Consider the following 70,620-nt stretch of genomic DNA (forward strand, 5'->3'; position numbering starts at 1 on the left):
GCCACCCGCACAGCACAGAAGTGCTGCCTGGTGCTCAGAGGGAGCTTCCCGTGCTCCAGTTTGTGCTCACTGCCTCTTGCCTTGTCCTTGCGCACCACTGGCAAGAGCCTGGCTCCGTCCTCTTTGCACCCTCCCTTCAGGTATTTATGGACGCTGATGAGATCCCCCTGAGCCTCCCCTTCTCCAGGCCGAGCAGTCCCAGCTCTCTCAGCCTTTCCTCCCATCCCTTGATCAACTTGCTGTCTGTTGGAGTCTTCCCAGTATGTTTGGGTCTGCCTTGTACTGCGCAGCCCAGAGCTGGACACGTTGCTCCAGGTGCAGCCTCACCGGTGCTGAGCGGAGGAGGAGGATCAGCTTCCTCAGCCTGCTGGAGACACTTTGCTCCTGCCAGCCCGCCTCTCCGGCCTGCTGAGCCCACCTGGATGGCAGCGCGGCCCTCTGGTGGGTCAGCCACAGCCTCAGTTCTCTGTCATCTGCAAATTTATCGAGGGTGCAATCTACCCATTGTCCAGATCGTTAAGGAAGGTGTTAAACAGGACCAGACCCAGTATCAGCTCCTGGGGTACTCCACTTGTTACTGGCCTCCCACCAGGCCTTGCACCACTGACCACAACCCTCCGTGTCCAGCCGCTCAGCCAGTTTTCGATCCATCTCAATGTCCGCTCATCCAGCCATACATCAAAAGCTACTCCATGAGGACCTTACGTGGGACAAACGCCTTACCATAGTCACAAAGACAATGCCCACTGCCCTCTCAGCCATTGGGCTGGTCACGTCATCTTGGAAGCTCATCAGGTCCGTCTGGGATGACTTCCCCGTGCTGAATCCATGCTGACTACTCCTGACGATGCCCATCTTACACCAACAACCTTGCGTTTTCTGGATTTCAATCCCCAACCTATCTATCATATTTTGAAATGATGAGCAAATTATTTTACCTAGACATGAGAGTAATTATTTTCATATATTGGTCCCCACAGGTGAGCCACACACACATATGCACACACCCACCCACACACATGTAGGTATATAAACTTCTGTTCCATGAAATACACGCTGCTCCAAATGAGGGGACAGCAGACAACAGACTCATCAAGCTGCAGGATCTAAGGCTGGCACTTAAATAAAGTACTCCTAATCTTGTCTACACCGTGTCACCTCTCAAGTGGTAACTGATCCACTGGGCTGTTAAACTAACTCGAAATGCACTTTATGATAGTGAACACACGCTTCCTTTTTTATCCTACAAAAAACCCAAGCCATTAAGCAGCGAGAGCATTCTTGCTGAGCAGCGTGACAGAGGCAGGAGGGCTGGCGGTGTGCTGCGACTCCGCTTAACCACCGCGTGCTAAAAGAGTGTGAGCAGCAAGTGCCTTCTGGCAGTGGTACTTCCTTTTAAAAAGCAGGGAGTGTTTTCTTTACACTCCACGTTAAGGATTTGTCTTTTTTTTTTTTCTTTTTTTTTTCTTAAGACACACTAAAGTGTTTGAAGCTGTTATAACTGCAGTAATCAGAATGTAATTATACCAGCAATGGGCCGGCACGTGCTGCAGCCTTCCAGAGCAGCAGCCAGGTGTAAAAAAGTCATAACATGAGTGAGCGGACTGCAAATTGGCAAAATGTTCCAGAAGTGTAGTGTAAAAAGAAAAATAATAATAATAATAATAAAAATTTGAAGTTACTTGGAACTTTGGTAGAAAATATCTTATGCAGGTTTGCATCTTGTGCAGGTTTGCAGGCACCAGACCACTGAAGGTCTTCTGGGTCGGAGGGAGAATGTTTGAATCAACCTGCTGCTTCACAGTGAAACAGTGTAATGAACAAAGTAACTCTGGCATGTTTAGAGGCTTGGGAGCAAGCAAGCAACTTGGCAGCAGGATTCTTCAAAAGCTTTGGGAAATTGCCGTAGGCCTTTCCACTCGGTGTCTGTGGTCCTCGCGCATCCAGAAATGTACTCCAAGCACCTGTAAGTGTTACTATGTGCTTTCAACTGATACTCTTTGTACAAAACAAAAAATAAAATAAAAGCCCACAACAAAAAACACCACATTTTACACTCCAATAATATTCTTAACCTTTATTTTTATGAATCAGACCAAGCAAGAATTGTTTGTAATGGTTAGGAGTTGTTTAGCAGTTACACTTGTTTTTCAAAGCCCATGATTGTGTTCCTGGCAGTGGCATGGGACAAAGGATATGTTTCCGGTCATCCCAAGGTTGCTTCTACCATTGCAAGTATGAGGCGCTTTCCTTCGTGGGTGTGAGGGACAGTGGGGGCCAGCAGGGCACGGGGACGGCACCAGGAAAAGGGAGGGAAGGCAGCAGCATGCACGGGGCTGTGGCAGCTCTGGTTTGAATCACACTAAGACATTTTCTGCGGTGTAGCCATATATTTTATTGTTCTTTGATTTAAGATCACCAGGAGCCCTGCTAGAAGCGCCGGGGGGGCGGCCTCTTGCAGGGCTGGGCAGAGTCTTGGGCACTGCCTGCCTGGGTGCGCTTCCTGGGGCGCCGGGACCCCCGAGTCGAGCGGTGAGGAGTGGAGGGTCTGCGCCTGCAGGCCCGGGCAGAGGGACCTGCTGCTGCCTCCTGCCCCAGCTCTTCACGGGGCTCTTCCTGCTCCTGGGGGTTGGCTGCAGCTGGGACTTCGCCAGGACCCCCATGCTGGAAAGCGCTGGATGTGCTGGGCAGCTCCTCCATGTCAGGGCCTGCGTTGCTGTTGGAGGGCGCGGGGCTGGTGCTGATGGTTCCCTGCATGGAGGCAGTGGGACCAGAAGCACCTGCAGGGCTGTCCTCCTGTACCCCAGCAGTGTGGCCACTCTCGAGGCCCAGTAGCCTCCGTGCCTCCTCTCCGCAGAGGCCCACGATGGTGCCCACGAGCCCGTCGATGAGCGGCACGGTGAGGGGCCCCAAGGCGGGCTGTGTGTGCTGAATGATGGCGTCCCTGTCCAGCCCCATCACACACAGGGAGTGCAGGAGGAAGCTCTCTGCAGCTCTCGCCTGCCACCAGCGTGTCCCATAGATGGCTGAGAGCTCGCGGCGCAGCCAGGGCAGCACAGGGTCGAGGATGTCCCTGCGCTCCCTGAACAGCACGGCCCAGTCCTCGGGCAGGAGGCCGCCCACAGCAGCGCGGGGATCGGGCTCCGCATCCCTCTCCTCGGCTGGCACAGAGGACGCAGCCGGCGCTGCAGGGCTGTGGGGGGCGGTGGCGCTGCCTGCCTGGAAGCCAACAGGTACGGGCACTGCGGGAGGGGAGACGATGCATTCCAAGTAGTCCTCCTCTCCCCGCACGGAAACCTTGATGGTCCTCATGCCCGTCCTGCAGAGTGGGCAGCTCGCCTTCAGCTTTGCCCAGCGCTGGATGCAGCCCAGGCAGAACCGGTGGTTACATGGTGTCGCGTAGGCCACATCCTTTCGCCCCTCCCGGCAGACGGGACACGTCCACGCCTCCTCTGTGGCCATGATCTTCACGCTAAGGTGCGCTGGGGAGAGCTGATGGTGACGAGCTGCTCCCCTGCACCGGCACTGCAGAAGCGGGTATCGCGCACGCTGCGAGGAAGAGAGAAGGTCACTGGCTGTGCCCCGGCCCCTCAGCAGGAAACCCCCCGGCCCCAGCCCCACGGCTGGGTGGTCCCACGTCCCCCGCGGGCCGCCCCGGGGCACGTGGCCCCACACAGCTCACCTGCGCTGCTGCAAGTGCTCCTCACAGGGCCCCGGCTGCCTGAGCCAGGCAGGGCCGGGGAAACACAGGCACTGCCTGCGGGGACGGGCACTGAGAACAGCTGCCGACGGCCCCACAGCACAGCTCCAACAAATCCTTGCTCGGCGCTCCAAGCCTCGCACAAACGCTCAGCAGGAATCCAGGCACGAGCCAGGCTGGGGCGGGCTCTGCCTGCGCCCCAATATGAGCAGCGAGGGCCGTGAGGTCACAGAGTCCATTGCTGGGTGACCTCAGAGCCCATCGCTCTGGGTGACCTCAGAGCCCATCGCTCTGGGTGACGCCCAAAAACTAAAGTACGTGTCTGAAAGCATTGCCCAGACGTTTTGTGAACTCCAGCAGGCTTGCTGCTCTGACCACTTCACTGGGAGGCCTGGTTCAGTGGCCAAGCCCCGTGTCAGTGAAAGATCTTGTCCTCACCTCCAGGCAGAGCCTCCCCTGTCACAGCTCCATGCCATTCCCTCCACTTTTGTCACCGTCCCCAGAGAGCAGAGCTTAACGCCGGGCCCTCCGCTCCCCTCGTGAGGAAGCTGCAGGTCGCCATCAGGCCTCTCCTCAGTCTCCTGCAGGCTGAACAAACGCAGGCACCTCAGCCGCTCCTCATCTGTCCTGCCCTCCAGACCCTTCACCACTTTGAAGCCCTCCTTTGGATGCTCTCTCTCTAAGAGGTTTATGGCCTTCTGATAGTGCCGTGCCCAAAAGTGCACACAGGACTCGAGCTGATGCTGAAAGAGCGCAGAGCAGAGCACAGCAATCCCTGCCCGCGACCGGCTAGCGATGCTGTGCTGGAGGCACCCCACGATGCCGTTGCCCCTCCTGCCTGCCAGGGCCCACGGCTGACTCATGTTCAACTTGCCGTCGACCGAAAGCCCCAGAGCCCTCTCTGCAGGGCTGCGCTCCAGCCTCTCCTCCCCCCAGACTGTCCGGACAGCCAGGGTTGCCCGTTGCCAGGTGCGCAATCCCTCACTCGCTCTCGCTAAACCTCATCTTGTTGGGGATTGCCCAGTTCTCTGATTTGTCAGGATCTCTCTGCAAGGCCTTCCTCCCCTCCATGGAGTCAGACGCTCCTCCCAATTTAGCATCGTGCCTAAATCAACACAAGACGCCCTCGAGTCCTGCGTGCAAGTCAGTTAGGACAACATTGAAGAGAACTGGCCCTAAAATGGAGGCCTGCAGAAGCCCCCTAGTGACTGGCCGCCAGCCCGATGCAACCCCATTTACGATAACCCTTGGAGCGCGACCCGTCAGCCACTTGTTCACCCATGGCATTATGCATTGCTCTAGCTGTGTGCTGCTCAATTTGTCCAGAAGGAGACAGTGAGAAACAATATTGAAGCTGTGCTGAAATCCAAACAGGTGCCATCAGCTGGCTTCCCTTGGCCAACTAGACGGTTGAGCACTTCCGAAAAGGAAATCAAGTGTGTTAAGCAGCACTTTCCCCTCATGAACCTGTGTTGGCTGTGATCAATGACTGCATTGTCCTTCAGGTGATATTAAGAACTCCCAGAATACTTTTCACCATATTTTTACCATTTTTTCCTCCCAATTGATTGGGGGGAGTTGAAAAATCATAAAATAATAATAATAATAATAATAATAAAGAGAAAATCATATTCATGTTCATAAGAAGAACAGGAATAAAAGAATAGGGAAGGTAAGCGAGGCAAAGTGCAACCGCTGACCAGCTGCTGACAGATGTCCATCCCATCCCCAAGTAGCAGCCCTCATACCAGCCTGGCCTAGCAGTTCCTAGTAATAATTCAGCACCATGCCCTGTGTTATGCAATATCCCTTTGGCCTTTTGCAACGTCCCTGTGTGAAGCATTTTGTACACAACAGATGCAAATCTGCTCCCATCCACTGCTTTCTCTGTTGAATGTAGAAGGGCAACATTGCTGACAAATGCTCTCTTGCAGCCCCTAGTCTTACATCTCGATCCTTAAGCAAGCTGCATTTAAAAAGGAAACGGGAAAGGGGAAAGTGAAAAGGCAAAAGGGAAAGGGAAAGGGAAAGGGAAAGGGAAAGGGAAAGGGAAAGGGAAAGGGAAAGGGAAAGGGAAAGGGAAAGGGAAAGGGAAAGGGAAAGGGAAAGGGAAAGGGAAAGGGAAAGGGAAAGGGAAAGGGAAAGGGAAAGGGAAAGGGAAAGGGAAAGGGAAAGGAGAAATAAAAATTTAGGAATGGCTATACGGAAGGAGAAGCGTCTTTCCTCCACATTGCATATGGGGACCAAGACTGAAGCAAAGGAACCTTTGTGGCTGAACCAGAAGAATTGGAGGTTAATTTGAAAATGTTCTTCTCTAGGCCAAAGGAAAAAATGCACTGAACACTAGGTCAAGGCAAGAAATAGAAAGCTCTTCTTGAGGACAGAAATCTCAAAACCTAAGCACAACATCGGGGGAAGATTAGGGCTGTCCAGAGGAAGAAGAAATACCCACAGAGTGAAGTGGCAAACCCATCCCTGGCTGGAGTAGGGTTGAAAGTTGTAGCCTCTGCTTACACACACGATGGCAAGTACAGCAGCAGTCTCTGCGCAAAGCAGACTTTAAAAAGAGAACCCATTCCTAAACCATGGGAGAGATCCTTGACACAATAGCTCTCAAAGTCGTGAAGAGAGCAGAAGAGCGGTTTTGCACACAGCGTTTGCTGTTTCCATTGCTTGTCAGGGTTATGCTTTCCTTGTATACAGCATCTGCATACAGATGCTGCGAAGCTTCCAGGTCGCTCCCTGTCACTGGGTGAATTTGCACGAAGGAGAGTCCGAATGGAGGGAAACTGGGCTGCATGGACTCAACTACTAAGCCTCATGCTTAAGGAAGCCAGCGTCCTCCACAATTACACTTGGCAGTCGGTGCCTGGACGCTGCCCAGTTCTGGTGGCATAGAATCACTGAATCACAGAATATCCTGAGTTGGAAGGGACCCATAAGGATCATCGAGTCCAACTCCTGGCACCACACAGGTCTACCTCCAAATTCCGACCACGTTGTTATAAATTACGTAGCCCCCCTTCCTGGTACTGCGGCTGCGTCGACTGTTGCTAGGGGGTCGTCTCCTGTCCCTCTGGTGGTCGCACGGATGAAGGCCGTAGTCTTCCTCCGCTTGGTATGTGGTGTTTTTCCCTCCTTAACCGGTCATGTTGGTTTGTCTTAAGATAGGACAGTGGGTTATCAATTTTGCAGTTATAGTATTTACACAAAGTTCTCTCAGCTTTCCGTCCGAGACAGCAACAGGCAGGGAGCCTCAAGGTCCTTACAGCCACCTGGCGACTCCCTTTGTTCCTTCTTAATATAGCCATGGGAAATAATGAACAAACATGCTTCATACACCACAATCCCTCCTTTTTCTTTTACTTACTTATTTTGTTCCTTAATTCCTGGTATGCCTGTCTGCTGAGCGTTAGAGTTTCAGCATCCTCACTCGTGGTTATGGGTTCATATTTGGCACTGATATGCATCAAATGTGCTGCCTCTAAACGGTTTTTTACAATCGCGATTACTCGATTCAGAATACATGGTCCAAAAGTTAGACTCAACATTAATAACAACAAAGGTCCCGCTATTGTCGACAGTAAAGTTGTAAGCCAGGGTGAATAATTAAACCAAGAGTCGTATCAATTCTGCTTAGCCTCATTTTCTCGCTTTCTTTTTTCTAATCCTTCTCTGAGCTTCATCATTGTATCCCTCACTACTCCAGTGTGGTTTGCATATACACAGCATTCTTCTTTCAAGGCGGCACATAATCCACCGTGTTGTAAATACACCAGATCTAATCCTCTACGATTTTGCAAAACAACTTCCGATAATGACCTTGCCGATTTGTCCAGGGCAGTAATTGACTGTTCAACTCGAGCTAAGTCTTCATCTACAGCCACACGTAGGGAGGTGAACTCCTGACTTTGTCTGACCAGAGAGGCAACTCCAGTGCCCACCCCGGTGCCTCCCAGAATTATCAACGTTGCCAATGTTATAGCCGTGATTGGTTCTCTTTTTGTTAAGTGGTTCTCTGCTACCGTGTGCCGTGTATATACGTACTCTTCAGAATGGTATAGAATTCTTGGTACAATTATCACCTGTATACAGAAATCTTGAGATACATTAAAGAGTTCAAGTGATAAACAAGGGGTAACACCTATCGATGAGCAGACCCATCTAGCGTTGTTTGCGGGAATTAACCACCTTTCTTTACTTCCTGGTGTAACCTTCTCCGTAATACTGCATAGATGGAGCTTCTCACTAGGGATTGTACCTACACACCTGCCATTCCCAGTTACTTCCGTCAATGTTATTCCTACATCCCTCCCCCAATTGCATTGTGGAGGGTTGGGGTTACGTGAACGGGTGGCCTCTCCCAGATCCCCAGTGGCGTCATCATATGGAGGCCTTATATCAAGGCATAACCAGCAAGGTTTAGGGATGTTGGGAATTGTTTGATTCAATAAATAATAACTAGCATCCACGATTTTCCACATGTTATTCTCTGTCATCCCTTCATTTTTTTCATATTTTTGGCCTACTGATTTATTAATGACCTTCAGTGGTTTTGGGCTATTTGGAGTTCGTATTTCAGAAGCTTGTGTAGGTTGAATTCTTAAAACATTTCCTGACAGTTCTTGGTTTGGTCCTACCCGTTGGGGGTTCTTAATCTCTTCTTTCCTTCTATATATTATCCCTCCCCTATCAGCTCCGGATTCATGCAACCTAATTCCCCAGCGTTGTCCTAGGGTCCACCTTTGACCTCCCGGTTGGGTTACATTGATGTATAGGAATTTGCAATCTGACCTGGAGAGGGTGGCGTAATGCTGTAGTTCGCCCTTATGGTTACATCCTGGTGGCCCGTACCCACCTTCAAATATTTGTCCACTCCAGCTCCGGGATTCCAGTCTGTGGCAATAGTCTCACAACCCCAATAGGCACAAAAGTATTCATGTGGATAGTTACAATACGGTCTTCCCGGGTTAGAACTTGGGCACATATAGAAGCTCAATTGACCAGAACATATGTTTGGTACATTTTTGCCCCATGTCACAAGGTCACACAGTAAGACCTTACAACTAGGGCCCCCAGCGGTAATTATTTGCTGCACAACATGGTAATCTTCCCATCTAATTAGGCTCCAAATAAAAGGTTGATGAGGGTGCGCAGACCCAGGAACAGTGCAAACACTTACACCTACTACTATGTATCGCAAAAAGTGGATAGGGCCCATTTTCGGAGGGTTTTTTTTCTTTTTTTTCTTTTTTTTTTTTTTACCTGGTCACGCAGTTCCCCACCGTTTCACTCTCTGCCTCGCTTGTCAGTTCGGTTGCGGCAAACTACAAGGTGCGCGTTCTTCTCAGCAGCAGTAGTGCTCTTCAGGGGTGTTTCTCGGTTAGCTGCAACCTCTTGCCTGTTACCGATCACACAGAGCCCCCCTCCTCCCCCTTTTTACGATACATAGACAGTGACAGTATATATTATACTTATCGAGGCCGTTTCAGAGTGAGCTTTAAGTCATCAGGGCCTGCGACCGCTTCCCCATTCTCTTGTCTGGATTGGTCCCTTCACACGACTGGCATGCGTCCACCCCTTCTCAGCCGTCCGGATAGCTGTCTCTGTGGTAAGTAAAACAACATAGGGGCCTTCCCACCGTAGTGTTAAAGATGTTTCTTTCCATGTCTTAATTAGAACCTTATCTCCAGGCTGTATTCTATGGATTGCTATATCTAACGGGGGACGCTATGCCACCAAGCCTTTCGCTTGTAATTCCCTCCATCTATTCATCAGCTGTATTAAATAAGGTGTTAATTGAATGTCCTGTATCTGGGGGTGATCAGATGGCATCTCTAGATCATAAGGCATACCGTATAGTATTTCAAAAGGTGAGATTCCGACATCGGCTTGAAGCTGTGTTCGAATATTCAGTAGTGCAAGTGGTAAACATTTCACCCAGGAGGATTTTTTCTCCATCATAAGCTTTGTTAGTTGCTTTTTAATTTCCCCATTCATTCGTTCTACGAATACGTTCTTCATTCGTGCCACGGAGTATGATATTCCCAACTTGTCCCCAAGGCTTTCATAGTTTCTTGGGACACTTTTGATATAAAGTGCGGGCCTCGGTCAGAATCAATTGTTTCTACAATCCCGTACCTCGGGATAATGTTTTCTAATAGTATTTTTACCACAGCTTGGGCCGTTGTTCTCGTTGTCGGGAAAGCTTCCACAAAGTGCGTGAGATGGTCTACAATCACTAATAAATATTTGTACCTTCCCACTTTCGGAAGTTCTGTGAAATCCGATTGAATTCTGGCAAAAGGTCGGTGCGCTAATTCCCGACCTCCTAACACTCTTTTCCTCATTTGCCGGGCAGTCACTCTCTTACAGACAAGACAATCATGCACAACTCCTTTTGCTACATTGTATATTCCAATACACATATATTTTGTAGCGAATTGATCCACTAGTGCTTGAGCTCCCCAGTGGGTGTTCTCATGAAACCTCCGTAGCACTCGCACAGCTGCAGACTTAGGAAGCATTTCCCGTCCATCAGGCAATACCCATTTACCCCCATCTATTTCTTTTATGCCCATTTGAGCCATTTAATCCTTTTCTGGCTGCGTAAAACGGAGTAATGTATATATGGGTCCGTGTAAATAACAACGTGACTAAATGTACAGTCCAAACGCTTCTTAAACTCCAACAGGCTTGGTGCAGTCACTACTTCCCTGTGGGCCTCTTCCAGTGTGCGACAACCCTCTCAGTGAAGAACCTCTTCCTGATGCTTATCCCATTCCCAAGGAGCAGCCCTCATTCCACCCTGGCCAAGCACTTCATAGCAATAGTTCAGCACGATGCCCTGTGTTATGGAATATCCTTCTGGCTACTTCAGCTCAGCTGTCCTGCTGCTGTCCCCTCCCAGCTCCTTGAGTTGGGATATACCTCCAGATATCCACCCCTTATTCCATACCATTTATGTCATGCTCAGGTTACACTCTTTCCAATACGTTCTAATTAATCACCATTTTCATCTATGATATATAGCAATCATGGTAGTGATGACATACACTATTATATAATAATTAACATACTACAATTCAACTCATGGGCTATTCTCACCCAGTATCAAATCCCCTTGAGGTACACACCGGACCTCCCCATTCTTTTGCATTACCCACCAAGTGCATCCAGGTCCCTGAGCAAAAGCAATTCCACGAATGGGTTTGCCTTTTCCTGAGGCAGGAGTAGCCCAGACTGTTTTACCCAGCACGTTTCTTACGTGCACTACAGGAACTTTATCCCCTTCTACAGTGCGTAACAGGTTTGATTGGGCAGGTCCAGCTCGGTTGGCAGATCCCCTGGTATTGACTAACCAGGTGGCCTTTGCCAAATGTGTATCCCAATTTTTGAATGTCCCAGCACCCATTGCTTTCAGTGTAGTCTTCAACAGTCCATTGTATCGTTCAACTTTTCCAGAGGCTGGTGCATGATAGGGGATGTGATACACCCACTCAATACCATGTTCTTTGGCCCAAGTGTCTATAAGGTTGTTTTGGAAATGAGTCCCGTTGTCTGACTCAATTCTCTCTGGGGTGCCATGTCGCCATAGGACTTGCTTTTCAAGGCCCAGGATAGTGTTCCGGGCGGTGGCATGGGGCACAGGATATGTTTCCAGCCATCCGGTGGTTGCTTCCACCATTGTAAGTACGTGGCGCTTGCCGTTGCAGGTTTGAGGGAGTGTGATGTAATCAATTTGCCAGGCCTCTCCATATTTATATTTCAGCCATCGTCCTCCATACCAAAGAGGTTTTGACCGTTTGGCTTGCTTGATTGCAGCACGTGTTTCACAATCATGAATAACCTGTGCTATAGTGTCCATGGTCAGGTCCACCCCTCGATCACGAGCCCATCTCTATGTTGCATCTCTACCTTGATGGCCTGAGGTGTCATGGGCCCATCGGGCTATAAATAATTCACCTTTATGTTGCCAGTCCAGGTCCACGTGAGCCACTTCAATCTTAGCAGCCTGATCCACCTGCTGGTTGTTTTGATGTTCTTCAGTAGCCCGATTCTTGGGCACATGAGCATCTACATGGCGTACCTTTACAACCAGGTTCTCTACCCGGGCAGCAATTTCTTGCCACAATGCCGCAGCCCAGATGGGCTTGCCCCTGCGCTGCCAGTTGTTCTGCTTCCATTGCTGTAACCACCCCCACAGGGCATTTGCTACCATCCATGAATCAGTATAGAGATAGAGAACTGGCCACTTTTCTCGTTCAGCAATATCTAAAGCCAGCTGAATGGCTTTCACTTCTGCAAACTGACTCGATTCACCTTCTCCCTCAGCAGCTTCTGCAACTCGCCGTGTAGGACTCCATACAGCAGCTTTCCATCTCCGATGCTTTCCCACAATACGACAGGACCCATCAGTGAACAAGGCATATTTCTTCTCATTTTCCGGTAGCTTGTTGTACAGTGGGGCTTCTTCAGCACAGACCACCTCCTCCTCTGATGATATCCCAAAGTATTTGCCTTCTGGCCAGTCCATAATCACCTCCAAGATTCCTGGGCGACTGGGGTTTCCTATTCAAGCCCGCTGAGTAATCAGTGCAACCCACTTTCTCCATGTAGCATCAGTTGCATGATGTGTAGAGGGGACCCTTCCTTTGAACATCCAGCCTAGTACCGGCAGTCGGGGTGCCAGGAGGAGCTGCGCTTCAGTACCGACCACTTCCGAAGCAGATCGAACTCCTTCATATGCTGCCAATATCTCCTTTGCAGTTGGAGTATAGCGGGCTTCAGATCCTCTGTATCCCCGACTCCAAAACCCCAGGGGTCGACCTCGAGCTTCCCCAGGTTCTTTCTGCCAGAGGCTCCAGGTGGGACCATTCTCCCCGGCTGCGGTGTAGAGCACATTCTTTACATCTGGTCCTGTTCGGACTGGCCCGAGGGCTACTGCATGAACTATTTCCTGCTTAATTTGTTCAAAGGCTTGTCGTTGCTCAGGGCCCCATTCAAAAGCATTCTTCTTACGGGTTACTTGGTAGAGCGGGTTTACAATCAGACTGTAATTTGGAATATGCATTCTCCAAAACCCCACGACACCTAGGAAAGTTTGTGTTTCTTTTTTGCTAGTTGGTGGAGACATAGCTGTTATTTTGTTGATCACATCCATTGGGATTTGACGACGTCCATCTTGCCATTTTATTCCTAAAAACGGGATCTCTCGTGCAGGTCCTTTAACTTTATTCTGTTTTATGGCAAAACCGGCCTTCAGAAGGATTTGGACTATTTCCTTCCCTTTCTCAAAAACTTCTTCTGCAGTGTCACCCCACACAATGATGTCATCGATGTACTGCAGGTGTTCAGGAGCTTCCCCCTGCTCCAGCGCAGACTGGATCAGTCCATGGCAAATGGTAGGGCTGTGTTTCCACCCCTGGGGCAGCCGATTCCAAGTATATTGGACTCCCCTCCAAGTGAAAGCAAACTGTGGCCTGCACTGTGCTGCTAGAGGGATGGAGAAAAATGCATTAGCGATATCAATTGTGGCATACCACTTGGCTGCCTTTGATTCCAGTTCATACTGGAGTTCTAGCATGTCCGGCACTGCAGCACTCAGTGGTGGCGTGACTTCGTTCAGGCCACGATAGTCCACTGTTAGTCTCCACTCACCATTAGACTTTCGCACTGGCCATATGGGACTATTAAAAGGTGAATGAGTCTTGCTGATCACTCCTTGGCTCTCCAGTTGACGAATTAGCTTATGGATGGGACTCAGGGAGTCTCGGTTGGTGCGATATTGCCGCCGGTGCACAGTCGTGGTAGCGATCGACACTTGCTGTTCTTCAACCCTCAGCAACCCCACAACAGAAGGGTCCTCTGAGAGACCAGGCAAGGTAGACAACTGTTTAATGTCCTCTGTCTCCAAGGCAGCTATGCCAAAAGCCCAGCGGAACCCTTTTGGGACCTTGAAATATCCTCTTCTAAGATAGTCTATGCCAAGGATGCACGGAGCATCTGGGCCAGTCACAATACGGTGCTTTTGCCACTCATTACCGGTTAGACTCACTTCAGCCTCCAATACAGTTAACTGCTGGGATCCCCCCGTCACACCATAAATACAGATGGGCTCTGGCCCTTTATAGCTTGATGGCATTAGAGTACATTGTGCACCGGTGTCTACCAAAGCCTTATACTTCTGTGCGTCTGACGTGCCAGGCCATCGAATCCACACAGTCCAATAAACTCGATTGTCCCTTTCCTCCCCCTGGCTGGAGGCAGGGCCCCTCTAGTCCTGGTCAGAATCTTCGTCTCTGTGTTTAAAGGACTGCCTGCTGGAAGTTGGAGCAGCAAACTTTTCAGAGAACCCCTTTTTCCCAATTGTTTTCTTTTGCAATTCACGTACCCGTGCCTCTAGGGTCGCAGTAGATTTTCCATCCCATTTTCTCATGTCCTCTCCAAGGTCACGTAGGTAAAAGCACAGGGTGGCGCGGTGTGTGTGCCCACCATATTGTCTTCCTTGCATAGATGAACGTTTACCCCTAATAGCTGAGACACTGGTTTGTACAGGTGGGGAGGAAAATAATCTCTCTTCAAGTTGGTGGATCTTTTCAGAAAGTTTCTCCAAAGTATTCTCTTTTAGCTGGTGGACACTGGTTCGTTCAGGTGGAGGGGAAGATAAATTCTCTTTAAGTTGGTGGACCTCTTCAGAGAGTTTCTCCACAGCCGAGACACAGGCCTGTAGGGAAGAGGAGAGATTTCCTTCGTACTGCCGCAGTATTTTAGTCACTTCATTCACTGGGGGATTCTCCTCCTCTTTCCAGGTTAGTATTGCCAATGAGCTGGCATATGATCATGGTGCACTCCGTACAAACTTCCGCCACATGGGTCGTGTACACTGGACTTCATCTGGATCTGCGGATGTTTGTGCGTCGTCTAGGTCCTTATAAATTACTTCCCGTACGGCCAATTCCCTCAGGTACTGAATTCCCTTCTCCATGGTGGTCCATTTGCCTGGTAGACATACAAGTTCTTCCTTGAAGGGATACCTTTCCTGCACAGCTGACAGGAGACGCCTCCAGAGGCTGTGAGATCGTGCTCCATCTCCAATTGCTTTGTCAATGCATGCGTCCCTAGCAAGGGATCCCAGCCGCCTGGCTTCCCTGCCCTCTAATTCCACATAATTGGCTCCGGTGTCCCAGCACCGGAGCAGCCAGGTGACAAGCTGGTCACCTATACAGCGACCAAAATCTTTTCGCACATCTCGTAGCTCACGCTGGTATAGAGTCCGGGTAGTTACTGTTGATTTTTCGACATCCCCATCCTCATCTTCAGTCTCCTGCACCTTTGATGGCCCAGCCTCGTCTTCTCTATGCCCAGACTTAGCAGAAGACTGTCTGCGTTCTAAACGACCTGAGCCTCTATACCATTTTTTCACCTTGTCTACAGGGGCAACTTGCACTGCTACAGCTCGTTTCTCTGACCCAGACACAGGAGTGGGAGCAGCTGCAGGAGCCGGAGCTGCTGCAGGGGCTGGAGTGGCTGCAGGAGCTGGAACTGGAGCGGCTGCAGGAGCTGGATCTGGAGCGGCTGCAGGAGCAGCTTTACACCTTGGCCTGGTGTAAACACTGTTCTGCAACAATTAAAACATCAGCATGTTATCAGCGCTTTTCTCATCCTAATCCAAAACATAGCACCCTACCAGCTACTATGAGGAAAAATTAAGTCTGTCCTAACTGGAACCAGGACACCTGCCCATGGAAGTGGGGTGGGAAGTGGGTGGTCTATAAGGTCTCTTCCAACCCAAACCATTCTATGATTTCTTAAAAACAATCTTCCCTGTACAATCTTTCTCATGCCAAATAATCTTAGATATTTCTTTCTCCTTTGGACAAAATACGTGTGATTTCCTTAGCTGCCTCTGATGAGTCCAGAGAAGAGCAATCTTTGAGACTGTTCCCCAAGAAAACACAATTCAGGCAGAGCACAAGGTGGTGGGATGGTTTTGTTGAGACAGGAGAGAGAGCCATGCAGAGCCAAGAGGCTGATCATATTTGCAAAGGGTATTTAACTCCCAACAAGCTAAAGTTAACTCCAGTGACAGCTGAAACCATTAAGCATCTTCCAGGATGATGGTGTCTATCCACAGGTAAAATCATGCTTTCTGGGGAGCACACTCAAGAGAGTATCATTAGAAAGGGAGATAAAAAAGGTTACCAAAATAAAATAAACACTTGTTTCATCTTGAAAATGTAGATAGTGTTTACTAAACCCTCTTCTCTGAAATAGGCCATTATGGACTGCCCGTTTTTCTAAGCTGTTTCCCATCTCCCCATCTTCTTTTTCTTCTGTCTTCTGTTGTCTCTGCTGTATTTGAACTGGCCTCTGGATGAAGGTTTATTTAAACAAACTAGAGACAAAGACATTTCAACCACAAGAATGTGTTTCCACTTAGATTCCAGTTGCTTTGGTTTTGTATTTTGCCACTTGAATCTTTCTATTTAGTAGCATTTCCACCTAAGACCGATATTAGTGTTCTTTCTAGATGAAGTTATCCCAAAGAATTTTGCATTTTTTTACCTCTTTAGTTCAGGTTTTTTTTTTGTTGTTTTTTTTTTTTTTTACAACAGCAAGAGGTTTCTCTGTATTTTTTTTATATAACTGTCATGAAGTCCTGTTGCGAAGCAGGAAACAAAATCAATATAGAAGGCAAGCCATACCACCTCACCTTTGAACTGCTGTACACTTTTCACTTTTCTCTTTTCATTTAACAGTTTTCTTCAGTTAATTTCTGATATGACCTTGTGACTAGTGTTTTGTATTTCAACATATTTCTAGATCGCAGGTCACCTCAATGGGAGAGGCACTTGGCTCTCCAGAAAACTTGTGAGGAATCAGGCTGGTTTGTTCAAACAGGGCAAATTCCTCTCTGGCCTTTCTTGTTTCCGTTTGAAACACTTAACTGGGGCTTGGATTAGGTCAATGAAGAATAAATCTAAATCTAACCATTCTTAAACTGAAATCAAAATGCCCACGTGTTGCTTTGACCAACTTAGCCAAAGCAGCCCCAGACTGTGGATAGGCGAGGCTTGTGCCTGCCCTCTGCTCCTCCTCAGGGCAGCCTTCAGATGCCTGTGCTACCTGACCGTATTGCCGAGTGACATTAAGCCACACAGACTGCTTCTGGACGCTTTCAAGGGCTACCAGTCTAATAGGTCAAATGCTGATTTATATCAAAAGAATAAAATGCAGCTGGAAATGTACTGCAGTGTGAGTTACTAGAACTGCTGCTGGAAAAGAGTTTTAGAACATTGTTTGAGCTGAGGTTCTGCTATGATAAAGCAATGGCATTTCAAAGCACATTAATCAGCCATGACCAAAGGGACAGTGGGGGCCAGCAGGGCACGGGGACGGCACCAGGAAAAGGGAGGGAAGGCAGCAGCATGCACGGGGCTGTGCCAGCTCTGGTTTGAATCACACCGAGACTTTTTCTGTGGTATATTCAATCTATTTTATTGTTCTTTATTTCATAAACTACAAGAGCCCTGCTAGAAGCGCCGGGGGGGCGGCCTCTTGCAGGGCTGGGCAGAGTCTTGGGCACTGCCTGCCCGGGTGCGCTTCCTGGGGCGCCGGGACCCCCGAGTCGAGTGGTGAGGAGTGGAGGGTCTGCGCCTGCAGGCCCGGGCAGAGGGACCTGCTGCTGCCTCCTGCCCCAGCTCTTCACGGGGCTCTTCCTGCTCCCTGGGGCTGTCTGCAGCTGGGACATCGCCAGGACCCCCATGCTGGAAAGCGCTGGATGTGCTGGGCAGCTCCCCCATGTCAGGGCCTGCGTTGCTGTTGGAGGGCACGGGGCTGGTGCTGATGGTTCCCTGCATGGAGGCAGTGGGACCAGAAGCACCTGCAGGGCTGTCCTCCTGTACCCCAGCAGTGTGGCCACTCTCGAGGCCCAGTAGCCTCCGTGCCTCCTCTCCGCAGAGGCCCACGATGGTGCCGACGAGCCCGTCGATGAGCGGCACGGTGAGGGGCCCCAAGGCGGGCTGTGTGTGCTGAATGATGGCGTCCCTGTCCAGCCCCATCACACACAGGGAGTGCAGGAGGAAGCTCTCTGCAGCTCTCGCCTGCCACCAGCGTGTCCCGTAGATGGCTGAGAGCTCGCGGCGCAGCCAGGGCAGCACAGGGTCGAGGATGTCCCTGCGCTCCCTGAACAGCACGGCCCAGTCCTTGGGCAGGAGGCCGCCCACAGCAGCGCGGGGATCGGGCTCCGCATCCCTCTCCTCGGCTGGCACAGAGGACGCAGCCGGCGCTGCAGGGCTGTGGGGGGCGGTGGCGCTGCCTGCCTGGAAGCCAACAGGTACGGGCACTGCGGGAGGGGAGACGATGCATTCTAGGTAGTCTTCGTCTCCCCGCACGGAAACCTTGATGGTCCTCATGCCCGTCCTGCAGAGTGGGCAGCTGGCCTTCAGTTTTGCCCAGCGCTGGATGCAGCCCAGGCAGAACCGGTGGTTACATGGTGTCGCGTAGGCCACATCCTTTCGCCCCTCCCGGCAGACGGGACACGTCCACGCCTCCTCTGTGGCCATGGTCTTCACGCTAAGGTGCGCTGGGGAGAGCTGGTGGTGACGAGCTGCTCCCCTGCACCGGCACTGCAGAAGCGGGTATCGCGCACGCTGCGAGGAAGAGAGAAGGTCACTGGCTGTGCCCCGGCCCCTCAGCAGGAAACCCCCCGGCCCCAGCCCCACGGCTGGGTGGTCCCACGTCCCCCGCGGGCCGCCCCGGGGCACGTGGCCCCACACAGCTCACCTGTGCTGCTGCAAGTGCTCCTCACAGGGCCCCGGCTGCCTGAGCCAGGCAGGGCCGGGGAAACACAGGCACTGCCTGCGGGGACGGGCACTGAGAACAGCTGCCGACGGCCCCACAGCACAGCTCCAACAAATCCTTGCTCGGCGCTCCAAGCCTCGCACAAACGCTCAGCAGGAATCCAGGCACGAGCCAGGCTGGGACGGGCTCTGCCTGCGCCCCAATATGAGCAGCGAGGGCCGTGAGGTCACAGAGTCCATTGCTGGGTGACCTCAGAGCCCATCGCTGGGTGACCTCAGCATGGGGAGACATCACGTTGTGCTGGGTGGCAGCCGGGCGGGTTTTCACAGAATCACAGAATCGTCTAGGTTGGAAGAGACCTCCAAGATCATCTAGTCCAACCTCAGCCCTAACACTAACAAGTCCTACACTAAACCGTATCACTAAGGGCTACATCTAAACGTCTTTTAAAGACCTCCAGGGATGGTGACTCAATCACCCCCCTGGGCAGTCCATTCCAATGCCTAACAACCCTTTCGGTAAAGAAGAAGTTCTTCCTAACATCCAACCTAAACCTCCCCTGGCGCAACTTTAGCCCATTCCCCCTCGTCCTGTCACCAGGCACGTAGGAGAACAGACCAACCCCCACCTCTCTACAGCCTCCTTTAAGGTACCTATAGAGAGCGATGAGGTCTCCCCTGAGCCTCCTCTTCTCGAGGCTAAACAACCCCAGCTCACAGTATCACAGTATCACAGATTTCTAGGTTGGAAGAGACCTCAAGATCATCGAGTCCAACCTCCGACCTAACACTAAGTACTCCACTAAACCATATCGCTAAGCTCTACATCTAAACGTCTTTTAAAGACCTCCAGGGATGGTGACTCCACCACCTCCCTGGGCAGCCCGTTCCAATGCTTAATAACCCTTTCGGTAAAGAAGTACTTCCTAACATCCAACCTAAAACTCCCCTGTTGCAACTTTCGCCCATTCCCCCTCGTCCTGTCACCAGGCACGTAGGAGAACAGACCAACACCCACCTCTCTACAGCCTCCTTTAAGGTAACTGTAGAGAGCGATAAGGTCGCCCCTGAGCCTCCTCTTCTCCAGGCTGAACAAGCCCAGCTCCCTCAGCCGCTCCTCCTAAGACTTGTTCTCCAGACCCCTCACCAGCTTGGTTGCCCTTCTCTGGACTCTCTCGAGCACGTCCACGTCCTTCCTGTAGCGAGGGGCCCAAAACTGAACACAGTACTCAAGGTGCGGCCTCACCAGAGCCGAGTACAGGGGCACAATCACTTCCCTCGACCTGCTGGCCACACTGCTTCTTATACAGGCCAGGATGCTGTTGGCCTTCTTGGCCACCTGAGCACACTGCTGGCTCATATTCAGCCGACTATCAACCAATACTCCCAGGTCCTTCTCGGCCAGGCAGCTTTCCAGCCACTCATCTCCCAGCCTGTAGTTCTGCTTGGGGTTGTTGCGCCCCAGGTGCAGGACCCGGCACTTGGCCTTGTTGAACTTCATACAGTTGACCTCAGCCCATCGCTCCAGCCTATCCAGATCATCCTGCAGAGCCTTCCTGCCCTCGAGCAGATCGACACACGCACCTAACTTGGTGTCATCTGCAAACTTACTGAGGGTGCACTGGACGCCCTCATCCAGATCATCGATAAAGATATTAAAGAGGACCGGCCCCAGTACCGAGCCCTGGGGGACTCCACTAGTAACCGGCCTCGAACCGGATTTGACTCCATTCACCACAGCTCTCTGGGCCCGGCCATCCAGCCAGTTTCTAACCCAACAAAGCGTACGCCAGTCCAAGCCCCGAGCAGCCAGTTTCTTGAGGAGAATGTTGTGGGGAACTGTGTCAAAAGCCTTACTGAGGTCAAGGTAGATCACATCCACAGCCTTCCCCTCATCCACCAAGCGCGTCACTTTGTCATAGAAGGAGATCAGGTTCGTCAAGCAGGACCTGTCTTTCATAAACCCATGCTGACTGGGCCTGATTGCGTGCTTGCCCTGCAAGTGCCGCGTGATGACATTCAAGATAATCTGCTCCATGAGCTTCCCTGGCACTGAGGTCAAGCTAACAGGCCTATAGTTCCCCGGATTATCTCCAGAGAACGAGACTGTCCCAGGATAAGAACAATGGCTAAGGAAAACGAGACAAACACTTGCAGAATCGGCAAGAACAAGAAGCTACAAAATCTTGGGCCCTTCCATTTCCAAAACAAACAAACAAAAAACAACAACAAAGAAATTAAAGTTTAGTCAAATAAAACTGTATATAGAGGGCGTAGTTACAAGTGTAGGTTGTGGGCCTGTAGTACTCAGCCAGTGAGGAAAGGGGAGGAATTAAACATCGGGTAACAGGGGATATAAGGTAATGATATACTGTTACTGTGCACCCCTGTTCGCAGGACACACAGCATTGCAATTGTGAATAAATGAATAAATTAGCTTCCCAGAAGACCCTGTCTGAGAAAATTATTGAGATATTTCTTATACCAATAAACATGGGAAAATCTGCAATCCTAGGACCTATGTAGAGAGAATGTAACAAACCGTGTGAAGGGAACAATGAGAACAAACGTCATTACAATACGTTCTCTTTATTTTTAACTTTTAAAATAGCCTTTTTTTCTGCTACGTGGATTTTCATCTCATGATCGGCGGATTAATAAGGCAAGTTTCTGCCTTAACTGTTTGCCCGGTTGGGGCATTTGTGACCACGGAATCACAGAATGGCTGAGGCTGGCAGGGCCCTCAGGAGCTCATCTGGTCCCACCCCTGCTCCAGAGCCAGGTGCCCAGGCCCGTGTCCAGGCAGGTTTTGAAGATCCGTAGCGAGGAGACCCCACAGCCTCTGGGCAGCCTGTGCCAGTGCTCAGCCACCCGCACAGCACAGAAGTGCTGCCTGGTGCTCAGAGGGAGCTTCCCGTGCTCCAGTTTGTGCTCACTGCCTCTTGCCTTGTCCTTGCGCACCACTGGCAAGAGCCTGGCTCCGTCCTCTTTGCACCCTCCCTTCAGGTATTTATGGACGCTGATGAGATCCCCCTGAGCCTCCCCTTCTCCAGGCCGAGCAGTCCCAGCTCTCTCAGCCTTTCCTCCCATCCCTTGATCAACTTGCTGTCTGTTGGAGTCTTCCCAGTATGTTTGGGTCTGCCTTGTACTGCGCAGCCCAGAGCTGGACACGTTGCTCCAGGTGCAGCCTCACCGGTGCTGAGCGGAGGAGGAGGATCAGCTTCCTCAGCCTGCTGGAGACACTTTGCTCCTGCCAGCCCGCCTCTCCGGCCTGCTGAGCCCACCTGGATGGCAGCGCGGCCCTCTGGTGGGTCAGCCACAGCCTCAGTTCTCTGTCATCTGCAAATTTATCGAGGGTGCAATCTACCCATTGTCCAGATCGTTAAGGAAGGTGTTAAACAGGACCAGACCCAGTATCAGCTCCTGGGGTACTCCACTTGTTACTGGCCTCCCACCAGGCCTTGCACCACTGACCACAACCCTCCGTGTCCAGCCGCTCAGCCAGTTTTCGATCCATCTCAATGTCCGCTCATCCAGCCATACATCAAAAGCTACTCCATGAGGACCTTACGTGGGACAAACGCCTTACCATAGTCACAAAGACAATGCCCACTGCCCTCTCAGCCATTGGGCTGGTCACGTCATCTTGGAAGCTCATCAGGTCCGTCTGGGATGACTTCCCCGTGCTGAATCCATGCTGACTACTCCTGACGATGCCCATCTTACACCAACAACCTTGCGTTTTCTGGATTTCAATCCCCAACCTATCTATCATATTTTGAAATGATGAGCAAATTATTTTACCTAGACATGAGAGTAATTATTTTCATATATTGGTCCCCACAGGTGAGCCACACACACATATGCACACACCCACCCACACACATGTAGGTATATAAACTTCTGTTCCATGAAATACACGCTGCTCCAAATGAGGGGACAGCAGACAACAGACTCATCAAGCTGCAGGATCTAAGGCTGGCACTTAAATAAAGTACTCCTAATCTTGTCTACACCGTGTCACCTCTCAAGTGGTAACTGATCCACTGGGCTGTTAAACTAACTCGAAATGCACTTTATGATAGTGAACACACGCTTCCTTTTTTATCCTACAAAAAACCCAAGCCATTAAGCAGCGAGAGCATTCTTGCTGAGCAGCGTGACAGAGGCAGGAGGGCTGGCGGTGTGCTGCGACTCCGCTTAACCACCGCGTGCTAAAAGAGTGTGAGCAGCAAGTGCCTTCTGGCAGTGGTACTTCCTTTTAAAAAGCAGGGAGTGTTTTCTTTACACTCCACGTTAAGGATTTGTCTTTTTTTTTTTTCTTTTTTTTTTCTTAAGACACACTAAAGTGTTTGAAGCTGTTATAACTGCAGTAATCAGAATGTAATTATACCAGCAATGGGCCGGCACGTGCTGCAGCCTTCCAGAGCAGCAGCCAGGTGTAAAAAAGTCATAACATGAGTGAGCGGACTGCAAATTGGCAAAATGTTCCAGAAGTGTAGTGTAAAAAGAAAAATAATAATAATAATAATAAAAATTTGAAGTTACTTGGAACTTTGGTAGAAAATATCTTATGCAGGTTTGCATCTTGTGCAGGTTTGCAGGCACCAGACCACTGAAGGTCTTCTGGGTCGGAGGGAGAATGTTTGAATCAACCTGCTGCTTCACAGTGAAACAGTGTAATGAACAAAGTAACTCTGGCATGTTTAGAGGCTTGGGAGCAAGCAAGCAACTTGGCAGCAGGATTCTTCAAAAGCTTTGGGAAATTGCCGTAGGCCTTTCCACTCGGTGTCTGTGGTCCTCGCGCATCCAGAAATGTACTCCAAGCACCTGTAAGTGTTACTATGTGCTTTCAACTGATACTCTTTGTACAAAACAAAAAATAAAATAAAAGCCCACAACAAAAAACACCACATTTTACACTCCAATAATATTCTTAACCTTTATTTTTATGAATCAGACCAAGCAAGAATTGTTTGTAATGGTTAGGAGTTGTTTAGCAGTTACACTTGTTTTTCAAAGCCCATGATTGTGTTCCTGGCAGTGGCATGGGACAAAGGATATGTTTCCGGTCATCCCAAGGTTGCTTCTACCATTGCAAGTATGAGGCGCTTTCCTTCGTGGGTGTGAGGGACAGTGGGGGCCAGCAGGGCACGGGGACGGCACCAGGAAAAGGGAGGGAAGGCAGCAGCATGCACGGGGCTGTGGCAGCTCTGGTTTGAATCACACTAAGACATTTTCTGCGGTGTAGCCATATATTTTATTGTTCTTTGATTTAAGATCACCAGGAGCCCTGCTAGAAGCGCCGGGGGGGCGGCCTCTTGCAGGGCTGGGCAGAGTCTTGGGCACTGCCTGCCTGGGTGCGCTTCCTGGGGCGCCGGGACCCCCGAGTCGAGCGGTGAGGAGTGGAGGGTCTGCGCCTGCAGGCCCGGGCAGAGGGACCTGCTGCTGCCTCCTGCCCCAGCTCTTCACGGGGCTCTTCCTGCTCCTGGGGGTTGGCTGCAGCTGGGACTTCGCCAGGACCCCCATGCTGGAAAGCGCTGGATGTGCTGGGCAGCTCCTCCATGTCAGGGCCTGCGTTGCTGTTGGAGGGCGCGGGGCTGGTGCTGATGGTTCCCTGCATGGAGGCAGTGGGACCAGAAGCACCTGCAGGGCTGTCCTCCTGTACCCCAGCAGTGTGGCCACTCTCGAGGCCCAGTAGCCTCCGTGCCTCCTCTCCGCAGAGGCCCACGATGGTGCCCACGAGCCCGTCGATGAGCGGCACGGTGAGGGGCCCCAAGGCGGGCTGTGTGTGCTGAATGATGGCGTCCCTGTCCAGCCCCATCACACACAGGGAGTGCAGGAGGAAGCTCTCTGCAGCTCTCGCCTGCCACCAGCGTGTCCCATAGATGGCTGAGAGCTCGCGGCGCAGCCAGGGCAGCACAGGGTCGAGGATGTCCCTGCGCTCCCTGAACAGCACGGCCCAGTCCTCGGGCAGGAGGCCGCCCACAGCAGCGCGGGGATCGGGCTCCGCATCCCTCTCCTCGGCTGGCACAGAGGACGCAGCCGGCGCTGCAGGGCTGTGGGGGGCGGTGGCGCTGCCTGCCTGGAAGCCAACAGGTACGGGCACTGCGGGAGGGGAGACGATGCATTCCAAGTAGTCCTCCTCTCCCCGCACGGAAACCTTGATGGTCCTCATGCCCGTCCTGCAGAGTGGGCAGCTCGCCTTCAGCTTTGCCCAGCGCTGGATGCAGCCCAGGCAGAACCGGTGGTTACATGGTGTCGCGTAGGCCACATCCTTTCGCCCCTCCCGGCAGACGGGACACGTCCACGCCTCCTCTGTGGCCATGATCTTCACGCTAAGGTGCGCTGGGGAGAGCTGATGGTGACGAGCTGCTCCCCTGCACCGGCACTGCAGAAGCGGGTATCGCGCACGCTGCGAGGAAGAGAGAAGGTCACTGGCTGTGCCCCTGCCCCTCAGCAGGAAACCCCCTAGCCCCAGCCCCACGGCTGGGTGGTCCCACGTCCCCCGCGGGCCGCCCCGGGGCACGTGGCCCCACACAGCTCACCTGCGCTGCTGCAAGTGCTCCTCACAGGGCCCCGGCTGCCTGAGCCAGGCAGGGCCGGGGAAACACAGGCACTGCCTGCGGGGACGGGCACTGAGAACAGCTGCCGACGGCCCCACAGCACAGCTCCAACAAATCCTTGCTCGGCGCTCCAAGCCTCGCACAAACGCTCAGCAGGAATCCAGGCACGAGCCAGGCTGGGGCGGGCTCTGCCTGCGCCCCAATATGAGCAGCGAGGGCCGTGAGGTCACAGAGTCCATTGCTGGGTGACCTCAGAGCCCATCGCTCTGGGTGACCTCAGAGCCCATGGCTCTGGGTGACGCCCAAAAACTAAAGTACGTGTCTGAAAGCATTGCCCAGACGTTTTGTGAACTCCAGCAGGCTTGCTGCTCTGACCACTTCACTGGGAGGCCTGGTTCAGTGGCCAAGCCCCGTGTCAGTGAAAGATCTTGTCCTCACCTCCAGGCAGAGCCTCCCCTGTCACAGCTCCATGCCATTCCCTCCACTTTTGTCACCGTCCCCAGAGAGCAGAGCTTAACGCCGGGCCCTCCGCTCCCCTCGTGAGGAAGCTGCAGGTCGCCATCAGGCCTCTCCTCAGTCTCCTGCAGGCTGAACAAACGCAGGCACCTCAGCCGCTCCTCATCTGTCCTGCCCTCCAGACCCTTCACCACTTTGAAGCCCTCCTTTGGATGCTCTCTCTCTAAGAGGTTTATGGCCTTCTGATAGTGCCGTGCCCAAAAGTGCACACAGGACTCGAGCTGATGCTGAAAGAGCGCAGAGCAGAGCACAGCAATCCCTGCCCGCGACCGGCTAGCGATGCTGTGCTGGAGGCACCCCACGATGCCGTTGCCCCTCCTGCCTGCCAGGGCCCACGGCTGACTCACGTTCAACTTGCCGTCGACCAAAAGCCCCAGAGCCCTCTCTGCAGGGCTGCGCTCCAGCCTCTCCTCCCCCCAGACTGTCCGGACAGCCAGGGTTGCCCGTTGCCAGGTGCGCAATCCCTCACTCGCTCTCGCTAAACCTCATCTTGTTGGGGATTGCCCAGTTCTCTGATTTGTCAGGATCTCTCTGCAAGGCCTTCCTCCCCTCCATGGAGTCAGACGCTCCTCCCAATTTAGCATCGTGCCTAAATCAACACAAGACGCCCTCGAGTCCTGCGTGCAAGTCAGTTAGGACAACATTGAAGAGAACTGGCCCTAAAATGGAGGCCTGCAGAAGCCCCCTAGTGACTGGCCGCCAGCCCGATGCAACCCCATTTACGATAACCCTTGGAGCGCGACCCGTCAGCCACTTGTTCACCCATGGCATTATGCATTGCTCTAGCTGTGTGCTGCTCAATTTGTCCAGAAGGAGACAGTGAGAAACAATATTGAAGCTGTGCTGAAATCCAAACAGGTGCCATCAGCTGGCTTCCCTTGGCCAACTAGACGGTTGAGCACTTCCGAAAAGGAAATCAAGTGCGTTAAGCAGCACTTTCCCCTCATGAACCTGTGTTGGCTGTGATCAATGACTGCATTGTCCTTCAGGTGATATTAAGAACTCCCAGAATACTTTTCACCATATTTTTACCATTTTTTCCTCCCAATTGATTGGGGGGAGTTGAAAAATCATAAAATAATAATAATAATAATAATAATAAAGAGAAAATCATATTCATGTTCATAAGAAGAACAGGAATAAAAGAATAGGGAAGGTAAGCGAGGCAAAGTGCAACCGCTGACCAGCTGCTGACAGATGTCCATCCCATCCCCAAGTAGCAGCCCTCATACCAGCCTGGCCTAGCAGTTCCTAGTAATAATTCAGCACCATGCCCTGTGTTATGCAATATCCCTTTGGCCTTTTGCAACGTCCCTGTGTGAAGCATTTTGTACACAACAGATGCAAATCTGCTCCCATCCACTGCTTTCTCTGTTGAATGTAGAAGGGCAACATTGCTGACAAATGCTCTCTTGCAGCCCCTAGTCTTACATCTCGATCCTTAAGCAAGCTGCATTTAAAAAGGAAACGGGAAAGGGGAAAGTGAAAAGGCAAAAGGGAAAGGGAAAGGGAAAGGGAAAGGGAAAGGGAAAGGGAAAGGGAAAGGGAAAGGGAAAGGGAAAGGGAAAGGGAAAGGGAAAGGGAAAGGGAAAGGGAAAGGGAAAGGGAAAGGGAAAGGGAAAGGGAAAGGGAAAGGGAAAGGGAAAGGGAAAGGGAAAGGGAAAGGGAAAGGAGAAATAAAAATTTAGGAATGGCTATACGGAAGGAGAAGCGTCTTTCCTCCACATTGCATATGGGGACCAAGACTGAAGCAAAGGAACCTTTGTGGCTGAACCAGAAGAATTGGAGGTTAATTTGAAAATGTTCTTCTCTAGGCCAAAGGAAAAAATGCACTGAACACTAGGTCAAGGCAAGAAATAGAAAGCTCTTCTTGAGGACAGAAATCTCAAAACCTAAGCACAACATCGGGGGAAGATTAGGGCTGTCCAGAGGAAGAAGAAATACCCACAGAGTGAAGTGGCAAACCCATCCCTGGCTGGAGTAGGGTTGAAAGTTGTAGCCTCTGCTTACACACACGATGGCAAGTACAGCAGCAGTCTCTGCGCAAAGCAGACTTTAAAAAGAGAACCCATTCCTAAACCATGGGAGAGATCCTTGACACAATAGCTCTCAAAGTCGTGAAGAGAGCAGAAGAGCGGTTTTGCACACAGCGTTTGCTGTTTCCATTGCTTGTCAGGGTTATGCTTTCCTTGTATACAGCATCTGCATACAGATGCTGCGAAGCTTCCAGGTCGCTCCCTGTCACTGGGTGAATTTTCACGAAGGAGAGTCCGAATGGAGGGAAACTGGGCTGCATGGACTCAACTACTAAGCCTCATGCTTAAGGAAGCCAGCGTCCTCCACAATTACACTTGGCAGTCGGTGCCTGGACGCTGCCCAGTTCTGGTGGCATAGAATCACTGAATCACAGAATATCCTGAGTTGGAAGGGACCCATAAGGATCATCGAGTCCAACTCCTGGCACCACACAGGTCTACCTCCAAATTCCGACCACGTTGTTATAAATTACGTAGCCCCCCTTCCTGGTACTGCGGCTGCGTCGACTGTTGCTAGGGGGTCGTCTCCTGTCCCTCTGGTGGTCGCACGGATGAAGGCCGTAGTCTTCCTCCGCTTGGTATGTGGTGTTTTTCCCTCCTTAACCGGTCATGTTGGTTTGTCTTAAGATAGGACAGTGGGTTATCAATTTTGCAGTTATAGTATTTACACAAAGTTCTCTCAACTTTCCGTCCGAGACAGCAACAGGCAGGGAGCCTCAAGGTCCTTACAGCCACCTGGCGACTCCCTTTGTTCCTTCTTAATATAGCCATGGGAAATAATGAACAAACATGCTTCATACACCACAATCCCTCCTTTTTCTTTTACTTACTTATTTTGTTCCTTAATTCCTGGTATGCCTGTCTGCTGAGCGTTAGAGTTTCAGCATCCTCACTCGTGGTTATGGGTTCATATTTGGCACTGATATGCATCAAATGTGCTGCCTCTAAACGGTTTTTTACAATCGCGATTACTCGATTCAGAATACATGGTCCAAAAGTTAGACTCAACATTAATAACAACAAAGGTCCCGCTATTGTCGACAGTAAAGTTGTAAGCCAGGGTGAATAATTAAACCAAGAGTCGTATCAATTCTGCTTAGCCTCATTTTCTCGCTTTCTTTTTTCTAATCCTTCTCTGAGCTTCATCATTGTATCCCTCACTACTCCAGTGTGGTTTGCATATACACAGCATTCTTCTTTCAAGGCGGCACATAATCCACCGTGTTGTAAATACACCAGATCTAATCCTCTACGATTTTGCAAAACAACTTCCGATAATGACCTTGCCGATTTGTCCAGGGCAGTAATTGACTGTTCAACTCGAGCTAAGTCTTCATCTACAGCCACACGTAGGGAGGTGAACTCCTGACTTTGTCTGACCAGAGAGGCAACTCCAGTGCCCACCCCGGTGCCTCCCAGAATTATCAACGTTGCCAATGTTATAGCCGTGATTGGTTCTCTTTTTGTTAAGTGGTTCTCTGCTACCGTGTGCCGTGTATATACGTACTCTTCAGAATGGTATAGAATTCTTGGTACAATTATCACCTGTATACAGAAATCTTGAGATACATTAAAGAGTTCAAGTGATAAACAAGGGGTAACACCTATCGATGAGCAGACCCATCTAGCGTTGTTTGCGGGAATTAACCACCTTTCTTTACTTCCTGGTGTAACCTTCTCCGTAATACTGCATAGATGGAGCTTCTCACTAGGGATTGTACCTACACACCTGCCATTCCCAGTTACTTCCGTCAATGTTATTCCTACATCCCTCCCCCAATTGCATTGTGGAGGGTTGGGGTTACGTGAACGGGTGGCCTCTCCCAGATCCCCAGTGGCGTCATCATATGGAGGCCTTATATCAAGGCATAACCAGCAAGGTTTAGGGATGTTGGGAATTGTTTGATTCAATAAATAATAACTAGCATCCACGATTTTCCACATGTTATTCTCTGTCATCCCTTCATTTTTTTCATATTTTTGGCCTACTGATTTATTAATGACCTTCAGTGGTTTTGGGCTATTTGGAGTTCGTATTTCAGAAGCTTGTGTAGGTTGAATTCTTAAAACATTTCCTGACAGTTCTTGGTTTGGTCCTACCCGTTGGGGGTTCTTAATCTCTTCTTTCCTTCTATATATTATCCCTCCCCTATCAGCTCCGGATTCATGCAACCTAATTCCCCAGCGTTGTCCTAGGGTCCACCTTTGACCTCCCGGTTGGGTTACATTGATGTATAGGAATTTGCAATCTGACCTGGAGAGGGTGGCGTAATGCTGTAGTTCGCCCTTATGGTTACATCCTGGTGGCCCGTACCCACCTTCAAATATTTGTCCACTCCAGCTCCGGGATTCCAGTCTGTGGCAATAGTCTCACAACCCCAATAGGCACAAAAGTATTCATGTGGATAGTTACAATACGGTCTTCCCGGGTTAGAACTTGGGCACATATAGAAGCTCAATTGACCAGAACATATGTTTGGTACATTTTTGCCCCATGTCACAAGGTCACACAGTAAGACCTTACAACTAGGGCCCCCAGCGGTAATTATTTGCTGCACAACATGGTAATCTTCCCATCTAATTAGGCTCCAAATAAAAGGTTGATGAGGATGCGCAGACCCAGGAACAGTGCAAACACTTACACCTACTACTATGTATCGCAAAAAGTGGATAGGGCCCATTTTCGGAGGGTTTTTTTTCTTTTTTTTCTTTTTTTTTTTTTTACCTGGTCACGCAGTTCCCCACCGTTTCACTCTCTGCCTCGCTTGTCAGTTCGGTTGCGGCAAACTACAAGGTGCGCGTTCTTCTCAGCAGCAGTAGTGCTCTTCAGGGGTGTTTCTCGGTTAGCTGCAACCTCTTGCCTGTTACCGATCACACAGAGCCCCCCTCCTCCCCCTTTTTACGATACATAGACAGTGACAGTATATATTATACTTATCGAGGCCGTTTCAGAGTGAGCTTTAAGTCATCAGGGCCTGCGACCGCTTCCCCATTCTCTTGTCTGGATTGGTCCCTTCACACGACTGGCATGCGTCCACCCCTTCTCAGCCGTCCGGATAGCTGTCTCTGTGGTAAGTAAAACAACATAGGGGCCTTCCCACCGTAGTGTTAAAGATGTTTCTTTCCATGTCTTAATTAGAACCTTATCTCCAGGCTGTATTCTATGGATTGCTATATCTAACGGGGGACGCTATGCCACCAAGCCTTTCGCTTGTAATTCCCTCCATCTATTCATCAGCTGTATTAAATAAGGTGTTAATTGAATGTCCTGTATCTGGGGGTGATCAGATGGCATCTCTAGATCATAAGGCATACCGTATAGTATTTCAAAAGGTGAGATTCCGACATCGGCTTGAAGCTGTGTTCGAATATTCAGTAGTGCAAGTGGTAAACATTTCACCCAGGAGGATTTTTTCTCCATCATAAGCTTTGTTAGTTGCTTTTTAATTTCCCCATTCATTCATTCTACGAATACGTTCTTCATTCGTGCCACGGAGTATGATATTCCCAACTTGTCCCCAAGGCTTTCATAGTTTCTTGGGACACTTTTGATATAAAGTGCGGGCCTCGGTCAGAATCAATTGTTTCTACAATCCCGTACCTCGGGATAATGTTTTCTAATAGTATTTTTACCACAGCTTGGGCCGTTGTTCTCGTTGTCGGGAAAGCTTCCACAAAGTGCGTGAGATGGTCTACAATCACTAATAAATATTTGTACCTTCCCACTTTCGGAAGTTCTGTGAAATCCGATTGAATTCTGGCAAAAGGTCGGTGCGCTAATTCCCGACCTCCTAACACTCTTTTCCTCATTTGCCGGGCAGTCACTCTCTTACAGACAAGACAATCATGCACAACTCCTTTTGCTACATTGTATATTCCAATACACATATATTTTGTAGCGAATTGATCCACTAGTGCTTGAGCTCCCCAGTGGGTGTTCTCATGAAACCTCCGTAGCACTCGCACAGCTGCAGACTTAGGAAGCATTTCCCGTCCATCAGGCAATACCCATTTACCCCCATCTATTTCTTTTATGCCCATTTGAGCCATTTAATCCTTTTCTGGCTGCGTAAAACGGAGTAATGTATATATGGGTCCGTGTAAATAACAACGTGACTAAATGTACAGTCCAAACGCTTCTTAAACTCCAACAGGCTTGGTGCAGTCACTACTTCCCTGTGGGCCTCTTCCAGTGTGCGACAACCCTCTCAGTGAAGAACCTCTTCCTGATGCTTATCCCATTCCCAAGGAGCAGCCCTCATTCCACCCTGGCCAAGCACTTCATAGCAATAGTTCAGCACGATGCCCTGTGTTATGGAATATCCTTCTGGCTACTTCAGCTCAGCTGTCCTGCTGCTGTCCCCTCCCAGCTCCTTGAGTTGGGATATACCTCCAGATATCCACCCCTTATTCCATACCATTTATGTCATGCTCAGGTTACACTCTTTCCAATACGTTCTAATTAATCACCATTTTCATCTATGATATATAGCAATCATGGTAGTGATGACATACACTATTATATAATAATTAACATACTACAATTCAACTCATGGGCTATTCTCACCCAGTATCAAATCCCCTTGAGGTACACACCGGACCTCCCCATTCTTTTGCATTACCCACCAAGTGCATCCAGGTCCCTGAGCAAAAGCAATTCCACGAATGGGTTTGCCTTTTCCTGAGGCAGGAGTAGCCCAGACTGTTTTACCCAGCACGTTTCTTACGTGCACTACAGGAACTTTATCCCCTTCTACAGTGCGTAACAGGTTTGATTGGGCAGGTCCAGCTCGGTTGGCAGATCCCCTGGTATTGACTAACCAGGTGGCCTTTGCCAAATGTGTATCCCAATTTTTGAATGTCCCAGCACCCATTGCTTTCAGTGTAGTCTTCAACAGTCCATTGTATCGTTCAACTTTTCCAGAGGCTGGTGCATGATAGGGGATGTGATACACCCACTCAATACCATGTTCTTTGGCCCAAGTGTCTATAAGGTTGTTTCGGAAATGAGTCCCGTTGTCTGACTCAATTCTCTCTGGGGTGCCATGTCGCCATAGGACTTGCTTTTCAAGGCCCAGGATAGTGTTCCGGGCGGTGGCATGGGGCACAGGATATGTTTCCAGCCATCCGGTGGTTGCTTCCACCATTGTAAGTACGTGGCGCTTGCCGTTGCAGGTTTGAGGGAGTGTGATGTAATCAATTTGCCAGGCCTCTCCATATTTATATTTCAGCCATCGTCCTCCATACCAAAGAGGTTTTGACCGTTTGGCTTGCTTGATTGCAGCACGTGTTTCACAATCATGAATAACCTGTGCTATAGTGTCCATGGTCAGGTCCACCCCTCGATCACGAGCCCATCTCTATGTTGCATCTCTACCTTGATGGCCTGAGGTGTCATGGGCCCATCGGGCTATAAATAATTCACCTTTATGTTGCCAGTCCAGGTCCACGTGAGCCACTTCGATCTTAGCAGCCTGATCCACCTGCTGGTTGTTTTGATGTTCTTCAGTAGCCCGATTCTTGGGCACATGAGCATCTACATGGCGTACCTTTACAACCAGGTTCTCTACCCGGGCAGCAATTTCTTGCCACAATGCCGCAGCCCAGATGGGCTTGCCCCTGCGCTGCCAGTTGTTCTGCTTCCATTGCTGTAACCACCCCCACAGGGCATTTGCTACCATCCATGAATCAGTATAGAGATAGAGAACTGGCCACTTTTCTCGTTCAGCAATATCTAAAGCCAGCTGAATGGCTTTCACTTCTGCAAACTGACTCGATTCACCTTCTCCCTCAGCAGCTTCTGCAACTCGCCGTGTAGGACTCCATACAGCAGCTTTCCATCTCCGATGCTTTCCCACAATACGACAGGACCCATCAGTGAACAAGGCATATTTCTTCTCATTTTCCGGTAGCTTGTTGTACAGTGGGGCTTCTTCAGCACAGACCACCTCCTCCTCTGATGATATCCCAAAGTATTTGCCTTCTGGCCAGTCCATAATCACCTCCAAGATTCCTGGGCGACTGGGGTTTCCTATTCAAGCCCGCTGAGTAATCAGTGCAACCCACTTGCTCCATGTAGCATCAGTTGCATGATGTGTAGAGGGGACCCTTCCTTTGAACATCCAGCCTAGTACCGGCAGTCGGGGTGCCAGGAGGAGCTGCGCTTCAGTACCGACCACTTCCGAAGCAGATCGAACTCCTTCATATGCTGCCAATATCTCCTTTGCAGTTGGAGTATAGCGGGCTTCAGATCCTCTGTATCCCCGACTCCAAAACCCCAGGGGTCGACCTCGAGCTTCCCCAGGTTCTTTCTGCCAGAGGCTCCAGGTGGGACCATTCTCCCCAGCTGCGGTGTAGAGCACATTCTTTACATCTGGTCCTGTTCGGACTGGCCCGAGGGCTACTGCATGAACTATTTCCTGCTTAATTTGTTCAAAGGCTTGTCGTTGCTCAGGGCCCCATTCAAAAGCATTCTTCTTACGGGTTACTTGGTAGAGCGGGTTTACAATCAGACTGTAATTTGGAATATGCATTCTCCAAAACCCCACGACACCTAGGAAAGTTTGTGTTTCTTTTTTGCTAGTTGGTGGAGACATAGCTGTTATTTTGTTGATCACATCCATTGGGATTTGACGACGTCCATCTTGCCATTTTATTCCTAAAAACGGGATCTCTCGTGCAGGTCCTTTAACTTTATTCTGTTTTATGGCAAAACCGGCCTTCAGAAGGATTTGGACTATTTCCTTCCCTTTCTCAAAAACTTCTTCTGCAGTGTCACCCCACACAATGATGTCATCGATGTACTGCAGGTGTTCAGGAGCTTCCCCCTGCTCCAGCGCAGACTGGATCAGTCCATGGCAAATGGTAGGGCTGTGTTTCCACCCCTGGGGCAGCCGATTCCAAGTATATTGGACTCCCCTCCAAGTGAAAGCAAACTGTGGCCTGCACTGTGCTGCTAGAGGGATGGAGAAAAATGCATTAGCGATATCAATTGTGGCATACCACTTGGCTGCCTTTGATTCCAGTTCATACTGGAGTTCTAGCATGTCCGGCACTGCAGCACTCAGTGGTGGCGTGACTTCGTTCAGGCCACGATAGTCCACTGTTAGTCTCCACTCACCATTAGACTTTCGCACTGGCCATATGGGACTATTAAAAGGTGAATGAGTCTTGCTGATCACTCCTTGGCTCTCCAGTTGACGAATTAGCTTATGGATGGGACTCAGGGAGTCTCGGTTGGTGCGATATTGCCGCCGGTGCACAGTCGTGGTAGCGATCGACACTTGCTGTTCTTCAACCCTCAGCAACCCCACAACAGAAGGGTCCTCTGAGAGACCAGGCAAGGTAGACAACTGTTTAATGTCCTCTGTCTCCAAGGCAGCTATGCCAAAAGCCCAGCGGAACCCTTTTGGGACCTTGAAATATCCTCTTCTAAGATAGTCTATGCCAAGGATGCACGGAGCATCTGGGCCAGTCACAATACGGTGCTTTTGCCACTCATTACCGGTTAGACTCACTTCAGCCTCCAATACAGTTAACTGCTGGGATCCCCCCGTCACACCATAAATACAGATGGGCTCTGGCCCTTTATAGCTTGATGGCATTAGAGTACATTGTGCACCGGTGTCTACCAAAGCCTTATACTTCTGTGCGTCTGACGTGCCAGGCCATCGAATCCACACAGTCCAATAAACTCGATTGTCCCTTTCCTCCCCCTGGCTGGAGGCAGGGCCCCTCTAGTCCTGGTCAGAATCTTCGTCTCTGTGTTTAAAGGACTGCCTGCTGGAAGTTGGAGCAGCAAACTTTTCAGAGAACCCCTTTTTCCCAATTGTTTTCTTTTGCAATTCACGTACCCGTGCCTCTAGGGTCGCAGTAGATTTTCCATCCCATTTTCTCATGTCCTCTCCAAGGTCACGTAGGTAAAAGCACAGGGTGGCGCGGTGTGTGTGCCCACCATATTGTCTTCCTTGCATAGATGAACGTTTACCCCTAATAGCTGAGACACTGGTTTGTACAGGTGGGGAGGAAAATAATCTCTCTTCAAGTTGGTGGATCTTTTCAGAAAGTTTCTCCAAAGTATTCTCTTTTAGCTGGTGGACACTGGTTCGTTCAGGTGGAGGGGAAGATAAATTCTCTTTAAGTTGGTGGACCTCTTCAGAGAGTTTCTCCACAGCCGAGACACAGGCCTGTAGGGAAGAGGAGAGATTTCCTTCGTACTGCCGCAGTATTTTAGTCACTTCATTCACTGGGGGATTCTCCTCCTCTTTCCAGGTTAGTATTGCCAATGAGCTGGCATATGATCATGGTGCACTCCGTACAAACTTCCGCCACATGGGTCGTGTACACTGGACTTCATCTGGATCTGCGGATGTTTGTGCGTCGTCTAGGTCCTTATAAATTACTTCCCGTACGGCCAATTCCCTCAGGTACTGAATTCCCTTCTCCATGGTGGTCCATTTGCCTGGTAGACATACAAGTTCTTCCTTGAAGGGATACCTTTCCTGCACAGCTGACAGGAGACGCCTCCAGAGGCTGTGAGATCGTGCTCCATCTCCAATTGCTTTGTCAATGCATGCGTCCCTAGCAAGGGATCCCAGCCGCCTGGCTTCCCTGCCCTCTAATTCCACATAATTGGCTCCAGTGTCCCAGCACCGGAGCAGCCAGGTGACAAGCTGCTCACCTATACAGCGACCAAAATCTTTTCGCACATCTCGTAGCTCACGCTGGTATAGAGTCCGGGTAGTTACTGTTGATTTTTCGACATCCCCATCCTCATCTTCAGTCTCCTGCACCTTTGATGGCCCAGCCTCGTCTTCTCTATGCCCAGACTTAGCAGAAGACTGTCTGCGTTCTAAACGACCTGAGCCTCTATACCATTTTTTCACCTTGTCTACAGGGGCAACTTGCACTGCTACAGCTCGTTTCTCTGACCCAGACACAGGGTCTGCCACAGGGGTTGGAATACCCTCTGCGGGGTCAACTTGCACTGCTACAGCTCGTTTCTCTGACCCAGACACAGGGTCTGCCACAGGGGTTGGAATACCCTCTGCGGGGTCAACTTGCACTGCTACAGCTCGTTTCTCTGACCCAGACACAGGAGTGGGAGCAGCTGCAGGAGCCGGAGCTGCTGCAGGGGTTGGAGTGGCTGCAGGAGCTGGATCTGGAGCGGCTGCAGGAGCTGGATCTGGAGCGGCTGCAGGAGCAGCTTTACACCTTGGCCTGGTGTAAACACTGTTCTGCAACAATTAAAACATCAGCATGTTATCAGCGCTTTTCTCATCCTAATCCAAAACATAGCACCCTACCAGCTACTATGAGGAAAAATTAAGTCTGTCCTAACTGGAACCAGGACACCTGCCCATGGAAGTGGGGTGGGAAGTGGGTGGTCTATAAGGTCTCTTCCAACCCAAACCATTCTATGATTTCTTAAAAACAATCTTCCCTGTACAATCTTTCTCATGCCAAATAATCTTAGATATTTCTTTCTCCTTTGGACAAAATACGTGTGATTTCCTTAGCTGCCTCTGATGAGTCCAGAGAAGAGCAATCTTTGAGACTGTTCCCCAAGAAAACACAATTCAGGCAGAGCACAAGGTGGTGGGATGGTTTTGTTGAGACAGGAGAGAGAGCCATGCAGAGCCAAGAGGCTGATCATATTTGCAAAGGGTATTTAACTCCCAACAAGCTAAAGTTAACTCCAGTGACAGCTGAAACCATTAAGCATCTTCCAGGATGATGGTGTCTATCCACAGGTAAAATCATGCTTTCTGGGGAGCACACTCAAGAGAGTATCATTAGAAAGGGAGATAAAAAAGGTTACCAAAATAAAATAAACACTTGTTTCATCTTGAAAATGTAGATAGTGTTTACTAAACCCTCTTCTCTGAAATAGGCCATTATGGACTGCCCGTTTTTCTAAGCTGTTTCCCATCTCCCCATCTTCTTTTTCTTCTGTCTTCTGTTGTCTCTGCTGTATTTGAACTGGCCTCTGGATGAAGGTTTATTTAAACAAACTAGAGACAAAGACATTTCAACCACAAGAATGTGTTTCCACTTAGATTCCAGTTGCTTTGATTTTGTATTTTGCCACTTGAATCTTTCTATTTAGTAGCATTTCCACCTAAGACCGATATTAGTGTTCTTTCTAGATGAAGTTATCCCAAAGAATTTTGCATTTTTTTACCTCTTTAGTTCAGGTTTTTTTTTTGTTGTTTTTTTTTTTTTTTTTACAACAGCAAGAGGTTTCTCTGTATTTTTTTTATATAACTGTCATGAAGTCCTGTTGCGAAGCAGGAAACAAAATCAATATAGAAGGCAAGCCATACCACCTCACCTTTGAACTGCTGTACACTTTTCACTTTTCTCTTTTCATTTAACAGTTTTCTTCAGTTAATTTCTGATATGACCTTGTGACTAGTGTTTTGTATTTCAACATATTTCTAGATCGCAGGTCACCTCAATGGGAGAGGCACTTGGCTCTCCAGAAAACTTGTGAGGAATCAGGCTGGTTTGTTCAAACAGGGCAAATTCCTCTCTGGCCTTTCTTGTTTCCGTTTGAAACACTTAACTGGGGCTTGGATTAGGTCAATGAAGAATAAATCTAAATCTAACCATTCTTAAACTGAAATCAAAATGCCCACGTGTTGCTTTGACCAACTTAGCCAAAGCAGCCCCAGACTGTGGATAGGCGAGGCTTGTGCCTGCCCTCTGCTCCTCCTCAGGGCAGCCTTCAGATGCCTGTGCTATCTGACCGTATTGCCGAGTGACATTAAGCCACACAGACTGCTTCTGGACGCTTTCAAGGGCTACCAGTCTAATAGGTCAAATGCTGATTTATATCAAAAGAATAAAATGCAGCTGGAAATGTACTGCAGTGTGAGTTACTAGAACTGCTGCTGGAAAAGAGTTTTAGAACATTGTTTGAGCTGAGGTTCTGCTATGATAAAGCAATGGCATTTCAAAGCACATTAATCAGCCATGACCAAAGGGACAGTGGGGGCCAGCAGGGCACGGGGACGGCACCAGGAAAAGGGAGGGAAGGCAGCAGCATGCACGGGGCTGTGCCAGCTCTGGTTTGAATCACACCGAGACTTTTTCTGTGGTATATTCAATCTATTTTATTGTTCTTTATTTCATAAACTACAAGAGCCCTGCTAGAAGCGCCGGGGGGGCGGCCTCTTGCAGGGCTGGGCAGAGTCTTGGGCACTGCCTGCCCGGGTGCGCTTCCTGGGGCGCCGGGACCCCCGAGTCGAGTGGTGAGGAGTGGAGGGTCTGCGCCTGCAGGCCCGGGCAGAGGGACCTGCTGCTGCCTCCTGCCCCAGCTCTTCACAGGGCTCTTCCTGCTCCTGGGGGTTGGCTGCAGCTGGGACTTCGCCAGGACCCCCATGCTGGAAAGCGCTGGATGTGCTGGGCAGCTCCCCCATGTCAGGGCCTGCGTTGCTGTTGGAGGGCGCGGGGCTGGTGCTGATGGTTCCCTGCATGGAGGCAGTGGGACCAGAAGCACCTGCAGGGCTGTCCTCCTGTACCCCAGCAGTGTGGCCACTCTCGAGGCCCAGTAGCCTCCGTGCCTCCTCTCCGCAGAGGCCCACGATGGTGCCCACGAGCCCGTCGATGAGCGGCACGGTGAGGGGCCCCAAGGCGGGCTGTGTGTGCTGAATGATGGCGTCCCTGTCCAGCCCCATCACACACAGGGAGTGCAGGAGGAAGCTCTCTGCAGCTCTCGCCTGCCACCAGCGTGTCCCGTAGATGGCTGAGAGCTCGCAGCGCAGCCAGGGCAGCACAGGGTTGAGGATGTCCCTGCGCTCCCTGAACAGCACGGCCCAGTCCTCGGGCAGGAGGCCACCCACAGCAGCGCGGGGATCGGGCTCCGCATCCCTCTCCTCGGCTGGCACAGAGGACGCAGCCGGCGCTGCAGGGCTGTGGGGGGCGGTGGCGCTGCCTGCCTGGAAGCCAACAGGTACGGGCACTGCGGGAGGGGAGACGATGCATTCTAGGTAGTCTTCATCTCCCCGCACGGAAACCTTGATGGTCCTCATGCCCGTCCTGCAGAGTGGGCAGCTCGCCTTCAGCTTTGCCCAGCGCTGGATGCAGCCCAGGCAGAACCGGTGGTTACATGGTGTCGCGTAGGCCACATCCTTTCGCCCCTCCCGGCAGACGGGACACGTCCACGCCTCCTCTGTGGCCATGGTCTTCACGCTAAGGTGCGCTGGGGAGAGCTGGTGGTGACGAGCTGCTCCCCTGCACCGGCACTGCAGAAGCAGGTATCGCGCACGCTGCGAGGAAGAGAGAAGGTCACTGGCTGTGCCCTGGCCCCTCAGCAGGAAACCCCCTGGCCCCAGCCCCACGGCTGGGTGGTCCCACGTCCCCCGCGGGCCGCCCCGGGGCACGTGGCCCCACACAGCTCACCTGCGCTGCTGCAAGTGCTCCTCACAGGGCCCCGGCTGCCTGAGCCAGGCAGGGCCGGGGAAACACAGGCACTGCCTGCGGGGATGGGCACTGAGAACAGCTGCCGACGGCCCCACAGCACAGCTCCAACAAATCCTTGCTCGGCACTCCAAGCCTCGCACAAACGCTCAGCGGGAGTCCAGGCACGAGCCAGGCTGGGGCGGGCTCTGCCTGCGCCCCAATATGAGCAGCGAGGGCCGTGAGGTCACAGAGTCCATTGCTGGGTGACCTCAGAGCCCATCGCTGGGTGACCTCAGCATGGGGAGACATCACGTTGTGCTGGGTGGCAGCCGGGCGGGTTTTCACAGAATCACAGAATCGTCTAGGTTGGAAGAGACCTCCAAGATCATCTAGTCCAACCTCAGCCCTAACACTAACAAGTCCTACACTAAACCGTATCACTAAGGGCTACATCTAAACGTCTTTTAAAGACCTCCAGGGATGGTGACTCAATCACCCCCCTGGGCAGTCCATTCCAATGCCTAACAACCCTTTCGGTAAAGAAGAAGTTCTTCCTAACATCCAACCTAAACCTCCCCTGGCGCAACTTTAGCCCATTCCCCCTCGTCCTGTCACCAGGCACGTAGGAGAACAGACCAACCCCCACCTCTCTACAGCCTCCTTTAAGGTACCTATAGAGAGCGATGAGGTCTCCCCTGAGCCTCCTCTTCTCGAGGCTAAACAACCCCAGCTCACAGTATCACAGTATCACAGATTTCTAGGTTGGAAGAGACCTCAAGATCATCGAGTCCAACCTCCGACCTAACACTAAGTACTCCACTAAACCATATCGCTAAGCTCTACATCTAAACGTCTTTTAAAGACCTCCAGGGATGGTGACTCCACCACCTCCCTGGGCAGCCCGTTCCAATGCTTAATAACCCTTTCGGTAAAGAAGTACTTCCTAACATCCAACCTAAAACTCCCCTGTTGCAACTTTCGCCCATTCCCCCTCGTCCTGTCACCAGGCACGTAGGAGAACAGACCAACACCCACCTCTCTACAGCCTCCTTTAAGGTAACTGTAGAGAGCGATAAGGTCGCCCCTGAACCTCCTCTTCTCCAGGCTGAACAAGCCCAGCTCCCTCAGCCGCTCCTCGTAAGACTTGTTCTCCAGACCCCTCACCAGCTTGGTCGCCCTTCTCTGGACTCGCTCGAGCACGTCCATGTCCTTCCTGTAGCGAGGGGCCCAAAACTGAACACAGTACTCAAGGTGCGGCCTCACCAGAGCCGAGTACAGGGGCACAATCACTTCCCTAGCCCTGCTGGCCACACTGCTTCTTATGCAGGCCAGGATGCTGTTGGCCTTCTTGGCCACCTGGGCACACTGCTGGCTCATATTCAGCCAACTATCAACCAATACTCCCAGGTCCTTCTCGGCCAGGCAGCTTTCCAGCCACTCATCTCCCAGCCTGTAGCTCTGCTTGGGGTTGTTGTGCCCCAGGTGCAGGACCCGGCACTTGGCCTTGTTGAACTTCATACAGTTGACCTCAGCCCATCGCTCCAGCCTATCCAGATCATCCTGCAGAGCCTTCCTGCCCTCGAGCAGATCGACACACGCACCTAACTTGGTGTCGTCTGCAAACTTACTGAGGGTGCACTGGACGCCCTCATCCAGATCATCGATAAAGATATTAAAGAGGACCGGCCCCAGCACCGAGCCCTGGGGGACACCACTAGTAACCGGCCTCCAACCGGATTTGACTCCATTCACCACAGCTCTCTGGGCCCGGCCATCCAGCCAGTTTCTAACCCAACAAAGCGTACGCCAGTCCAAGCCCCGAGCAGCCAGTTTCTTGAGGAGAATGTTGTGGGGAACTGTGTCAAAAGCCTTACTGAGGTCAAGGTAGATCACATCCACAGCCTTCCCCTCATCCACCAAGCGCGTCACTTTGTCATAGAAGGAGATCAGGTTCGTCAAGCAGGACCTGTCTTTCATAAACCCATGCTGACTGGGCCTGATTGCGTGCTTGCCCTGCAAGTGCCGCGTGATGACATTCAAGATAATCTGCTCCATGAGCTTCCCTGGCACTGAGGTCAAGCTAACAGGCCTATAGTTCCCCGGATTATCTCCAGAGAACGAGACTGTCCCAGGATAAGAACAATGGCTAAGGAAAACGAGACAAACACTTGCAGAATCGGCAAGAACAAGAAGCTACAAAATCTTGGGCCCTTCCATTTCCAAAACAAACAAACAAAAAACAACAACAAAGAAATTAAAGTTTAGTCAAATAAAACTGTATATAGAGGGCGTAGTTACAAGTGTAGGTTGTGGGCCTGTAGTACTCAGCCAGTGAGGAAAGGGGAGGAATTAAACATCGGGTAACAGGGGATATAAGGTAATGATATACTGTTACTGTGCACCCCTGTTCGCAGGACACACAGCATTGCAATTGTGAATAAATAAATAAATTAGCTTCCCAGAAGACCCTGTCTGAGAAAATTATTGAGATATTTCTTATACCAATAAACATGGGAAAATCTGCAATCCTAGGACCTATGTAGAGAGAATGTAACAAACCGTGTGAAGGGAACAATGAGAACAAACGTCATTACAATACGTTCTCTTTATTTTTAACTTTTAAAATAGCCTTTTTTTCTGCTACGTGGATTTTCATCTCATGATCGGCGGATTAATAAGGCAAGTTTCTGCCTTAACTGTTTGCCCGGTTGGGGCATTTGTGACCACGGAATCACAGAATGGCTGAGGCTGGCAGGGCCCTCAGGAGCTCATCTGGTCCCACCCCTGCTCCAGAGCCAGGTGCCCAGGCCCGTGTCCAGGCAGGTTTTGAAGATCCGTAGCGAGGAGACCCCACAGCCTCTGGGCAGCCTGTGCCAGTGCTCAGCCACCCGCACAGCACAGAAGTGCTGCCTGGTGCTCAGAGGGAGCTTCCCGTGCTCCAGTTTGTGCTCACTGCCTCTTGCCTTGTCCTTGCGCACCACTGGCAAGAGCCTGGCTCCGTCCTCTTTGCACCCTCCCTTCAGGTATTTATGGACGCTGATGAGATCCCCCTGAGCCTCCCCTTCTCCAGGCCGAGCAGTCCCAGCTCTCTCAGCCTTTCCTCCCATCCCTTGATCAACTTGCTGTCTGTTGGAGTCTTCCCAGTATGTTTGGGTCTGCCTTGTACTGCGCAGCCCAGAGCTGGACACGTTGCTCCAGGTGCAGCCTCACCGGTGCTGAGCGGAGGAGGAGGATCAGCTTCCTCAGCCTGCTGGAGACACTTTGCTCCTGCCAGCCCGCCTCTCCGGCCTGCTGAGCCCACCTGGATGGCAGCGCGGCCCTCTGGTGGGTCAGCCACAGCCTCAGTTCTCTGTCATCTGCAAATTTATCGAGGGTGCAATCTACCCATTGTCCAGATCGTTAAGGAAGGTGTTAAACAGGACCAGACCCAGTATCAGCTCCTGGGGTACTCCACTTGTTACTGGCCTCCCACCAGGCCTTGCACCACTGACCACAACCCTCCGTGTCCAGCCGCTCAGCCAGTTTTCGATCCATCTCAATGTCCGCTCATCCAGCCATACATCAAAAGCTACTCCATGAGGACCTTACGTGGGACAAACGCCTTACCATAGTCACAAAGACAATGCCCACTGCCCTCTCAGCCATTGGGCTGGTCACGTCATCTTGGAAGCTCATCAGGTCCGTCTGGGATGACTTCCCCGTGCTGAATCCATGCTGACTACTCCTGACGATGCCCATCTTACACCAACAACCTTGCGTTTTCTGGATTTCAATCCCCAACCTATCTATCATATTTTGAAATGATGAGCAAATTATTTTACCTAGACATGAGAGTAATTATTTTCATATATTGGTCCCCACAGGTGAGCCACACACACATATGCACACACCCACCCACACACATGTAGGTATATAAACTTCTGTTCCATGAAATACACGCTGCTCCAAATGAGGGGACGGCAGACAACAGACTCATCAAGCTGCAGGATCTAAGGCTGGCACTTAAATAAAGTACTCCTAATCTTGTCTACACCGTGTCACCTCTCAAGTGGTAACTGATCCACTGGGCTGTTAAACTAACTCGAAATGCACTTTATGATAGTGAACACACGCTTCCTTTTTTATCCTACAAAAAACCCAAGCCATTAAGCAGCGAGAGCATTCTTGCTGAGCAGCGTGACAGAGGCAGGAGGGCTGGCGGTGTGCTGCGACTCCGCTTAACCACCGCGTGCTAAAAGAGTGTGAGCAGCAAGTGCCTTCTGGCAGTGGTACTTCCTTTTAAAAAGCAGGGAGTGTTTTCTTTACACTCCACGTTAAGGATTTGTCTTTTTTTTTTTTCTTTTTTTTTTCTTAAGACACACTAAAGTGTTTGAAGCTGTTATAACTGCAGTAATCAGAATGTAATTATACCAGCAATGGGCCGGCACGTGCTGCAGCCTTCCAGAGCAGCAGCCAGGTGTAAAAAAGTCATAACATGAGTGAGCGGACTGCAAATTGGCAAAATGTTCCAGAAGTGTAGTGTAAAAAGAAAAATAATAATAATAATAATAAAAATTTGAAGTTACTTGGAACTTTGGTAGAAAATATCTTATGCAGGTTTGCATCTTGTGCAGGTTTGCAGGCACCAGACCACTGAAGGTCTTCTGGGTCGGAGGGAGAATGTTTGAATCAACCTGCTGCTTCACAGTGAAACAGTGTAATGAACAAAGTAACTCTGGCATGTTTAGAGGCTTGGGAGCAAGCAAGCAACTTGGCAGCAGGATTCTTCAAAAGCTTTGGGAAATTGCCGTAGGCCTTTCCACTCGGTGTCTGTGGTCCTCGCGCATCCAGAAATGTACTCCAAGCACCTGTAAGTGTTACTATGTGCTTTCAACTGATACTCTTTGTACAAAACAAAAAATAAAATAAAAGCCCACAACAAAAAACACCACATTTTACACTCCAATAAAATTCTTAACCTTTATTTTTATGAATCAGACCAAGCAAGAATTGTTTGTAATGGTTAGGAGTTGTTTAGCAGTTAGACTTGTTTTACAAAGCCCATGATTGTGTTCCTGGCAGTGGCATGGGGCACAGGATATGTTTCCGGTCATCCCAGGGTTGCTTCTACCATTGCAAGTATGAGGCGCTTTCCTTCGTGGGTGTGAGGGACAGTGGGGGCCAGCAGGGCACGGGGACGGCACCAGGAAAAGGGAGGGAAGGCAGCAGCATGCACGGGGCTGTGGCAGCTCTGGTTTGAATCACACCGAGACATTTTCTGTGGTATATTCAATCTATTTTATTGTTCTTTATTTCATCTCCCGCAGGAGCCCTGCTAGAAGCGCCGAGGGAGCGGCCTCTTGCAGGGCTGGGGAGAGTCTTGGGCACTGCTCGCCCGGGTGCGCTTCCTGGGGCGCCGGGACCCCCGAGTCGAGCGGTGAGGAGTGGAGGGTCTGCGCCTGCAGGCCCGGGCAGAGGGACCTGCTGCTGCCTCCTGCCCCAGCTCTTCACGGGGCTCTTCCTGCTCCTGGGGGTTGGCTGCAGCTGGGACTTCGCCAGGACCCCCATGCTGGAAAGCGCTGGATGTGCTGGGCAGCTCCTCCATGTCAGGGCCTGCGTTGCTGTTGGAGGGCGCGGGGCTGGTGCTGATGGTTCCCTGCATGGAGGCAGTGGGACCAGAAGCATCTGCAGGACTGTCCTCCTGTACCCCAGCAGTGTGGCCACTCTCGAGGCCCAGTAGCCTCCGTGCCTCCTCTCCGCAGAGGCCCACGATGGTGCCCACGAGCCCGTCGATGAGCGGCACGGTGAGGGGCCCCAAGGCGGGCTGTGTGTGCTGAATGATGGCGTCCCTGTCCAGCCCCATCACACACAGGGAGTGCAGGAGGAAGCTCTCTGCAGCTCTCGCCTGCCACCAGCGTGTCCCGTAGATGGCTGAGATCTCGCGGCGCAGCCAGGGCAGCACAGGGTTGAGGATGTCCCTGCGCTCCCTGAACAGCACGGCCCAGTCCTCGGGCAGGAGGCCGCCCACAGCAGCGCGGGGATCGGGCTCCGCATCCCTCTCCTCGGCTGGCACAGAGGACGCAGCCGGCGCTGCAGGGCTGTGGGGGGCGGTGGCGCTGCCTGCCTGGAAGCCAACAGGTACGGGCACTGCGGGAGGGGAGACGATGCATTCCAAGTAGTCCTCCTCTCCCCGCACGGAAACCTTGATGGTCCTCATGCCCGTCCTGCAGAGTGGGCAGCTGGCCTTCAGTTTTGCCCAGCGCTGGATGCAGCCCAGGCAGAACCGGTGGTTACATGGTGTCGCGTAGGCCACATCCTTTCGCCCCTCCCGGCAGACGGGACACGTCCACGCCTCCTCTGTGGCCATGGTCTTCACGCTAAGGTGCGCTGGGGAGAGCTGGTGGTGACGAGCTGCTCCCCTGCACCGGCACTGCAGAAGCGGGTATCGCGCACGCTGCGAGGAAGAGAGAAGGTCACTGGCTGTGCCCCGGCCCCTCAGCAGGAAACCCCCCGGCCCCAGCCCCACGGCTGGGTGGTCCCACGTCCCCCGCGGGCCGCCCCGGGGCACGTAGCCCCACACAACTCTCCTGTGCTGCTGCAAGTGCTCCTCACAGGGCCCCGGCTGCCTGAGCCAGGCAGGGCCGGGGAAACACAGGCACTGCCTGCGGGGACGGGCACTGAGAACAGCTGCCGACGGCCCCACAGCACAGCTCCAACAAATCCTTGCTCGGCGCTCCAAGCCTCGCACAAACGCTCAGCAGGAATCCAGGCACGAGCCAGGCTGGGGCGGGCTCTGCCTGCGCCCCAATATGAGCAGAGAGGGCCGTGAAGTCACAGTCCGTTGCTGGGTGACCTCAGAGCCCATCGCTCTGGGTGACCTCAGAGCCCATGGCTCTGGGTGACGCCCAAAAACTAAAGCACGTGTCTGAAAGCATTGCCCAGACGTTTTGTGAACTCCAGCAGGCTTGCTGCTCTGACCACTTCACTGGGAGGCCTGGTTCAGTGGCCAAGCCCCGTGTCAGTGAAAGATCTTGTCCTCACCTCCAGGCAGAGCCTCCCCTGTCACAGCTCCATGCCATTCCCTCCACTTTTGTCACCGTCCCCAGAGAGCAGAGCTTAGCGCCGGGCCCTTCGCTCCCCTCGTGAGGAAGCTGCAGGTCACCATCAGGCCTCTCCTCAGTCTCCTGCAGGCTGAACAAACGCAGGCACCTCAGCCGCTCCTCATCTGTCCTGCCCTCCAGACCCTTCACCACTTTGAAGCCCTCCTTTGGATGCTCTCTCTCTAAGAGGTTTATGGCCTTCTGATAGTGCCGTGCCCAAAAGTGCACACAGGACTCGAGCTGATGCTGAAAGAGCGCAGAGCAGAGCACAGCAATCCCTGCCCGCGACCGGCTAGCGATGCTGTGCTGGAGGCACCCCACGATGCCGTTGCCCCTCCTGCCTGCCAGGGCCCACGGCTGACTCACGTTCAATTTGCCGTCGACCAAAAGCCCCAGAGCCCTCTCTGCAGGGCTGCGCTCCAGCCTCTCCTCCCCCCAGACTGTCCGGACAGCCAGGGTTGCCCGTTGCCAGGTGCGCAATCCCTCACTCGCTCTCGCTAAACCTCATCTTGTTGGGGATTGCCCAGCCCTCTGATTTGTCTGGATCTCTCTGCAAGGCCTTCCTCCCCTCCATGGAGTCAGACGCTCCTCCCACTTTAGCATCGTGCCTAAATGGACTCAAGACGCCCTCGAGTCCTGCGTGCAAGTCAGTTAGGACAACATTGAAGAGAACTGGCCCTAAAATGGAGGCCTGCAGAAGCCCCCTAGTGACTGGCCGCCAGCCCGATGCAACCCCATTTACGATAACCCTTGGAGCGCGACCCGTCAGCCACTTGTTCACCCATGGCATTATGCATTGCTCTAGCTGTGTGCTGCTCAATTTGTCCAGAAGGAGACAGTGAGAAACAATATTGAAGCTGTGCTGAAATCCAAACAGGTGCCATCAGCTGGCTTCCCTTGGCCAACTAGACGGTTGAGCACTTCCGAAAAGGAAATCAAGTGCGTTAAGCAGCACTTTCCCCTCGTGAACCTGCGTTGGCTGTGATCAATGACTGCATTGTCCTTCAGGTGATATTAAGAACTCCCAGAATACTTTTCACCATATTTTTACCACTTTTCCCTCCCAATTGATTGGGGGGAGTTGAAAAATCATAAAATAATAATAATAATAATAATGTTATTATTATTATTATTAATAACAATATTAACAATAATAATAATATTAATAATAATAATAATAATAAAGAGAATATCATATTCATGTTCATAAGAAGAACAGGAATAAAAGAACAGGGAAGGTAAGCGAGGCAAAGTGCAACCGCTGACCAGCTGCTGACAGATGTCCATCCCATCCCCAAGTAGCAGCCCTCTTACCAGCCTGGCCTAGCAGAACCTAGTAATAATTCAGCGCCATGCCCTGTGTTATGCAATATCCCTTTAGCCTTTTGCAATGTCCCTGTGTGAAGCATTTGTACACAACAGATGCAAATCTGCTCCCATCCACTGCTTTCTCTGTTGAATGTAGAAGGGCAACTTTGCTGACAAATGCTCTCTTGCAGCCCCCAGTCTTATATCTCGATCCTTGTGCATGCTGCATTTAAAAATGAAAGGAAAAAGGGAAAAGGGAAAAGGGAAAGGAAAAAGGGAAAGGGAAAAAGAGGGAGAGGGAGAGGGAGAGGGAGAGGGAGAGGGAGAGGGAGAGGGAGAGGGAGAGGGAGAGGGAGAGGGAGAGGGAGAGGGAGAGGGAGAGGGAGAGGGAGAGGGAGAGGGAGAGGGAGAGGGAGAGGGAGAGGGAGAGGGAGAGGGAGAGGGAGAGGGAGAGGGAGCGGGGAAGGGAAAGGGGAAGGGGAAGGGGAAGGGGAAGGGGAAGGGGAAAGGGAAGGGAAAGGGAAAGGGAAAGGGAAAGGGAAAGGGAAAGGGAAAGGGAAAGGGAAAGGGAAAGGGAAAGGGAAAGGGAAAGGGAAAGGGAAAGGGAAAGGGAAAGGGAAAGGGAAAGGGAAAGGGAAAGGGAAAGGGAAAGGGAAAGGGAAAGGGAAAGGGAAAGGGAAAGGGAAAGGGAAAGGGAAAGGGAAAGGGAAAGGGAAAGGGAAAGGGAAAGGGAAAAAGGGAAAGGGAAACGGAAAGGGAAACGGAAACGGAAAGGGAAACGGAAACGGAAACGGAAAGAAGAAATAAAAATTTAGGAATGGCTATACGGAAGGAGAAGCGTCTTTCCTCCACATTGCATATGGGGACCAAGACTGAAGCAAAGGAACCCTTGTGGCTGAACCAGAAGAATTGGAGGTTAATTTGAAAATGTTATTCTCTAGCCCAAAGGAAAAAATGCACTGAACACTAGGTCAAGGCAAGAAATAGAAAGCTCTTCTTGAGGACAGAAATCTCAAAACCTAAGCACAACATCGGGGGAAGATTAGGGCTGTCCAGAGGAAGAAGAAATACCCACAGAGTGAAGTGGCAAACCCATCCTGGCTGGAGTAGGGTTGAAAGTTGTAGCCTCTGCTTACACACACGATGGAAGTACAGCAGCAGTCTCTGCGCAAAGCAGACTTTAAAAAGAGAACCCATTCCTAAACCATGGGAGAGATCCTTGACACAATAGCTCTCAAAGTCGTGAAGAGAGCAGAAGAGCGGTTTTGCACACAGCGTTTGCTGTTTCCATTGCTTGTTAGGGTTATGCTTTCCTTGTATACAGCATCTGCATACAGATGCTGCGAAGCTTCCAGGTCGCTCCCTGTCACTGGGTGAATTTGCACGAAGGAGAGTCCGAATGGAGGGAAACTGGGCTGCATGGACTCAACTACTAAGCCTCATGCTTAAGGAAGCCAGCGTCCTCCACAATTACACTTGGCAGTCGGTGCCTGGACTCTGCCCAGTTCTGGTGGCATAGAATCACTGAATCACAGAATATCCTGAGTTGGAAGGGACCCATAAGGATCATCGAGTCCAACTCCTGTGCCTATCTAACGGGGGACGCTATGCCACCAAGCCTTTCGCTTGTAATTCCCTCCGTCTATTCATCAGCTGTATTAAATAAGGTGTTAATTGAATGTCCTGTATCTGGGGGTGATCAGATGGCATCTCTAGATCATAAGGCATACCGTATAGCATTTCAAAAGGTGAGATTCCGACATCGGCTCGAGGCTGTGTTCGAATATTCAATAGTGCAAGTGGTAAACATTTCACCCAGGAGGATTTTGTCTCCATCATAAGCTTTGTTAGTTGCTTTTTAATTTCCCCATTCATTCGTTCTACCTTACCAGAGCTTTGAGGGTGCCACGGAGTATGACATTCCCAACTTGTCCCCAAGGCTTTCGTAGTTTCTTGGGACACTTTTGATATAAAGTGCGGGCCTCGGTCAGAATCAATTGTTTCTACAATCCCGTACCTCGGGATAATGTTTTCTAATAGTATTTTTACCACAGCTCGGGCCGTTGTTCTCGTTGTCGGGAAAGCTTCCACAAAGTGCGTGAGATGGTCTACAATCACTAATAAATATTTGTACCTTCCTACTTTTGGAAGTTCTGTGAAATCCAATTGAATTCTGGCAAAAGGTCGGTGCGCTAATTCCCGACCTCCTAACACTCTTTTCCTCATTTGCCGGGCAGTCACTCTCTTACAGACAAGACAATCATGCACAACTCCTTTTGCTACATTGTATATTCCAATACACATATATTTTGTAGCGAATTGATCCACTAGTGCTTGAGCTCCCCAGTGGGTGTTCTCATGAAACCTCCGTAGCACTCGCACAGCTGCAGACTTAGGAAGCATTTCCCGTCCATCAGGCAATACCCATTTACCCCCATCTATTTCTTTTATGCCCATTTGAGCCATTTAATCCTTTTCTGGCTGCGTAAAACAGAGTAATGTATATATGGGTCCGTGTAAATAACAACGTGACTAAATGCACAGTCCAAACGCTTCTTAGACTCCAACAGGCTTGGTGCAGTCACTGCTTCCCTGCGAAGCCTGTTCCAGTGTGCGACAACCCTCTCAGTGAAGAACCTCTTCCTGATGCCTATCCCATTCCCAAGGAGCAGCCCTCATTCCACCCTGGACAAGCACTTCATAGCAATAGCTCAGCACGATGCTCTGTGTTATGGAATATCCTTCTGGCTACATCAGCTCAGCGTTCTGCTGCTGTCCCCTCCCAGCTCCTTGTGCACCGCAAGTCTCTTTGCTGGCAGACAAGTGCTGGCATAACCCGTGCAATAGTGTCCCTGGTAAGGTCCTGCTCTCCATGGCAAGCCCCTCAAACATCGCATTGGTTTTTCACGTTGACAGTAATGAGGTAGCAAAGAGAAATCCAAGAGTGATCAAAAGGGACTTTACGGCTTTGCGGCAACTGGTTGCAGGATTCGGTGCCTGTCCCCTCCCAGCTCCTTGTGCACCGCAAGTCTCTTTGGTGGCAGACAAGTTCTGGCATAACCCGTGCAATAGTGTCCCTGGTAAGGTCCTGCTCTCCATGGCAAGCCCCTCAAACATCGCATTGGTTTTTCACGTTGACAGTAATGAGGTAGCAAAGAGAAATCCAAGAGCGATCAAAAGGGACTTTACGGCTTTGCGGCAACTGGTTGCAGGATTAGGTGCACGAGCAGTGTTTTCCTCCCTCTTTCCAGTAGCAGGTATCAATACCGAAAGGAACACGCAGACCCAGCAGATGAACAAGTGGCTGCGAGGCTGGTGCCACCAACCCGGTGTTGGGTTCCTTGCTGCTGGGAAGGTCTACACGACACCAAGCCACCTGGGTCGTGGTGGGAAGCACCTTTCTCAGAGGAGAAAAAGGATTTTTGCCCTGGAGTAAGCAAGGCTGATTGTCAGGGCTTTAAACTTAGATTCAAAGGCGGAAAGGGACAAAGCCAGGCCTGCCAGCGATAAGCTATGGACTGCACACCAAAACTGGAGGGACCATGTGCTAGCAAGACCCTTCAGTGTGCCCAGCGAGGGGCTGGCTTCAATGAAGCACATCTGAACTATTTCTCCACAAGCGCATGCAGCATGAGAAACAAGCAAGAGGAGCTAGAAGCCTTGGCCCCATGCCAGAGCTACGACACTGTTGGCATGAGTGAAACCCTGTGGGAAGAGGCCTGTGACTGGTGCGTTGTGATGGATGGTTCCAGGCTCTTCAGAAGGGACGGGCAGGGCAGGTGAGGCTGGGGGGGCCACGCGCTGTGTAACGGAGGCACTGGGCTGTACGGAGCTCCCAGTCGGTGACAATGGGGTTTAGAGCCACTGGGTAAGGACCTAGGGACAGGCAACTGAAAGGGATGTCGTTGTGGGAGTCCGCTATAGACGAGCTGGCCGGGATGACGGCACTGATGAATCATGCTTTAAGGAAGTGAGAAAATTTCTAGATCGTCTGCCCTTGTCCTTATGGGGCACTTCAGCCTGCCAGACATCAACCCGGAATATCACATCGCAGAGACAAAGAGGTCCAGGAGATTCCCGAAGCACCTTGCTGCTATCTTCTGGGTACAGGTCCTAGGAGAGCTGACTAGGAAAGGTGCCCTCCTAGACCTGCTGCTTGGAAAGAGGGGGGGTCTTATGGGTGAAGTGTAAACGGGGACACTTCAATCTGAGCAGCCTGGACTGGTTGTTTTGCTGTTCTTCTGCGGCCCTGCTCAGGTACGTGAGCATCCCCGTGGTGCACTTTACAACCAGGTTCTCTACCTGGGCAGCAAGATCTTGCCCCACTGCAGCAGCCCCCATGGGTTGGCCCCTGTGCTGCCAGCAGCTCTGCTTCCATTGCTTGAACCTCCTGCGCAGGGCCTTTGCCACCATCCACGAGTCAGGAGAAAGAGCGAGCGTTTTTCCCATTCTGCCATATCTAAAGCCAGCTGGAAGAGGGGAAACATAACCCCCATTTTTAAAAAGGGAAAAAGGAAGACCCAGGCAACTACAGGCCTCAGCTCTGTGCCCAGTCAGATCATGGAACAGATCCTCCTGGAAACTATTCTAAGGCACATGGAAAAGAAAGAGGCGAGTGGTGAACAGCCAGCATGGCTTCACTAAAGGTTTGCCTTGACTGACAAACCTGGTGGCCTTCTACAGGGGGCTACAGCATTGGTGCGTAGGGGAAGAGCAACTGACATCATCTACCTGGACTTGTGCAAAGCCTTTGGCACTGGCCTGCACCATATCCTTGTCTCTAAGTGAGAGAGACACGGATTTGATGGATGGACCACTCGGTGGGTAAGGAATTGGCTGGATGTCCACACTCAAAGAGTTGTGGTCAATGGCTCAGTGTCTAAGGGGAGGCCAGTGAGGAGTGGTGTTCCTGGGTTGTCGCTCTAGGGACCGGTGCTGTTTAACATCTTTGTCGCTGACATGACCAGTGGGATTGAGTGTCCCCTCAGCGAGCTTGCAGACACCAAGCTGTGTGGTGCTGTCAAGATGCTGAAGGGAAGGGATAGCATCCAGGAGAACTTTGAAAAGCTGGGGAGGTGGGCTTGTGTGAATCTCCTGAGGTTCAACAAGGCCAAATGGAAGGCCCTGCATGTGAATTAGAGCAATCGAAAGCACAAATACAGGCTGGGCAGAGAATGAATTGAGAGCAGCCCTGAGCAGAGGGTTCTGGGGGTGCTGGTTGCTGAGGAGGTCGACATGAGCTGGCAATGTGTACTTGCAGCTCAGAAAGCCACTCGTAGCCTGGGCTGCACCAACAGCATGGCGGCCAGCAGGGCGAGGGAGGGGATTGTTCCCCTCTGCTCTGCTCTCGGGAGACCCCACCTGGAGCCCTGTGTTCAGCTCTGGGGCCTCCAACACATGAAGGACACAGAAGTATTAGAATGAGTCCAGAGGAGACTATTAGTATAAAGAAAGAACTGGAGAACCTCTCCTATGGAGACAGGCTGAAGGAGTTGGGGTTGTTCAACCTGGAGAAGAGAAGGCTCCGGGGAGACCTTACAGTGGACTTCCTGTGCCTCAGGTGGGCTACAGGAAGGCTGGGGAGGGACTCTATGTCAGGGGATGTAGGGATAGGGCAATGGTTAAGGGCTTGAAAATAAAGTGGGTAGGTGATCTAGAAAGAAGAACTTCTCTACTCTGAGGCACCAGCACAGGCTGCCCCGAGGAGCTGGGGCTGCCCCATCCCTGGCAGTGCCCAAGGCCAGGCTGGATGGGGCTGGGGGCAGCCTGGGCTGCCGGCAGGTGTCCCTGCCTATGGAAGTGGGGTGGGAAGTGGGTGGTCTATAAGGTCTCTTCCAACCCAAACCATTCTATGATTTCTTAAAAACAATCTTCCCTGTACAATCTTTCTCATGCCAAATAATCTTAGAGTTTTCTTTCTCCTTTGGACAAAAGACATGTGATTTCCTTAGCTGCCACTGATGAGTCCAGAGAAGAGCAATCTTTGAGACTGCTCCCCAAGAAAACACAATTCAGGCAGAGCACAAGGTGGTGGGATGGTTTTGTTGAGACAGGAGAGAGAGCCATGCAGAGCCAAAGAGGCTGATCATATTTGCAAAGGGTATTTAACTCCCAACAAGCTAAAGTTAACTCCAGTGACAGCTGAAACCATTAAGCATCTTCCAGGATGATGGTGTCTATCCACAGGTAAAATCATGCTTTCTGGGGAGCACACTCAAGAGAGTATCATTAGAAAGGGAGATAAAAAAGGTTACCAAAATAAAATAAACACTTGTTTCATCTTGAAAATGTAGATAGTGTTTACTAAACCCTCTTCTCTGAAATAGACCATTATGGACTGCCCGTTTTTCTAAGCTGTTTCCCATCTCCCCATCTTCTTTTTCTTCTGTCTTCTGCTGTCTGTGCTGTATTTGAACTGGCCTCTGGATGAAGGTTTATTTAAACAAACTAGAGACAAAGACATTTCAACCACAAGAATGTGTTTCCACTTAGATTCCAGTTGCTTTGGTTTTGTATTTTGCCACTTGAATCGTTCTATTTAGTAACATTTCCACCTAAGACCGATATTAGTGTTCTTTCTAGATGAAGTTATCCCAAAGAATGTTGCATTTTTTTAACTCTTTAGTTCAGGTTTTTTTTTTTTTTTTTTACAACAGCAAGAGGTTTCTCTGTATTTTTTTTATATAACTGTCATGAAGTCCTGTTGCGAAGCAGGAAACAAAATCAATATAGAAGGCAAGCCATACCACCTCACCTTTGAACTGCTGTACACTTTTCACTTTTCTCTTTTCATTTAACAGTTTTCTTCAGTTAATTTCTGATATGACCTTGTGACTAGTGTTTTGTATTTCAACATATTTCTAGATCACAGGTCACCTCAACGGGAGAGGCACTTGGCACTCCAGAAAACTTGTGAGGAATCAGGCTAGTTTGTTCAAACAGGGCAAATTCCTCTCTGGCCTTTCTTGTTTCCGTTTGAAACACTTAACTGGGGCTTGGATTAGGTCAATGAAGAATAAATCTAAATCTAACCATTCTTAAATTGAAATCAAAATGCCCACGTGTTGCTTTGACCAACTTAGCCAAAGCAGCCCCAGTCTGTGGATAGGCGAGGCTTGTGCCTGCCCTCTGCTCCTCCTCAGGGCAGCCTTCAGATGCCTGTGCTACCTGACCGTATTGCCGAGTGACATTAAGCCACACAGACTGCTTCTGGACGCTTTCAAGGGCTACCAGTCTAATAGGTCAAATGCTGATTTATATCAAAAGAATAAAATGCAGCTGGAAATGTACTGCAGTGTGAGTTACTAGAACAGCTGCTGGAAAAGAGTTTTAGAACATTGTTTGAGCTGAGGTTCTGCTATGATAAAGCAATGGCATTTCAAAGCACATTAATCAGCCATGACCAAAGGGACAGTGGGGGCCAGCAGGGCACGGGGACGGCACCAGGAAAAGGGAGGGAAGGCAGCAGCATGCACGGGGCTGTGCCAGCTCTGGTTTGAATCACACCGAGACTTTTTCTGTGGTATATTCAATCTATTTTATTGTTCTTTATTTCATCACCCGCAGGAGCCCTGCTAGAAGCGCCGGCGGGGCGGCCTCTTGCAGGGCTGGGGAGAGTCTTGGGCACTGCTCGCCCGGGTGCGCTTCCTAGGGCGCCGGGACCCCCGAGTCGAGCGGTGAGGAGTGGAGGGTCTGCGCCTGCAGGCCCGGGCAGAGGGACCTGCTGCTGCCTCCTGCCCCAGCTCTTCACGGGGCTCTTCCTGCTCCCTGGGGCTGTCTGCAGCTGGGACTTCGCCAGGACCCCCACGCTGGAGCATGCTGGATGTGCCGGGGATCTGGTCCGTGTCAGGGTCTGCAGAGCTGCTGGAGGGCGCAGGGCTGGTATTGAAGGCTCCCTGCGCTGGAGCAGCGTGCCCAGAAGCAGCTGCAGGTCTGGCCTCCTGCGCCCTGGCAGGGCGGCTGCTCTCGAGGCCCAGCAGCCTCCGTGCGTCCTCGCCGCAGAGGCCCACGATGGTGCCCACGAGCCCGTCGATGAGCGGCACGGTGAGGGGCCCCAAGGCGGGCTGTGTGTGCTGAATGATGGCGTCCCTGTCCAGCCCCATCACACACAGGGAGTGCAGGAGGAAGCTCTCTGCAGCTCTCGCCTGCCACCAGCGTGTCCCATAGATGGCTGAGAGCTCGCGGCGCAGCCAGGGCAGCACAGGGTCGAGGATGTCCCTGCGCTCCCTGAACAGCACGGCCCAGTCCTCGGGCAGGAGGCCGCCCACAGCAGCGCGGGGATCGGGCTCCGCATCCCTCTCCTCGGCTGGCACAGAGGACGCAGCCGGCGCTGCAGGGCTGTGAGGGGCGGTGGCGCTGCCTGCCTGGAAGCCAACAGGTACGGGCACTGCGGGAGGGGAGACGATGCATTCTAGGTAGTCTTCGTCTCCCCGCACGGAAACCTTGATGGTCCTCATGCCCGTCCTGCAGAGTGGGCAGCTGGCCTTCAGTTTTGCCCAGCGCTGGATGCAGCCCAGGCAGAACCGGTGGTTACATGGTGTCGCGTAGGCCACATCCTTTCGCCCCTCCCGGCAGACGGGACACGTCCACGCCTCCTCTGTGGCCATGATCTTCACGCTAAGGTGCGCTGGGGAGAGCTGATGGTCATGAGCTGCTCCCCTGCACCGGCACTGCAGAAGCGGGTATCGCGCACGCTGCGAGGAAGAGAGAAGGTCACTGGCTGTGCCCCGGCCCCTCAGCAGGAAACCCCCCGGCCCCAGCCCCACGGCTGGGTGGTCCCACGTCCCCCGCGGGCCGCCCCGGGGCACGTGGCCCCACACAGCTCACCTGCGCTGCTGCAAGTGCTCCTCACAGGGCCCCGGCTGCCTGAGCCAGGCAGGGCCGGGGAAACACAGGCACTGCCTGCGGGGACGGGCACTGAGAACAGCTGCCGACGGCCCCACAGCACAGCTCCAACAAATCCTTGCTCGGCGCTCCAAGCCTCGCACAAACGCTCAGCAGGAATCCAGGCACGAGCCAGGCTGGGACGGGCTCTGCCTGCGCCCCAATATGAGCAGAGAGGGCCGTGAAGTCACAGTCTGTTGCTGGGTGACCTCAGAGCCCATGGCTCTGGGTGACCCCCACAAACCAAAGCACGTGTCTGAGAGCATTGCCCAGACGTTTTTTGAACTCCAGCAGGCTTGCTGCCCTGACCACTTCACTGGGAGGCCTGGTTCAGTGGCCAAGCCCCGAGTCAGTGAAAAATCTTGTCCTCACCTCCAGGCAGACCCTCCCCTGTCACAGCTCCATGCCATTCCCTCCACTTTTGTCACCGTCCCCAGAGTCCCTAGTCTTACATCTCGATCCTTAAGCAAGCTGCATTTAAAAAGGAAACGGGAAAGGGGAAAGTGAAAAGGCAAAAGGGAAAAGGAAAGGGAAAGGGAAAGGGAAAGGGAAAGGGAAAGGGAAAGGGAAAGGGAAAGGGAAAGGGAAAGGGAAAGGGAAAGGGAAAGGGAAAGGGAAAGGGAAAGGGAAAGGGAAACGGAAACGGAAACGGAAATGGAAACGGAAAGGAAAAGGGAAAGGGAAAGGGAAAGGGAAACGGAAACGGAAAGGGAAACGGAAACGGAAACGGAAACGGAAAGGGAAACGGAAAGGGAAAGGAGAAATAAAAATTTTGGAATGGCTATACGGAAGGAGAAGCGTCTTTCCTCCACATTGCATATGGGGACCAAGACTGAAGCAAAGGAACCTTTGTGGCTGAACCAGAAGAATTGGAGTTTAATTTGAAAATGTTATTCTCTAGACCAAAGGAAAAAATGCACTGAACACTAGGTCAAGCACAGGCTGCCCCAAGGAGCTGGGGCTGCCCCATCCCTGGCAGTGCCCAAGGCCAGGCTGGATGGGGCTGGGGGCAGCCTGGGCTGCTGGCAGGTGTCCCTGCTGTTGTGGTTTAACCCGGCTGGCAGCTAAACACCACACAGCCGTTCGCTCACCCTCCCCCCTCCCTCTCTGGGATGGGGGAGAGAAACGGGAAAGTGAAGCCGGTGAGTTGAGATAAAGACAGTTTATTAAGACAGGAATATAATAATAACAATAATAATAATAATAGTGATAATGATAATAGTATTAATAATAATAATGTGTAAGCAAACAAGTGATGCACAATGCAATTGCTCACCACCCGCTGACCGATGCCCAGCCTATCCCTGCGCAGCCGCCCCTCCCACCCCCCGGCCAGCCACCCCTATATATTGTTTAGCATGACGTCAGATGGTATGGAATACCCCTTTGGCCAGTTTGGGTCAGCTGTCCTGGGTCTGTCCCCTCCCAGCTCCTGCTGCACCCCGAGCCTGCTCGCTGGCAGGACAGAGCGAGAAGCCAAAAAGTCCTTGGCCTGGTGTAAACACTGCTCTGCAACAATTAAAACATCAGCATGTTATCAGCGCTCTTCTCATCCTAATCCAAAACATAGCACCCTACCAGCTACTATGAGGAAAAATTAACTCTGTCCTAACTGGAACCAGGACAGAGATCCACCCCTTATTCCATACCATTTATGTCATGCTCAGGTTACACTCTTTTCAATACCTTGGAATTAATCACCATTTTCATCTATGATATATAGCAATCATGGTAGTGATGACATACGGTATTATATAATAATTAACATACTACAATTCAACTCATGGGCTATTCTCACCCAGTATTAAATCCCCTTGAGGTACACACCGGACCTCCCCATTCTTTTGCATTACCCACCAAGTGCATCCAGGTCCCTGAGCAAAAGCAATTCCACGAATGGGTTTGCCTTTTCCTGAGGCAGGAGTAGCCCAGACTGTTTTACCCAGCATGTTTCTTATGTGCACTACAGGAACTTTATCCCCTTCTGCAGTGCGTAACAGGTTTGATTGGGCAGGTCCAGCTCGGTTGGCAGATCCCCTGGTATTGACTAACCAGGTGGCCTTTGCCAAATGTGTATCCCAGTTTTTGAATGTCCCAGCACCCATTGCTTTCAGTGTAGTCTTCAACAGTCCATTGTATCGTTCAACTTTTCCAGAGGCTGGTGCATGATAGGGGATGTGATACACCCACTCAATACCATGTTCTTTGGCCCAAGTGTCTATAAGGTTGTTTTGGAAATGAGTCCCGTTGTCTTACTCAATTCTCTCTGGGGTGCCATGTCGCCATAGGACTTGCTTTTCAAGGCCCAGGATAGTGTTCCGGGCGGTGGCATGGGGCACAGGATATGTTTCCAGCCATCCGGTGGTTGCTTCCACCATTGTAAGTACGTGGCGCTTGCCGTTGCGGGTTTGAGGGAGTGTGATGTAATCAATTTGCCAGGCCTCTCCATATTTATATTTCAGCCATCGTCCTCCATACCAAAGAGGTTTTGACCGTTTGGCTTGCTTGATTGCAGCACGTGTTTCACAATCATGAATAACCTGTGCTATAGTGTCCATGGTCAGGTCCACCCCTCGATCACGAGCCCATCTCTATGTTGCATCTCTACCTTGATGGCCTGAGGTGTCATGGGCCCATCGGGCTATAAATAATTCACCTTTATGTTGCCAGTCCAGGTCCACGTGAGCCACTTCGATCTTAGCAGCCTGATCCACCTGCTGGTTGTTTTGATGTTCTTCAGTAGCCCGATTCTTGGGCACATGAGCATCTACATGGCGTACCTTTACAACCAGGTTCTCTACCCGGGCAGCAATTTCTTGCCACAATGCCGCAGCCCAGATGGGCTTGCCCCTGCGCTGCCAGTTGTTCTGCTTCCATTGCTGTAACCACCCCCACAGGGCATTTGCTACCATCCATGAATCAGTATAGAGATAGAGAACTGGCCACTTTTCTCGTTCAGCAATATCTAAAGCCAGCTGAATGGCTTTCACTTCTGCAAACTGACTCGATTCACCTTCTCCCTCAGCAGCTTCTGCAACTCGCCGTGTAGGACTCCATACAGCAGCTTTCCATCTCCGATGCTTTCCCACAATACGACAGGACCCATCAGTGAACAAGGCATATTTCTTCTCATTTTCCGGTAGCTTGTTGTACAGTGGGGCTTCTTCAGCACAGACCACCTCCTCCTCTGATGATATCCCAAAGTATTTGCCTTCTGGCCAGTCCATAATCACCTCCAAGATTCCTGGGCGACTGGGGTTTCCTATTCAAGCCCGCTGAGTAATCAGTGCAACCCACTTTCTCCATGTAGCATCAGTTGCATGATGTGTAGAGGGGACCCTTCCTTTGAACATCCAGCCTAGTACCGGCAGTCGGGGTGCCAGGAGGAGCTGCGCTTCAGTACCGACCACTTCCGAAGCAGATCGAACTCCTTCATATGCTGCCAATATCTCCTTTGCAGTTGGAGTATAGCGGGCTTCAGATCCTCTGTATCCCCGACTCCAAAACCCCAGGGGTCGACCTCGAGCTTCCCCAGGTTCTTTCTGCCAGAGGCTCCAGGTGGGACCATTCTCCCCGGCTGCGGTGTAGAGCACATTCTTTACATCTGGTCCTGTTCGGACTGGCCCGAGGGCTACTGCATGAACTATTTCCTGCTTAATTTGTTCAAAGGCTTGTCGTTGCTCAGGGCCCCATTCAAAAGCATTCTTCTTACGGGTTACTTGGTAGAGCGGGTTTACAATCAGACTGTAATTTGGAATATGCATTCTCCAAAACCCCACGACACCTAGGAAAGTTTGTGTTTCTTTTTTGCTAGTTGGTGGAGACATAGCTGTTATTTTGTTGATCACATCCATTGGGATTTGACGATGTCCATCTTGCCATTTTATTCCTAAAAACGGGATCTCTCGTGCAGGTCCTTTAACTTTATTCTGTTTTATGGCAAAACCGGCCTTCAGAAGGATTTGGACTATTTCCTTCCCTTTCTCAAAAACTTCTTCTGCAGTGTCACCCCACACAATGATGTCATCGATGTACTGCAGGTGTTCAGGAGCTTCCCCCTGCTCCAGCGCAGACTGGATCAGTCCATGGCAAATGGTAGGGCTGTGTTTCCACCCCTGGGGCAGCCGATTCCAAGTATATTGGACTCCCCTCCAAGTGAAAGCAAACTGTGGCCTGCACTGTGCTGCTAGAGGGATGGAGAAAAATGCATTAGCGATATCAATTGTGGCATACCACTTGGCTGCCTTTGATTCCAGTTCATACTGGAGTTCTAGCATGTCCGGCACTGCAGCACTCAGTGGTGGCGTGACTTCGTTCAGGCCACGATAGTCCACTGTTAGTCTCCACTCACCATTAGACTTTCGCACTGGCCATATGGGACTATTAAAAGGTGAATGAGTCTTGCTGATCACTCCTTGGCTCTCCAGTTGACGAATTAGCTTATGGATGGGACTCAGGGAGTCTCGGTTGGTGCGATATTGCCGCCGGTGCACAGTCGTGGTAGCGATCGACACTTGCTGTTCTTCAACCCTCAGCAACCCCACAACAGAAGGGTCCTCTGAGAGACCAGGCAAGGTAGACAACTGTTTAATGTCCTCTGTCTCCAAGGCAGCTATGCCAAAAGCCCAGCGGAACCCTTTTGGGACCTTGAAATATCCTCTTCTAAGATAGTCTATGCCAAGGATGCACGGAGCATCTGGGCCAGTCACAATACGGTGCTTTTGCCACTCATTACCGGTTAGACTCACTTCAGCCTCCAATACAGTTAACTGCTGGGATCCCCCCGTCACACCATAAATACAGATGGGCTCTGGCCCTTTATAGCTTGATGGCATTAGAGTACATTGTGCACCGGTGTCTACCAAAGCCTTATACTTCTGTGCGTCTGACGTGCCAGGCCATCGAATCCACACAGTCCAATAAACTCGATTGTCCCTTTCCTCCCCCTGGCTGGAGGCAGGGCCCCTCTAGTCCTGGTCAGAATCTTCGTCTCTGTGTTTAAAGGACTGCCTGCTGGAAGTTGGAGCAGCAAACTTTTCAGAGAACCCCTTTTTCCCAATTGTTTTCTTTTGCAATTCACGTACCCGTGCCTCTAGGGTCGCAGTAGATTTTCCATCCCATTTTCTCATGTCCTCTCCAAGGTCACGTAGGTAAAAGCACAGGGTGGCGCGGTGTGTGTGCCCACCATATTGTCTTCCTTGCATAGATGAACGTTTACCCCTAATAGCTGAGACACTGGTTTGTACAGGTGGGGAGGAAAATAATCTCTCTTCAAGTTGGTGGATCTTTTCAGAAAGTTTCTCCAAAGTATTCTCTTTTAGCTGGTGGACACTGGTTCGTTCAGGTGGAGGGGAAGATAAATTCTCTTTAAGTTGGTGGACCTCTTCAGAGAGTTTCTCCACAGCCGAGACACAGGCCTGTAGGGAAGAGGAGAGATTTCCTTCGTACTGCCGCAGTATTTTAGTCACTTCATTCACTGGGGGATTCTCCTCCTCTTTCCAGGTTAGTATTGCCAATGAGCTGGCATATGATCATGGTGCACTCCGTACAAACTTCCGCCACATGGGTCGTGTACACTGGACTTCATCTGGATCTGCGGATGTTTGTGCGTCGTCTAGGTCCTTATAAATTACTTCCCGTACGGCCAATTCCCTCAGGTACTGAATTCCCTTCTCCATGGTGGTCCATTTGCCTGGTAGACATACAAGTTCTTCCTTGAAGGGATACCTTTCCTGCACAGCTGACAGGAGACGCCTCCAGAGGCTGTGAGATCGTGCTCCATCTCCAATTGCTTTGTCAATGCATGCGTCCCTAGCAAGGGATCCCAGCCGCCTGGCTTCCCTGCCCTCTAATTCCACATAATTGGCTCCGGTGTCCCAGCACCGGAGCAGCCAGGTGATAAGCTGCTCACCTATACAGCGACCAAAATCTTTTCGCACATCTCGTAGCTCACGCTGGTATAGAGTCCGGGTAGTTACTGTTGATTTTTCGACATCCCCATCCTCATCTTCAGTCTCCTGCACCTTTGATGGCCCAGCCTCGTCTTCTCTATGCCCAGACTTAGCAGAAGACTGTCTGCGTTCTAAACGACCTGAGCCTCTATACCATTTTTTCACCTTGTCTACAGGGGCAACTTGCACTGCTACAGCTCGTTTCTCTGACCCAGACACAGGAGTGGGAGCAGCTGCAGGAGCCGGAGCTGCTGCAGGGGCTGGAGTGGCTGCAGGAGCTGGAACTGGAGCGGCTGCAGGAGCTGGATCTGGAGCGGCTGCAGGAGCAGCTTTACACCTTGGCCTGGTGTAAACACTGTTCTGCAACAATTAAAACATCAGCATGTTATCAGCGCTTTTCTCATCCTAATCCAAAACATAGCACCCTACCAGCTACTATGAGGAAAAATTAAGTCTGTCCTAACTGGAACCAGGACACCTGCCCATGGAAGTGGGGTGGGAAGTGGGTGGTCTATAAGGTCTCTTCCAACCCAAACCATTCTATGATTTCTTAAAAACAATCTTCCCTGTACAATCTTTCTCATGCCAAATAATCTTAGATATTTCTTTCTCCTTTGGACAAAATACGTGTGATTTCCTTAGCTGCCTCTGATGAGTCCAGAGAAGAGCAATCTTTGAGACTGTTCCCCAAGAAAACACAATTCAGGCAGAGCACAAGGTGGTGGGATGGTTTTGTTGAGACAGGAGAGAGAGCCATGCAGAGCCAAGAGGCTGATCATATTTGCAAAGGGTATTTAACTCCCAACAAGCTAAAGTTAACTCCAGTGACAGCTGAAACCATTAAGCATCTTCCAGGATGATGGTGTCTATCCACAGGTAAAATCATGCTTTCTGGGGAGCACACTCAAGAGAGTATCATTAGAAAGGGAGATAAAAAAGGTTACCAAAATAAAATAAACACTTGTTTCATCTTGAAAATGTAGATAGTGTTTACTAAACCCTCTTCTCTGAAATAGGCCATTATGGACTGCCCGTTTTTCTAAGCTGTTTCCCATCTCCCCATCTTCTTTTTCTTCTGTCTTCTGTTGTCTCTGCTGTATTTGAACTGGCCTCTGGATGAAGGTTTATTTAAACAAACTAGAGACAAAGACATTTCAACCACAAGAATGTGTTTCCACTTAGATTCCAGTTGCTTTGGTTTTGTATTTTGCCACTTGAATCTTTCTATTTAGTAGCATTTCCACCTAAGACCGATATTAGTGTTCTTTCTAGATGAAGTTATCCCAAAGAATTTTGCATTTTTTTACCTCTTTAGTTCAGGTTTTTTTTTTGTTGTTTTTTTTTTTTTTTTACAACAGCAAGAGGTTTCTCTGTATTTTTTTTATATAACTGTCATGAAGTCCTGTTGCGAAGCAGGAAACAAAATCAATATAGAAGGCAAGCCATACCACCTCACCTTTGAACTGCTGTACACTTTTCACTTTTCTCTTTTCATTTAACAGTTTTCTTCAGTTAATTTCTGATATGACCTTGTGACTAGTGTTTTGTATTTCAACATATTTCTAGATCACAGGTCACCTCAACGGGAGAGGCACTTGGCACTCCAGAAAACTTGTGAGGAATCAGGCTAGTTTGTTCAAACAGGGCAAATTCCTCTCTGGCCTTTCTTGTTTCCGTTTGAAACACTTAACTGGGGCTTGGATTAGGTCAATGAAGAATAAATCTAAATCTAACCATCCTTAAACTGAAATCAAAATGCCCACGTGTTGCTTTGACCAACTTAGCCAAAGCAGCCCCAGACTGTGGATAGGCGAGGCTTGTGCCTGCCCTCTGCTCCTCCTCAGGGCAGCCTTCAGATGCCTGTGCTATCTGACCGTATTGCCGAGTGACATTAAGCCACACAGACTGCTTCTGGACGCTTTCAAGGGCTACCAGTCTAATAGGTCAAATGCTGATTTATATCAAAAGAATAAAATGCAGCTGGAAATGTACTGCAGTGTGAGTTACTAGAACAGCTGCTGGAAAAGAGTTTTAGAACATTGTTTGAGCTGAGGTTCTGCTATGATAAAGCAATGGCATTTCAAAGCACATTAATCAGCCATGACCAAAGGGACAGTGGGGGCCAGCAGGGCACGGGGACGGCACCAGGAAAAGGGAGGGAAGGCAGCAGCATGCACGGGGCTGTGCCAGCTCTGGTTTGAATCACACCGAGACTTTTTCTGTGGTATATTCAATCTATTTTATTGTTCTTTATTTCATAAACTACAAGAGCCCTGCTAGAAGCGCCGGGGGGGCGGCCTCTTGCAGGGCTGGGCAGAGTCTTGGGCACTGCCTGCCCGGGTGCGCTTCCTGGGGCGCCGGGACCCCCGAGTCGAGTGGTGAGGAGTGGAGGGTCTGCGCCTGCAGGCCCGGGCAGAGGGACCTGCTGCTGCCTCCTGCCCCAGCTCTTCACGGGGCTCTTCCTGCTCCTGGGGGTTGGCTGCAGCTGGGACTTCGCCAGGACCCCCATGCCGGAAAGCGCTGGATGTGCTGGGCAGCTCCCCCATGTCAGGGCCTGCGTTGCTGTTGGAGGGCGCGGGGCTGGTGCTGATGGTTCCCTGCATGGAGGCAGTGGGACCAGAAGCACCTGCAGGGCTGTCCTCCTGTACCCCAGCAGTGTGGCCACTCTCGAGGCCCAGTAGCCTCCGTGCCTCCTCGCCGCAGAGGCCCACGATGGTGCCGACGAGCCCATCGATGAGCGGCACGGTGAGGGGCCCCAAGGCGGGCTGTGTGTGCTGAATGATGGCGTCCCTGTCCAGCCCCATCACACACAGGGAGTGCAGGAGGAAGCTCTCTGCAGCTCTCGCCTGCCACCAGCGTGTCCCATAGATGGCTGAGAGCTCGCGGCGCAGCCAGGGCAGCACAGGGTCGAGGATGTCCCTGCGCTCCCTGAACAGCACGGCCCAGTCCTCGGGCAGGAGGCCGCCCACAGCAGCGCGGGGATCGGGCTCCGCATCCCTCTCCTCGGCTGGCACAGAGGACGCAGCCGGCGCTGCAGGGCTGTGGGGGGCAGTGGCGCTGCCTGCCTGGAAGCCAACAGGTACGGGCACTGCGGGAGGGGAGACGATGCATTCCAAGTAGTCCTCCTCTCCCCGCACGGAAACCTTGATGCTTCTCATGCCCGTCCTGCAGAGTGGGCAGCTGGCCTTCAGCTTTGCCCAGCGCTGGATGCAGCCCAGGCAGAACCGGTGGTTACATGGTGTCGCGTAGGCCACATCCTTTCGCCCCTCCCGGCAGACGGGACACGTCCACGCCTCCTCTGTGGCCATGGTCTTCACGCTAAGGTGCGCTGGGGAGAGCTGGTGGTGACGAGCTGCTCCCCTGCACCGGCACTGCAGAAGCGGGTATCGCGCACGCTGCGAGGAAGAGAGAAGGTCACTGGCTGTGCCCCGGCCCCTCAGCAGGAAACCCCCCGGCCCCAGCCCCACGGCTGGGTGGTCCCACGTCCCCCGCGGGCCGCCCCGGGGCACGTGGCCCCACACAGCTCACCTGTGCTGCTGCAAGTGCTCCTCACAGGGCCCCGGCTGCCTGAGCCAGGCAGGGCCGGGGAAACACAGGCACTGCCTGCGGGGACGGGCACTGAGAACAGCTGCCGACGGCCCCACAGCACAGCTCCAACAAATCCTTGCTCGGCGCTCCAAGCCTCGCACAAACGCTCAGCAGGAATCCAGGCACGAGCCAGGCTGGGACGGGCTCTGCCTGCGCCCCAATATGAGCAGCGAGGGCCGTGAGGTCACAGAGTCCATTGCTGGGTGACCTCAGAGCCCATCGCTGGGTGACCTCAGCATGGGGAGACATCACGTTGTGCTGGGTGGCAGCCGGGCGGGTTTTCACAGAATCACAGAATCGTCTAGGTTGGAAGAGACCTCCAAGATCATCTAGTCCAACCTCAGCCCTAACACTAACAAGTCCTACACTAAACCGTATCACTAAGGGCTACATCTAAACGTCTTTTAAAGACCTCCAGGGATGGTGACTCAATCACCCCCCTGGGCAGTCCATTCCAATGCCTAACAACCCTTTCGGTAAAGAAGAAGTTCTTCCTAACATCCAACCTAAACCTCCCCTGGCGCAACTTTAGCCCATTCCCCCTCGTCCTGTCACCAGGCACGTAGGAGAACAGACCAACCCCCACCTCTCTACAGCCTCCTTTAAGGTACCTATAGAGAGCGATGAGGTCTCCCCTGAGCCTCCTCTTCTCGAGGCTAAACAACCCCAGCTCACAGTATCACAGTATCACAGATTTCTAGGTTGGAAGAGACCTCAAGATCATCGAGTCCAACCTCCGACCTAACACTAAGTACTCCACTAAACCATATCGCTAAGCTCTACATCTAAACGTCTTTTAAAGACCTCCAGGGATGGTGACTCCACCACCTCCCTGGGCAGCCCGTTCCAATGCTTAATAACCCTTTCGGTAAAGAAGTACTTCCTAACATCCAACCTAAAACTCCCCTGTTGCAACTTTCGCCCATTCCCCCTCGTCCTGTCACCAGGCACGTAGGAGAACAGACCAACACCCACCTCTCTACAGCCTCCTTTAAGGTAACTGTAGAGAGCGATAAGGTCGCCCCTGAGCCTCCTCTTCTCCAGGCTGAACAAGCCCAGCTCCCTCAGCCGCTCCTCGTAAGACTTGTTCTCCAGACCCCTCACCAGCTTGGTTGCCCTTCTCTGGACTCTCTCGAGCACGTCCACGTCCTTCCTGTAGCGAGGGGCCCAAAACTGAACACAGTACTCAAGGTGCGGCCTCACCAGAGCCGAGTACAGGGGCACAATCACTTCCCTCGACCTGCTGGCCACACTGCTTCTTATACAGGCCAGGATGCTGTTGGCCTTCTTGGCCACCTGAGCACACTGCTGGCTCATATTCAGCCAACTATCAACCAATACTCCCAGGTCCTTCTCGGCCAGGCAGCTTTCCAGCCACTCATCTCCCAGCCTGTAGTTCTGCTTGGGGTTGTTGCGCCCCAGGTGCAGGACCCGGCACTTGGCCTTGTTGAACTTCATACAGTTGACCTCAGCCCATCGCTCCAGCCTATCCAGATCATCCTGCAGAGCCTTCCTGCCCTCGAGCAGATCGACACACGCACCTAACTTGGTGTCATCTGCAAACTTACTGAGGGTGCACTGGACGCCCTCATCCAGATCATCGATAAAGATATTAAAGAGGACCGGCCCCAGTACCGAGCCCTGGGGGACTCCACTAGTAACCGGCCTCGAACCGGATTTGACTCCATTCACCACAGCTCTCTGGGCCCGGCCATCCAGCCAGTTTCTAACCCAACAAAGCGTACGCCAGTCCAAGCCCCGAGCAGCCAGTTTCTTGAGGAGAATGTTGTGGGGAACTGTGTCAAAAGCCTTACTGAGGTCAAGGTAGATCACATCCACAGCCTTCCCCTCATCCACCAAGCGCGTCACTTTGTCATAGAAGGAGATCAGGTTCGTCAAGCAGGACCTGTCTTTCATAAACCCATGCTGACTGGGCCTGATTGCGTGCTTGCCCTGCAAGTGCCGCGTGATGACATTCAAGATAATCTGCTCCATGAGCTTCCCTGGCACTGAGGTCAAGCTAACAGGCCTATAGTTCCCCGGATTATCTCCAGAGAACGAGACTGTCCCAGGATAAGAACAATGGCTAAGGAAAACGAGACAAACACTTGCAGAATCGGCAAGAACAAGAAGCTACAAAATCTTGGGCCCTTCCATTTCCAAAACAAACAAACAAAAAACAACAACAAAGAAATTAAAGTTTAGTCAAATAAAACTGTATATAGAGGGCGTAGTTACAAGTGTAGGTTGTGGGCCTGTAGTACTCAGCCAGTGAGGAAAGGGGAGGAATTAAACATCGGGTAACAGGGGATATAAGGTAATGATATACTGTTACTGTGCACCCCTGTTCGCAGGACACACAGCATTGCAATTGTGAATAAATGAATAAATTAGCTTCCCAGAAGACCCTGTCTGAGAAAATTATTGAGATATTTCTTATACCAATAAACATGGGAAAATCTGCAATCCTAGGACCTATGTAGAGAGAATGTAACAAACCGTGTGAAGGGAACAATGAGAACAAACGTCATTACAATACGTTCTCTTTATTTTTAACTTTTAAAATAGCCTTTTTTTCTGCTACGTGGATTTTCATCTCATGATCGGCGGATTAATAAGGCAAGTTTCTGCCTTAACTGTTTGCCCGGTTGGGGCATTTGTGACCACGGAATCACAGAATGGCTGAGGCTGGCAGGGCCCTCAGGAGCTCATCTGGTCCCACCCCTGCTCCAGAGCCAGGTGCCCAGGCCCGTGTCCAGGCAGGTTTTGAAGATCCGTAGCGAGGAGACCCCACAGCCTCTGGGCAGCCTGTGCCAGTGCTCAGCCACCCGCACAGCACAGAAGTGCTGCCTGGTGCTCAGAGGGAGCTTCCCGTGCTCCAGTTTGTGCTCACTGCCTCTTGCCTTGTCCTTGCGCACCACTGGCAAGAGCCTGGCTCCGTCCTCTTTGCACCCTCCCTTCAGGTATTTATGGACGCTGATGAGATCCCCCTGAGCCTCCCCTTCTCCAGGCCGAGCAGTCCCAGCTCTCTCAGCCTTTCCTCCCATCCCTTGATCAACTTGCTGTCTGTTGGAGTCTTCCCAGTATGTTTGGGTCTGCCTTGTACTGCGCAGCCCAGAGCTGGACACGTTGCTCCAGGTGCAGCCTCACCGGTGCTGAGCGGAGGAGGAGGATCAGCTTCCTCAGCCTGCTGGAGACACTTTGCTCCTGCCAGCCCGCCTCTCCGGCCTGCTGAGCCCACCTGGATGGCAGCGCGGCCCTCTGGTGGGTCAGCCACAGCCTCAGTTCTCTGTCATCTGCAAATTTATCGAGGGTGCAATCTACCCATTGTCCAGATCGTTAAGGAAGGTGTTAAACAGGACCAGACCCAGTATCAGCTCCTGGGGTACTCCACTTGTTACTGGCCTCCCACCAGGCCTTGCACCACTGACCACAACCCTCCGTGTCCAGCCGCTCAGCCAGTTTTCGATCCATCTCAATGTCCGCTCATCCAGCCATACATCAAAAGCTACTCCATGAGGACCTTACGTGGGACAAACGCCTTACCATAGTCACAAAGACAATGCCCACTGCCCTCTCAGCCATTGGGCTGGTCACGTCATCTTGGAAGCTCATCAGGTCCGTCTGGGATGACTTCCCCGTGCTGAATCCATGCTGACTACTCCTGACGATGCCCATCTTACACCAACAACCTTGCGTTTTCTGGATTTCAATCCCCAACCTATCTATCATATTTTGAAATGATGAGCAAATTATTTTACCTAGACATGAGAGTAATTATTTT

General features: G+C 51.3%; 3 protein-coding genes across 3 annotated transcripts; all 3 read right to left on the minus strand.

The window, feature by feature from the left end:
- Positions 1–2,430: 2,430 nt before the first annotated feature.
- On the minus strand, positions 2,431–3,903 carry LOC136789011 (E3 ubiquitin-protein ligase Topors-like). The gene is made up of 2 exons (XM_066988256.1): positions 3,683–3,903; positions 2,431–3,549 (listed from the first exon to the last, which is right to left on the minus strand). The coding sequence occupies exon 2, from the start codon at positions 3,460–3,462 to the stop codon at positions 2,431–2,433; it is 1,032 nt and encodes a 343-aa protein (XP_066844357.1). The 5' UTR covers positions 3,463–3,549; positions 3,683–3,903.
- A 19,897-nt stretch (positions 3,904–23,800) lies between these two features.
- LOC136789012 (E3 ubiquitin-protein ligase Topors-like) lies at positions 23,801–25,273 on the minus strand. The gene is made up of 2 exons (XM_066988257.1): positions 25,053–25,273; positions 23,801–24,919 (listed from the first exon to the last, which is right to left on the minus strand). The coding sequence occupies exon 2, from the start codon at positions 24,830–24,832 to the stop codon at positions 23,801–23,803; it is 1,032 nt and encodes a 343-aa protein (XP_066844358.1). The 5' UTR covers positions 24,833–24,919; positions 25,053–25,273.
- A 28,874-nt stretch (positions 25,274–54,147) lies between these two features.
- Positions 54,148–57,979, minus strand: LOC136789111 (E3 ubiquitin-protein ligase Topors-like). Its single transcript, XM_066988797.1, has 2 exons — positions 57,241–57,979; positions 54,148–57,107 (listed from the first exon to the last, which is right to left on the minus strand). The coding sequence occupies exon 2, from the start codon at positions 57,018–57,020 to the stop codon at positions 55,989–55,991; it is 1,032 nt and encodes a 343-aa protein (XP_066844898.1). The 5' UTR covers positions 57,021–57,107; positions 57,241–57,979; the 3' UTR covers positions 54,148–55,988.
- Positions 57,980–70,620: the final 12,641 nt, after the last annotated feature.

This window comes from Anser cygnoides, chromosome Z, assembly GCF_040182565.1.
Source record: "Anser cygnoides isolate HZ-2024a breed goose chromosome Z, Taihu_goose_T2T_genome, whole genome shotgun sequence".
Taxonomy (NCBI): domain Eukaryota; kingdom Metazoa; phylum Chordata; class Aves; order Anseriformes; family Anatidae; genus Anser; species Anser cygnoides.

What these genes read in the sequence shown, in the direction of transcription:
- LOC136789012 (XM_066988257.1), bottom strand. Translation starts at nt 24,832, where the DNA reads ATGGCCACAGAGGAGGCGTGGACGTGTCCCGTCTGCCGGGAGGGGCGA.
- LOC136789111 (XM_066988797.1), bottom strand. Translation starts at nt 57,020, where the DNA reads ATGGCCACAGAGGAGGCGTGGACGTGTCCCGTCTGCCGGGAGGGGCGA.
- LOC136789011 (XM_066988256.1), bottom strand. Translation starts at nt 3,462, where the DNA reads ATGGCCACAGAGGAGGCGTGGACGTGTCCCGTCTGCCGGGAGGGGCGA.